Source organism: Castanea sativa, chromosome 5, assembly GCF_040712315.1.
Source record: "Castanea sativa cultivar Marrone di Chiusa Pesio chromosome 5, ASM4071231v1".
NCBI lineage: Eukaryota > Viridiplantae > Streptophyta > Magnoliopsida > Fagales > Fagaceae > Castanea > Castanea sativa.
In genome coordinates this window covers 34,655,104-34,727,192 of record NC_134017.1, presented here as the reverse complement: position 1 = coordinate 34,727,192, position 72,089 = coordinate 34,655,104, and the positions used below count along the sequence as shown (strand labels likewise).

The 72,089-nt window shown below is 37.3% G+C and overlaps 1 protein-coding gene across 1 annotated transcript; it reads left to right on the top strand.

The window, feature by feature from the left end:
• The first annotated feature begins 15,231 nt into the window (after positions 1 to 15,231).
• Positions 15,232 to 33,101, top strand: LOC142637468 (secretory carrier-associated membrane protein-like). The gene is made up of 13 exons (XM_075811744.1): positions 15,232 to 15,435; positions 16,401 to 16,466; positions 17,534 to 17,650; positions 17,744 to 17,806; positions 19,240 to 19,273; positions 19,691 to 19,813; positions 31,546 to 31,608; positions 31,721 to 31,814; positions 31,905 to 31,950; positions 32,098 to 32,165; positions 32,429 to 32,477; positions 32,578 to 32,643; positions 32,764 to 33,101. Exons 1-13 carry the CDS (start codon positions 15,370 to 15,372, stop codon positions 32,848 to 32,850), a joined length of 942 nt encoding a protein of 313 aa, XP_075667859.1. The 5' UTR covers positions 15,232 to 15,369; the 3' UTR covers positions 32,851 to 33,101.
• Positions 33,102 to 72,089: the final 38,988 nt, after the last annotated feature.

Here is a 72,089-nt window from a genome sequence, read left to right as displayed (position 1 = left end):
AATTATATTTCATAAATATGAATAACTAAAAGATTAAACCAGGTACTCAAGGAATAAAATGGTTGTTTATAAAGTGACAGTTCATTATGACTTTGTTCAATATGGATATTTCATGGAGGGGTTAAATGATATCATATGTCTTGAGATATAATCACTAATAAGGCCTAGAGTGCAATTATATTTTCATAATGGTTCTTGTTATATAATTAATGGTAACTTTGGGTATGTTAAGAATTGATAGATAAGTCTAAAGCCCATTAGAGTTAGAGCCTTATTAGTCCTTTTGGTCCCATCCTAAGCCACACACTTAAGCCCAATTGACCTAGCCCAAAAGGTTAACCCAATTAGATAATCGGTTATTTTATTTAATAAGAGTTGCTAAATAAAGTAACTGCTAAGATAGTTAATATGTGCATATGATAAAAAGAAGAGAAAACATATTTTCTCTACAGTAGCTTTTGAATACACTTTTCTTTTTGGAAAATTAACGTACTTAAGAACTGATTGAAAGATCACCCATCTTGGGCACTATGTGAAATTGGGGTGAAGATTGATGATATTCTCAAGTCTTGTTTTTGAATTTCACTGCATCAAGGTATATTATCGGTTCTTTGTTCTAGAACTCAAAGTTATATGTTATCGCTCATGAATGAAGTAGATTCTTGTGTTGCTTCCGAATTTTTCCAACACCTTTATCAAAGGTTACTTTTGCTAATTAGTAAATTAATTTTATATTATTTGTTAGGATATTTTTCCTGAAATTAAGGGATAATATATAACAACTATTTAATTCTGGTAAAACTTTATGATTTAAGTTTCAACAAATTCAAATTATATTCAAACTGAAAGTCTATTATAAAAAATTCTCAACTTAAATCACATACAATAACTCACATTTTCTTTCTTAAAAAAAATCCCACGTTTCGCCTTTCACTCCGACTAAAAGTTTGTTATTAATATTTTAAGAACAATTAATTAGTAAATTAATTTTATATAATTTTTTATGATATATTTCCTCAAATTAGGGGATAATATTTAACAATTGTTTAATTTAGAAAAAACTTTATCATTTAAATTTCAAAAAATTTAAATTCTATTTAAACTAAAAGTTTATTATAAAAAATTCTAAATTTAAATATTTCAATAAATAAGAATTCTATTCAAACTAAAAGTCTATTATAAAAAATTCTAAACTTAAATCCTAGACAACAACCCACATTTTCTTTCTAATAAAAAAAACACATTTTGACTTTTACTCTAATTAAAAATCTATTATCAACATTTTAAGAATAACTAATTAGTAAATTGATTTTATATTATTTGTTATAATATATTTCCTCAAATTAAGGGATAACATTTAATAGCTATTTAATTTAAATAAACTAAAATTCTATTAAATTAATATTTTTTCTTCAGAATATTAAGTTGCAAGTTTCTTGGCTAAGGGATAATATTTAACAATAATTTAATTTAGATAAAACTTTATTATCTAAGTATTAGAAATTTAATTTCTACTCCAACTAATAGTCTATTACCACTATATATATATAGCCATCGATTTTTGATATAATCTCTCTTAACCATTAAAGTCATCCTTATAATTAAATCACACACAATACACCCCATGTTGTTATATTTTTTTCATTTTTTTTCCCGAGATGCAACTTATGCTTATATTTTAATCTTATAAATTCATCTTACTTACTGCTCTTTGTTTCTAAATTTGTGTACAAAATATTATGCTAAAAGAAGTTTACTATAAAGAAACAAAACAATGGACACCCATTTAAGTTAATGTCCAAACTCTAAACAATCAGAACTTAAGTAAGAGATTTAGAGTTCGATCATCGCTTACATGAAAAATTGATTGATGTCTTGATTTGATGATAAAGAGTTATTATTAGGAACAGATGCTATAAATTAAAATTCTCTAAAGAAAATTAAAGCAATTTTTTTAATAGAACTATTTACTTATTTTATAATTTATAATTTATTATTAATATTTATTTAATAATTTTACTTTAATTATTTTTAAAAATATATTAGCTTACTTATAAATTTTCATGAAGCATGCATCCTACCGAATGATAATAGTAAATGTATAAAAAAAGCTGGCATATTAGCTCACTAGCAGTGCATCTTTTTATTAAAAATAAATTTTTGAGAGCTTATTCAAAATAAATTACGATTTTTATATCATTTTTTAAATAAAATTAATTTTTGTTAGTCCAAATTTAGAAAGGAGTGAAACTCTTTTTTTCACGTCAGCACAATATTTAAATAAAAATATATACAACCGAAGCCTCTGAAACTCTCACACTTTTCCATGTCAGCACAATATTTAAATAAAGTTATTATTTTATTTAAATAAAATTATTTTTGTTTAGTCCAAACTTAACAAGGAGTGAAACTCTATCTCTTTAATAAGTCCAATTTAAACTCAAACTCATTGTAGGGGCATTGGGCCCAGTAATTCATCAAGGATGGCCCAACGAAGTCTTTTGGGCTAGAAACCCAAATCCGAAGACATCAAAAAGATCTTGGAGTATCTGAATGTATCTCATAAAGAAATACCAAGTAAAGATATGATAAACAAATGACCAATTACGTCCGAGAAGAAGATGTGTTCTCGGATTGATAAGCTGAGGACATAGGAAGAGAGGTTTAGTGTCCCCGGGTTATGTTATAAAGAATCCTACGACTACGGGAATACACAGTACACGTGGAGGATAATAGAAAGAGCGGTGGAATATCTAAGGTAAAGCTGCTACCACCGCCCATACATTAAAAGCCCTGTAAATTGATACGCTGACTGCATAGATGGAAGGATGGGACCTGAGCATGGAGTTTGGAACTTGGTCCCTAACCCCAGCGGGCTTTAAGGAAGAATTGATGGGACAAGTATCAAAAATCAGGATTGCAACCATGAGGTGGAAGATGATGAAGAGAAGAAAAGAAGTATAAATAAAGGGGAAGACATACGAAGAAAGGGGAGGCTTTTTCAGTAAGAAAAAGGGCCAATAGTATATGATAATCAAGAATTGTATCCAAACTTTAGGAAATACTATTATAAACTATCCTCGGGTTTTGTCCGAGGAGGAATTTTCAGTCTTACTCTTGCGAACAACTCTTTATTTTGTGCCATTGGGCCCAAAGCCCGTTCTTTTCCTCATTATCTAAACCATCCTTGAAATCTAGATTACAAACCCATCCTCTACAAATTTATTGTAAAAAAAAAAGGCCTTTCAAAGCCCATTTCCTTCCAGTCATAGTTTGGGAATTTGAATTGTGTCCTTACAATTGGTGCCGTCTGTGGGAATTTAGTCTTTAAGGAAGTTTAGAACATCATGGTAGGATCAGGACCACAACGCAGCGCGGGGTCCGTAGGCTCCCAGCGTGAGGATCACTCCTTGCATCCTAATCACGGAGAGAACCGGGAAGGTAGTGTACATACTACACACACCATCAGAAGTGCAAGCCATTCACAAGAAGGAAGCAGAGTTCCTTATGAGAGAAATGCCAGGGCCATGCAGAAGGAGATCGACGGCCTAAAGAGAAAATTGCGTCACGAAAAGTGAAGGCGAACTCCTTCGGTCTCTGACCCCTCTTCGGAAGGATCCGAGGATGACAGTTACGGGCAGAGATCTAAGACTCCCCCGGGTGAATCTTTCTCTTCCGAAGAAGACAATCTGCATGGGAGGCGTGGTAGAGACTACCCCTCTAGGGGCTTGGGAAATAACGCAGTGGGTAGAGCGTTACACCAAATCTCCAGATCACCCTTCACGCGCAGATTAGAGGAAGGGAGGTTACCTCGGCGCTTCACACAACCGGCCTTCACTATTTACAATGGTCGGACGGATCCTGTGGAGCACGTGAGCCATTTCAGCCAGAGAATGGCAGTGCATTCCAAGAATGAGACCTTGATATGCAAGATCTTTCCTTCTAGCCTGGGGCCCGTGGCCATGAGATGGTTTGATGGCTTAAAGGCAGGCTCCATTGGTTCTTTCAAAGAGCTTACTAGAGCATTTGGTTCTCGCTTTATCACGTGCAGTAGAGTTCCTCGGCCATTGGATTCTTTATTATCCATGGCTATGAGGGAAGGGGAAACCCTGAGAACGTATTCGGACAAGTATTGGGAAATGTTCAACGAGATTGACGGAGACTTCGATGATGTGGCAATAAGGACCTTCAAGGTCGGCCTACCGACGGAGCATGACTTGAGGAAGTCCTTGACGAAGAAACCTGTTAGAAGTGTGCGACGACTGATGGATCGCATCGACGAGTACAAAGGGTTGAGGAAGATCAACAGCAGGGAAAAGGCAAGGTGAAGGTTATCCCACAAGAAATGATGGATTTCAGGTCGGACAGATACAACAACAATAGGCCTGTAAGGGATTTTTCCAGGCAGGCTGGTCACATACCCCCACAAGTGGTCAACACCGTCTTCAGGGAACCGGTGCAGCAGCTGTTGGAGAAAATAAGACATGAGCCTTTTTTCAAATGGCCAAATAAAATGGCAGGGGACCTTTTGAGACGCAACCAAAATCTCCATTGCCACTATCACCAGGAGAGGGGTCATACCACCGAGGATTGTCGCACTTTGTGGAATCATTTGGAACAATTGGTTAAGGAGGGAAAGCTGAAGCAGTTCCTGTACCAGCCTAATGGGCGAGGAAACCAATCAGGAGTGGCAAACCACGACGACCCTTCGTCGAGACCTCCTCTAGGTACTATCAATGTCATTTTTGCGGCACCTGGAAGGACTGGCTCAGCTCCTTTCAGGGTAATGTCTGTGGCTCGAACATTGGCCGAAGAGTCACGGGATCAGCCGAAGAGGATTAAGGCAAGCATCCTACCAGTTCTAAGTTTCTCTGAAGAGGACAAGATGGGGACTATCCAGCCTCATGATGATGCCTTGGTGGTAACCCTCAGAATAGGGGACTATGATGTAAAGAGGGTAATGGTTGATCAAGGCAGTGGCGCAGATATCATGTACCCTGACCTATTTAGAGGCTTGGAATTAAGAGTTGAAGATCTTACAGCATATGACTCACCCTTGATAAGCTTCGAAGGGAGAGCTGTCGTTCCAAAGGGACAAATTAGACTACCTGTGCAATCAGGCCCAGAGGTGGTAGATGTAGATTTCATCGTGGTCGATGCTTATTCTCCCTATACGGCTATTGTAGCGAGACCTTGGCTGCATGCGTTAGGGGCTGTTTCCTCAACCATGCATGTCAAAGTTAAATTTCATTCTGGAGACCAGGTGGTGGAGTTACTTGGGGGTCAATCTGTGGCTCGACAGTGTGTCACGGCTGCAATTCTACGTCGACCAGAGCCAGAGTCCTCGGCCTCGGCTGACGGAGAAGCATAGCAATCAAAGTCTTTTGCCACAACCAAGATAGATGAAGCGGCATGTGAAGAATTGGAGAAAATTCTCATAGACAATGACCCTGAGAAGTTCTTTCAGGTTGGAGTTCAATTGCCACAAGAAGAGAAGATGGAGCTGATTTTATTTTTAAGGAAAAACATGGATGTATTTGCTTGGAATGCGTATGAAGCCCCTGGGGTTGATCCGAGCTTCATATGTCATCATTTAAAAGTCAATCCAGCTGTGGTACCGAGGAGGCAACCACCTCGGAGGTCCTCCAAAGAACATTCCGAAGCCGTAAAAGAGGAAGTGCTTAAACTCAAAAAAGCAGGTGCTATCAAAGAAGTGTTTTATCCTGAATGGTTAGCCCATACGGTGGTGGTGAAAAAGAAGAATGGGAAGTGGAGAGTTTGTGTGGACTTCACAGATTTAAACAAAGCTTGCCCGAAGGACTCATTCCCAATGCCTCGGATTGATCAATTGGTTGACGCTACTATTGGACATCCTCGGATGAGTTTTCTTGATGCTTTCCAGGGTTATCACCAGATACCTTTGGCCGTTGAAGACCAGGAGAAGACTGCATTCGTTACTCCTACAGAAAATTATCATTATAAGGTAATGCCCTTTGGTTTGAAAAACGCAAGGGCTACCTACCAAAGGATGATGATGAGAATGTTTGAGGCACAGCTAGGAAAAACTATTGAGGTATACGTGGACGATATGGTGGTAAAGAGTAAGGAAGTTTCTGCGCATCTGGAAGATCTGGGCAACACTTTTCAAAAGCTAAGAGAGTATAAGTTGCGACTCAATGCCTCTAAATGCTCTTTTGGTGTGGGATCGGGCAAGTTTCTAGGTTATATGGTGACTCACCGAGGAATCGAAGTGAATCCTGCTCAGGTTAAGGCGATAAACAACTTACACCCACCTCGGAATCCTAAAGAAGTGCAGAGGCTAACAGGTATGACCGTTGCTCTCAACCGATTTATATCTTGGTCCGCGGACAGATGCAGACCTTTCTTTCAATTGTTGAATAAATGGAAGGGCTTTGAATGGACCGAGGAGTGCGCGGTGACTTTCCAACAGCTTAAAGAGTATCTCTCGCGACCGCCCGTTATGTCTCGACCAAAAGTTGATGAAATCTTGTTTGCATATATTGCAGTGGCAAACCATGCAGTTAGTTTGGTTCTTATCCGAGATGATAATAATATCCAGAGACCGGTTTATTATGTAAGCAAGTCTCTGCATGAGGCCGAGCTGAGTTATTTGCCATTGGAGAAAGCTATCTTGGCGGTGGTCCATGCTACACGAAGACTTCCCCATTACTTCCAATCTCATACGGTTGTTGTCCTTACACAACTCCCTCTTAAATCGATTCTGCGAAGTGCGGATTATATGGGAAGAATTGCCAAATGGGGAACTGTCCTAGGAGCTTTTGACATCAAATATATGCCTCGCACCTCTATAAAGGGGCAGGTCATCGCGGATCTTGTGGCGGAATTTGCTGAGCCATCGTTAGAAGACTATAATGAAGGATCAGGCATGGGTAAAAAATCAGTAGGCATGATTTCATGCAAAGAGCCTCCATTATGGAAAGTGCATGTTGATGGAGCAGCAAATCAGAGAGGATCTGGTATAGGGCTAGTTTTGATATCCCCGGAAGGAATTATTTTTGAGAAATCTTTGAGATTGGGATTCTCGGCCACCAACAACGAAGCAGAGTATGAGGCCGTCCTCGCAGGGATGAACATGGTTCATAGAATGGAAGGGAAGACGGTGCAAATGTTCTCAGATTCACTATTGTTGGTAGGCCAAGTAGAAGGGAAACTAGAAGCAAGAGATTCCAGAATGCAAGGATACCTAACCAAGGTCAGGTGTATGCAATCTAAATTTACGTCTTTTTCACTATTACATGTATCCAGATGTGGCAATACCCATGCCGACTCCTTAGCCACACTCGCAACGTCCTCGGCACAAAGTCTACCACGAGTTATCCTTGTTGAAGATCTGTTAAAACCCGTAGGGACGGTTGGTAACTCCACTCAAACTCTTCAAATTAGGACAGGGCCTAGTTGGATGGATCAGATAATAACATTTCTCAGAAATGACATCCTGCCTGGAGAAAAGGCCGAAGCAGACAAAGTTCGCAGAAAGGCCACTCGTTTCTGGTTATCCGAGGACCAGAAATTGTACAAACGCTCCTTTTCGGGACCATATTTGTTATGTATGCACCCCGAGGCAACGGAGCTACTTTTGGAAGAGTTACACGAAGGGATTTGCGGAAGTCACACAGGGGGAAGGTCTTTAGCTCACAGAGCCCTTACTCAGGGCTATTGGTGGCCAAATATGCAGAGGGAAGCGCAGGATTATGCGAAGAAGTGTGACCAATGTCAAAGATTCGCTCCAAATATACATCAACCAGGAGGAGTCCTTAATCCTCTATCTAGCCCTTGGCCTTTTGCTCAATGGGGCTTAGACATTGTTGGACCATTCCCCAAAGCAACAGGAAACAGGCGATGGCTCCTCGTCGGAACGGATTACTTCACCAAATGGGTTAAAGCCGAACCATTATCAAATATCAGAGACATGGAAGCAAAAAAGTTTGTATGGAAAAATATCGTTACCAGGTTCGGCATCCCTCATACTCTCATTTCAGATAATGGTTTACAATTTGATAGCAAAGCCTTTCGAAAATACTGCTGTGATCTGGGCATCACGAATAGATATTCCACTCCGGCTTATCCGCAAGGAAATGGGCAAGCCGAGGCTGTCAACAAGGTAATAGTGAATGGACTCAAAAAGAGGTTGGGGGACGCTAAGGGGAGGTGGGTAGAAGAACTGCCACATGTCTTATGGACGTATCGGACTACACCACGAAGATCCACAGGTGAAACACCCTTCTCCATGACTTATGGAGCCGAGGCAGTAATACCCTTAGAGACTGGGTTCCCAACCCTGATGAAAAGCTCTTTCGTTCCAGATAGCAATGATGATCTATTGAGGAGAAATTTGGACTTAGTTGAGGAACGACGGGAGAACGCCATGGTTCAACTAGCTTATTATCAACATAAGCTAAAAAAGGGGTATGATTCTCATGTAAAGCTTTGACCTCTTGGACCTGGCGACTTGGTATTAAGGAAAGTTTTGGGCACAACGAAGAATCCTGCTTGGGGAAAATTGGGGCCCAACTGGGAAGGACCGTATCGTATTACTTCGGTCGCAGGAATAGGGGCTTACAATCTGGAAGATTTGGACGAACGTGTTGTACAACGTCCCTGGAATGTAAATAATCTACGAAAGTACTATTATTAAATAAAAGGCACTTCAGCTGTTTTTTTTTTGTTAAAACTACATTACGTTCATTGTCTTCGTTCATTTAAGTATCAAACTGAAGCTTGGTGTGCCTGGATCCTCGGACCACATACCTCGTCTAAATTGATATTCTTTACCAAGTGTTAAACAGAACCTAAGTTACGTCTGGTCCTCGGATCATCTACTTTGGGAAATTAACATTTCAACTGTTTCGTTTAAGTATCAAACTGAAGCTTGGTGTGCCTGGATCCTCGGACCACATACCTCGTCTAAATTGATATTCTTTACCAAGTGTTAAACAGAACCTAAGTTACGTCTGGTCCTCGAATCATCTACTTTGGGAAAATTAACATTTCAACTGTTTCATTTAAGTATCAAACTGAAGCTTGGTGTGCCTGGATCCTCGGACCACATACCTCGTCTAAATTGATATTCTTTACCAAATGTTAAACAGAACCTAAGTTACGTCTGGTCCTCGGATCATCTACTTTGGGAAAATTAACATTTCAACTATTTCATTTAAGTATCAAACTGAAGCTTGGTGTGCCTAGATCCTCGGACCACATACCTCGTCTAAATTGATATTCTTTACCAAGTGTTAAACAGAACCTTAGTTATGCCTGGTCCTCGGATCATTTACTTGGGGAGAATTAACATTTCTTTTCTTTTTGTCAAAACATCAAATCTTTGCATACCTAAGTCAAAAGACCATATGCCTTATTTCATATATTTGACATAGTTCAACTAGAGGTCCAAAATGAAGAATCAATTACTTAATGCAGTTCCTGGCATATTAAGCCTGCCTGGAGTATCAATTTCAATTCAGGTTATGGCTTTAACTTTAGTAAAGAGCAAAAAAATGGTACTTTTGGAGTGATATGATCAAAACAAAACAAAAAGTGAGAGCCATCTAACAAGGAAAGTAGCATTCGTGCTTATATTAGATTCCAATAGTACTTTTGCAATTACAAAAATAAAAAAATAAAAAAAAATAAAAAAACTTGCGAAATTACACTTAGAAATAAAATAAAATAAAAAAAGGGAAGAAGAAGGCAACATCAAAAACTATGGAGAAGCAGTCACTGTTTCAGCTTAATCTTCAGAGGGCTTTTGGGGTCTTGAGGAGATGGAAGCTGAACCGAGGACTCAACGGCAATTCCTTTGCCTTTGGGATCATCCATCAAAGTTATTGGATTAGCTTGATCACCCAGCTCATCCTTTGAAGATTCCTGAAGGTCACTTAAAGGTTGTATGTCTTCTAGTGCCTTTTCTTGTGCTGGATCAACTTGTTTAGGAACATCTTCAGGAAGAGCTAAGTCTTCAGCCAAATCACCTCCCTTATCCTCAGATGATCCCTGGGCAGCTTCGTGGGCAGTTTCAGGAATGGTAGAAGCTCGAATTGCAGGAGGATAGTAGACATTTTCTGCTTTCTAAAGAGTGGAAGAGGCGTCAACCCCAGCTTGGGAAAGTGCCTCATTCCACACTTGGAGGTAGTAATGCCTACACACCTCGGGAACTTGAGCCTTGAAGGTTTCCGTTATCTCCTTCACACCTATATCGTAACCTTCCTGTTCAGCTCGGTCCCTTAAGATCTCGGCCTCTTCTTTTGCTTTTTCAGCTCTTTCCTTCTCCTCAAGGGCTTCCTCTTTGCCCTTAATGGCCTCCTCTTTGATCCTCTCAGACTCGATCAGGTCTTTCTTGAGGTCCTCAATTAGCCTTAGTGCTGCAGAGAGGTTGTCGTCGGCTTGGCAGAGCATTAATCTCTGGTCCTCGGCCTGTTTAGTTGTCGTTTTCAGGTCAGCCTCTAAACCTGCCTTCTCACTCTCTGCCTTAACCAACTTGGCCGAGACCTCCTGCAACTTCTTCTTCTGAAGGTCCGAAATCTTCTGGGCGGTTTCACGCCTTGACTCCTCGGCCTTCAGGGATTTATAGGAGTTGATGACAATCTCTTCTGCCCTATGGGCAGATTGAACGGCCTGTGAACGAAAATACAAGACTTATACATACATGTAAAAAATAACAAAATATAGCAAGAGTTTAGAGAATAAAACTTACCATTGCAAGCTCCTTCTTCAAAATCATAAAAACGTTATGGTCCCTTTTCCTTCTAAGTTCACCCATGTCCTCAGGGAGCAAAAGCGCCTGCTCCAATGCGTCTGCGACGCATGCAGCTGTCCCCTCATCGGAGTTTCTGATGGACGCATCCACGGTGATAGCCTGGTCATCCATGGACATGTCAGGAAGCCACAAAGGGGCGCGCACGGCCATCTGTTGTTCGATTCTTTTTTCCGACCTGGTCTGCACGGCCCGGGCCTGCTTACCACCCCTTTCAATCTCGGGCTCCTTGGGAAGAGAGCCCTTTCCTGCCTCCACCACTTCTTTTCCTTTTGGCTGATCCTTTTTCCTTTTAAGGTCAGCTGTGTTGGTGCGTTGGGTTTGGGAAGGAGGGGGAGGAGGAGGGAGCCTAGTTTCAGGGCCTTTATCAGCACCCTTTTCTTGAGTCCGAGGGCGCACCTCTTTAGGAGGTTCTTGGGCTCTAAGGCCTTTGTCAGCGCCCTCAAGGACATCTTTTAGGCTGGGCTTAATCTTATGTTGAATGCCCATATTGTCAGGCTCTTGAGTAGTAGCTTGCGAGACTTGTGTGGAGGTGCCGAGGATGGGAATTGAATCTTCAGGAGAGTGGGGTTGATTAAAAACTTCAAACTCGTCCTCGGAATCGGATACCTCAACTACTTCTTCTTCTTCCTTTACGGTAGTATGGGAAGACGCAGCTTCACCGGGGACTGATTGTGTGGGGAAAAGGGACTATGGGAATCCCAACTGGAACAAGTTGTGGTGGTTGGATTGGTTTGGTGACCAAAGTGCCTTGAGGAATAGGAGTCCCCTCCGGTAGCAGGAAGCCTTCAACGGCAACGCTAATCCGAGGAAGGCGAGGGTCGTGGGCTTTGATCACGCACTTCGGCGCTTGAAAGGCTTTGGATATCGGATTCTAGCCGAGGATCAGATGAGCCGCTCGGAGTTGGCCGTCTGTATGCACGAAAACCTCAGCTTGAAGGATCGTGTCCAACCGTCCGAAATCGACAAGATTAGGATGACGATCCGCTGCGTGTGGATCTGTAGAGTTATCCAAATAGAAGAGGGTAAGAACAACTAAAAAGACAAAAAAATAATAGTATGTATATAATAGTATAATGGTTTTAATGGTTCTATATAAAAGCCAAAAAACTTCACCTGGAGTCCCTTCCCTTGTTGGACAGGGGAGGCCGTCGTGCCAATTTCCTGATACGATCAGGAAGTCGTTTTTTAGGCCCTTATTAGATTCAGCCAGACACTGAATTAGCCTAACTTCTAGGTATCTAGATTTTAGGTAATATTCGTCTTTTTTGCTTAGGTAATGGAGGTTATAAACCCAGTTCACATCGTGGTGAGTGAGTCCTAGGTTCATCTTCTCATTTAAAGCATCTACGGAACCTAGGATCCTAAAGACATTTGGGGCGCACTGGGTGGGAGCTAATCTAAAAGCCCTAAGATAGTCCCTAGTCACGGTTCCCATGGGGATTTTCATTCCCCCTTCGATGAACGCAATCATCGGAATTACGACCTCCCCCGTTTTTCTTTTTACATAATATTCCTCCTCGTTACAGTACCTAATAGATACGTCCGAGGGGATTTTGTATTTAACCTTGAACTGCTCTATTTTTTCGTTTGAATCCACTAGGGACGCGAATCTACCCATCTTTGAAAAAAGGGGGTGTGAAGAAAACTAAAAAGGAACTACGCCGAGGATGAAAGATACAGAGAAAAAGAAAAAGATGGGGAGGGAAAGAAACAAAAGAAACAAAGAGCTGATAAGGAGGGGAGAGAGTATTGAAGAACTTACTTTAAAAAAGAAGAAGGCACGGTCACATCGGACAATGTATTTGATAAAAGGAGAAGGTACGGGAAGATGGCAAGTGTGGCAGGTACGTTATAAGGTTACTGTAGTGTGAAGAAATTTTTGAAGGAAGTTAGTACTTATATATCAAAAGGAGTTATGAGGCGGGCGAATACCCGCCTCAACACAGGAATCGCTCTCAACCGTTGGATATGTGTCACATCTTTGAAACATGGGGGACATAGAGGCGCCAGTAATTAATTCGGAGGCGTTTCACATACCGAAGCATCGGGAACACGTGACGGGTAATTCAAAGGTTATTTCCCCGTCAGCAATGTTGCCAAAATTCAGCAGGATAAAAAGGTTTTTTAAGTCGAGATTCTATTTTTTCCTCCCGAGATGAAGAAATAAAGAATCTCGAGGGGCTATTGTAGGGGCATTGGGCCCAGTAATTCACCAAGGATGGCCCAACGAAGTCTTTTGGGCTAGAAACCCAAATCCTAAGACATCAAAAAGATCTTGGAGTATCTGAATGTATCTCATAAAGAAATACAAAGTAAAGATATGATAAACAAATGACCAATTACGTCCGAGGAGAAGATGTGTCCTCGGATTGATAAGCCGAAGACATAGGAAGAGAGGTTTAGTGTCCCCGGGTTATGTTATAAAGAATCCTACGACTACGGGAATACACAGTACACGTGGAGGACAATAGAAAGAGCGGTGGAATATCTAAGGTAAAGCTGCTACCACCGCCCATACATTAAAAGCCCTGTAAATTGATACGCTGATTGCATAGATGGAAGGATGGGACCTGAGCATGGAGTTTGGAACTTGGTCCCTAACCCCAGCGGGCTTTAAGGAAGAATTGATGGGACAAGTATCAAAAATCAGGATTGCAACCATGAGGTGGAAGATGATGAAGAGAAGAAAAGAAGTATAAATAAAGGGGAAGACATACGAAGAAAGGGGAGGCTTTTTCAGTAAGAAAAAGGGCCAATAGTATATGATAATCAAGAATTGTATCCAAACTTTAGGAAATACTATTATAAACTATCCTCGGGTTTTGTCCGAGGAGGAATTTTCAGTCTTACTCTTGCGAACAACTCTTTATTTTGTGCCATTGGGCTCAAAGCCCGTTCTTTTCCTCATTATCTAAACCATCCTTGAAATCTAGATTACAAACCCATCCTCTACAAATTTATTGTAAAAAAAGGCCTTTCAAAGCCCATTTCCTTCCAGTCATAGTTTGGGAATTTGAATTGTGTCCTTACACTCATCATTATCATTTTTTTAAACAAAATTATTTTTGTTCACAATTTTTCATGTCAGCACAATATTTAAATAAAATTATCATTTTATTTAAATAAAATTATTTTTGTTTAGTCTAAACTTAATAAGGAGTGAACTCTATGTCTCTAAGAAGTCCAACTTAAACTCAAATTCATCATTTTTTAAATAAAATTATTTTTTGCTAGTCCAAATTTAACAAAGAGTAAAATTCTATTTCTTTAACAAGTCCAACTTAAACTCCAACTCATCATTATCATTTTTTTAAAACAAAATTATTTTTATTTAGTCCAAACTTAACAAGAAGTGAAACTCTATTTTTCTAACAAGTCTAACTTAAACTCAAACTCAAACATTGATAAAAAAAAAAAAAAAACTTGAATGAATTCTATATTAAGATCCTAAACGTGGCTTTTTTTGGATAAATATAAAAATTATCAACTATTGATAAAGTTTAACTTTTTTGGATAATAGAAGAACTCTACTGCAACTTCTTATACAACAACGTAGTAATTAAGATGCTTGGTAGGCATCATTATCATTTTTTTAAACAAGATTATTTTTGTTTAGTCTAAATTTAACAAGCAGTGAAACTCTATATCTTTAACAAGTCCAACTTGAACTCAAAATTTTGCGAGGTTAATCATGAATACTATAAAAGCAATGCAAACCCCAAATTTCTTTTTTTAAGTCAAGTAGAGGTATGAGCTCTTCTTAGCTTATTTTCTTCTCCTCTACTTTGTTAAAAAAAAAAATATATTTTATGGTTTTTCATGTATTTTTTTAAAAGTAATTTTTTTACATAAACCACCAAATTCTTTTTAGCCGTTTTTTACAAGATAAAAAAGCTTGCAATAATTGAAATTATTTTTTTGAATATAATCCATCTTTCTTTTATATTTCTCTATTTTTTAGTCATATATATATTTTTTTTGTTTCAATAATTTCTAAGTTATAAATCATTTGATTCTTTAATATTTTTTTATCTTTTAGAAGTTTTAATATCTAAATTTTTGAATTATTTTTTTACAGAATTATCTGACAAATTTTTTTAAACCATTGCACGTTTAAACAATGGCTTCTTCGTAAAATTATAACACAAATTAAAATTATACAAGAATAAATCATTAAATACTGTAGTTTCTTAATCAATTTAAAATTTTATAAAATTAATTTAGTTTATTTTACAAATACGTAGTTACCGTGCTATAGCAACTAGTTATTATAATAATAATAATAATAATAATAACATTCAATTCAAAGTCGGAAGTTGAAAGTTGAAAGTTGGAACAATACATAGCAGGCTTCTACAGAAAATCCAAATATTGGTTTCCAAACCATAGAATAGAAGACAGAAGACAGTCCTACCTGCATACTTTTCTTCTTTCTCTCTTTATATATTCTTCTTCTTCTTCTTCTTCTTCTTCCTGGCTCTCAACTGCGGAAAAAAAAGCTTTAGAAAACTTCCTCTACAAGTTTCTCTTTAAAAGTTTTAAAAAATCTCTGGGATTTTGTGCGTGCTGTTTCCATGGCCGGCCGTTTTGAGAAAAACCCTTTTCAAGAAGAACAAGAAGAAGAAGTCAATCCCTTCTCTGTGAGTCTTTCTTTCTCACTACATACTGTCTCTGCACTCAAAGTTCAGCTCCTATCTATCTTTTATAGTTTGACTAACTGAATGAAGTGGTCGTATAGAGTATAGACTCCGTAATATTGTTTTTAATTGTTGGATCCAGTAACTTTCTTTATTTGCTTTTTATGTTGTTCTCATTTTGAGCTGGTTTTGTAGTTTGACTTTGAAGTCCATGATTTTTTTTTTTTTTAAATTATTGTTTTGTAAATTTATTTTACTATGGGTTTCTTATAAATTTAGCATATGAAGAATTAAATTTAGATTTTCTGTTAATTTTGATCATTCTTGTTTTATAATTTAATTAGTCTCAAACTCTCTTTCCAGGTCTTAATGGGTTTTTTGAATGGAAGAATTGAAATATGTTTGCTATGAATTTTTTAGCTGATCTAGTAGTTGCTTTTGTAACAAGATATATGGATTGGATGATTGAAGTACCTTAATATGCTTAAGGTGAAAGAAAAATGCTTTTTTTTTAGATGTGTTTCATTCTAAGATGAGTGAATTTTTTAATCTAAAAGATGATGTTAATTGATTCTTAGTAACATTTAATTTAATTTTTCTTATGGTGTACGTTGAATGTTTCTCATACTGTTCATTCTGTCTGGTGTCCTGTGTTTGATTTGATTGATTGGACAACCACCAATGGGCTGAAGCATTCCACCCTTAGTGGTGGAGTGCGGTCATGGGTTCAATCCCTTATCAGTGCGTGAGTTACTTAGCTAAAAAAAAAACGATGAATTGAACAACAGTTGTACCTAAACATTTATGATATATTTTCTGACCTAAGGGTTTTAGTTGTCATCGATACACAAATATATACTTCTTTGAACTTCTAATGATATAAATTCTTTCCTTCGGCTAATATTTTTGATATATGTTTTGGACAAACTCTTGCTGCAACTTCTCACTACTCTAATTTTTACAAACAGGATCCAGCAGTTAGGGGAAAGGCATCAGGGCAGTCAAACTATGGTGGAGGTTCATTTTTCACAACAGTGAGTGATTTTTTCCCCTTCTTTAAGCTGTTACGGAACTCCCCTGTCCCCTTCTCATCCAGATTGACAATTTATATATCTGTTAGATAATTAATTTTATATTGGACTTCATGCTTTTTTGTTTCAGAGTAATCTGTTATAGTTTGATTTTTTACTTGCAAACTGTAGTTTAATCTTTAACAGAAGAGTTGCACTCTTAATGACTTAGTTTTCTCCTTTGATGTTTATATCACTCTTTTTGTTAGCTGCAATTTTTTCTTTTTGTTTGAGTTAATTTTCTCATTAGTCCACTAGCAAAATCTAACTAGATCAAAATATAAAAGCATTCATGTTGTGGGAAGTCTATGCAAATATATTCTCTTCCCCTTATGTAAAATAACTATCTCTTCCGTTTTTCTTAGTCATAATACATGCATTCTTCTAGTGCTGCTGTTCATGATCCAAAGCCATGGCACTACGTTTTGTTGAGCTACAACTATCTTTGTCTTTCAGTATGAGTGTCCATCCTTAGAATGAGCAAGAGGGTTGCTGTTGGTGTTTTTCACTGTTGTAATATTGTTCCCTTTGTACAAGTTGAAGTGAGGAGTACTTACATCGAACCACCAGTTTGTTGTGTAACAGTTTCTCCAGATTTTATAGCATAGTGGCTGAAGTGCACATATTTGTACTAGTCTTTATGTATTTTCATAATATATCAGAAACTGTTGAAAAACTTAATGCTGGAGCTGTTTGATCCTTTTCCTTAATATATGATTTGTTATTCTATTTCAAAGGTATAATTGTAATAAAATTTTGGCGCCACCTAATTTAGGTAGTAACCATGTTTGTTGGTAGACACTAGACCTGAGTTTGAAACCACCTTCATTTAAGGGGGGAAGAAGCTGCTTGGGTACACTTATCAGGAGAAAATATCCAAGCCCATGGTTGTGTATAATTTGTATTTAGTTAGCTTTGTGTTCCTTCTCCCCCCCCCCCCTCCCCCCAAAAAAATACTACAAGAAAAAAAAAACTTGCTATTGTTACTACTTGAACTCTTACGTGTGATCATAATGTTGCCATGTTTTCAGAATCCTGGAAACTCAAGGCTTTCACCTCTTCCTCCTGAACCTGCTGGTTTCAATTTTGGCCATGACGCGACAATTGATATACCTATTGACACAACTACAGGGGGACGAAATTCTAAGGTTGTTGAATTCCTGAATCATGTTTTTCCATATGCATTTGCTTGTAAAAGAATTGATATTGATTTTTCATGTTTTAATCTGTTTCAAATTTAGGATTTGCAAAGGAAAGAGAGGGAACTCCAAACTAAGGAGGCTGAATTGAGAAGGCGGGAGCAGGTGTGCCTTATGCCTTTGATGGAATTCAAATTTTCTTCTATTTTTGAAAGAACTATGGACCTACCTTGTGGCATCCATATTTTTCAATCTGGCAGCCAACAAGGCTTGTCAATTAATTTTATATGAGATGCATTTAAGTTTCTTCTTTTATAATATCTGGGATTACATTTTATGAAGGCGTAATGAGATTAAGTCTACTCATAGTAGTACACTCAAGTATTGTTGTTTAGTGCTTGAAGGAAAGTAAGTTATAAGTATGGGTTCAAAACCATTGTTAGAGATTTTTTATGGACCAAACCTATTGTCTCAAAATATTTTTTCCTATTCAATATATATTATGTAATTATTGTGGTGTTGGCTGGTTAAACACCCTCACACAGAATATGAAAAGATTGTGAGGGCCAAGATTTTAACGTATAATAGATTGTTTATGCATAAGTATATCCTGGAAAAAGTGACAGACCTCCTCAATATGCTTTGTACTCTCTTGGAATGTGGTATTAATAGCAATGAATACGGTAGCTTGGTTATCACAAAACATCTTCATAGGCTCACTAGAAAAAACCCAATTCTTGTAAAAGAGATTTCCCCTGTAACATTTTGTGTGATGCATGAGCCATGGCTCTACAAAAAGGAAGAACACGAGTTGGGCCCTTCAGTCTGTATACTACTTTACTGATTTCTGTTAATCAGTGGCTTCGAGCCTTCGACTTATCAGGGTGCTGAAGATTTATAGGGTTTGGGAGTGAATTAAAAAGAAAAGTGAAGAGAAAAAGACAGATGTAGACAAAACTTGCCAAGGTGGTTGAGCTCAAATTGAACCTCCTTCCCTTAAAAGAGCGAGGTTGAGGGTAAGATCATGGATTCAAGAGTAGATCCCCCAAGTGCATGTGTAATTACCAATAAAAAAATGAGACAATAATTAGGAATACAGGGCTAGGGTTTTTGAATTATGCTCCAATACCATGTGACATTGATGGCTAGAGAAGAGGGAGAATACGAAAAGACTGAGTGCTCAACCCCTGAGTGGCTGGCTTCTCTATGTATATTTATACATATTAGTAACAATGTAAAATTACAAATTTTCCATTCTATACATAGTATAACAGTTCTTGCTTTTTTCTTGTTTAAAGGTCATGTTCTCTATTAAAATACTTTGTTTTTCTCTGCCACTGAAATGTGGAAATGGTAGGTTGGCTCTCACTGACTAGATGGCCATAAAAAATTTGAACTTTGACATGGATATTAGATACTGAAAATCTTTAACAATAGCCAAAAAATAAGAAAGCCATTTTGGTAGAATTTTTCCCTATATATCTTCTTCTGTTAATTTAATTGTAAATAGCTCTCCCAATTTGTTTAGTGATTCATGTTTTAGTTGATTTGTGGCATCTCCATGAATTTCACTCATCAGCTTTTTTGATGCTATGTAGGAAGTAAAACGGAAAGAGGATGCTGCTGCACGAGGTAATTTGCTCTGCTTATATTTGAATTTGCCTTTTTTTTTTCGGGGGGGGGGGGGGGGTAAGGGGTGGGGGGAAATGTTCTGTTAAATTACCGATTTTTCCAAAAGTTTAAGCTATTAGGAAATGATGAATTTAGTCACTTGACAATTATTCTAAAATTGTGTATTATATTTCCATCTTTCAACTTGGAACATCCTTCATGTTTTGGGTTGCATTCAAAGTCATTTTTGCATTTAAATGAAGTCAATATTCACCATATTGAGTTCACTAACTCTCTTTATGGAAATATTTACATTATAAAGTTGTGTTCTAAATTTTGGTGCAATACATAGTATCAGTTTTATTTCGTAGGGAAGTTATTCTTCCTCATGGTTCTGCCATGTAATTTATAGTTTCAGTTCTTTCTCTCATTCTGCAGCTGGAATTGTTCTTGAGGAGAAGAATTGGCCTCCTTTTCTTCCAATTATTCATCATGATATTGCAAATGACATACCAATTCATTTGCAAAAATTGCAGTATACTGCATTTTCCACATTCTTAGGTATGTCACTCTTTGCTTGATTTTATGGTTATTGCATTTACGACATTGTTTTGAATCTCAGTCAGGCTGCTAATTTACCTGCAAATTTTGTGGTTTGAGTTATTTATGTATTGATCATTGGTTACATTGATCCTTTTATGTTGGAGCTTAGGCTGTTTCCACTAGTGGAATATGTTTTTTGGTGTGTGTGGATAGGGTGGTTGCCTTCGTCCTTGTAAAATCATTTTAATTAATTTAACTGGTTTATTACTGTTATAAATATTTTTTTAAATCTTTTTGGGGCAACTTGACTGTGTTGTTTGGATATTTTTATCCCAATTACTTGACATGTGTCTTGAGACATAATTTGAACATGAAACATCAACAAAATTTTAATAGTTGGTTCTAGTTAGCTCAACTGGTAAAGTGTTTGATGGTTGAATAAGAGATTTAGGCTTCAATCTTTGCCTACATAAAAAATTGATTGATGTTTTAGACTGATGATAAAGAGCAATTATCAAGATTAGAAGCTATAGGTTGAAACTCTCTTTAAAAAAAAAATTAACATTAACTTTTGTTGGACTATAGGATTAAAATTAATTAACCGCATAACTGAAGTTTTTAGTGCAAAGTCGTGAATGCCAAATTGGAGGCCACTTCAATTTGGCCAGGGGAACAAAGCAAAACATTTTAGTACTAGTCTATATTGTTGTACCATTTATGGATTACTGCTATATATGTGTGTGTGTGTGCTTGTGTGTATATATACACAATTAACTATAATATTTCCATTGACGTAAAATGAAAGTTACTAATTTGCTAAATAGTTTCTTTTATTACTCACTGGGCCAATTATTGCCAAATTCTTTTTATTTTTACCCATATCTCAACTTAGTTTGTAGTCCAACAGATTCTTTCATTCTTGCTTTCTTTTTTCTTCTCTTTTTTTTTTCGTCCACTCAGTCTCTTCTTTTATTTTTTTTTTCTCCTCCACATGTTCTCTCTCTCTCCCCCCCTGCTACACAGTCTCTTCTGACTTCTTCCTATCTCCTGCTCTTTTTTTTTTTTTTTTTCCTCCCTCTCTTTTCTCCTTTGGCTCTTCCTCACACTTCTTAATTATTGGTTGGGGTAATTTGTGGGAGATGGAAAATGAAGAGGATAAAATAAGGGTGATTTGTGTATTTGGTTGGGAGGGGGAAGGGGGAGGGGGGTTATTTTGGTGGGGCCCAGGTGTTTCCTCTTTGGACCCAACATTTGGAGTGATTTTGGAGTCCCTAAATTGGGGAGAAAATGGGAGAGAAAGAGGGGCTTAGATAGGAATTTACTCATTTGCCCCTCTCCTCCCTTTCATGTTGGTTCCCTTCTTTCCTTCCTTTTCTTATTTTTTCTTACAAATTTTATTTCATCTTAATTTTTTTTTTTTTTTAATGTAATAGGGGCATGAGATTAAATTTTTATAAACTACATTTTTTATCTTTTCATTTTTCTTCTCAACCAAACAAAAAGAGTTTTCCATCCTAAGATTAACGGAAATGGGTACAAGTATGAGACGGCAACACGAAATTATTTGAAAAAATAGGACATGGGTATGGTGGGACAAGTCTATTAAATATATTTTTATTTTCTATATATTATTAAGCATTTATTTTCAATATAATGTTAAATTTATATCAAATTAAGAGTCATAATGAATAATAAAGCAAATCAATGACTATTAAGGGACGTTTAGAAATTAGAATACAATCCAAGAATGAAGATATTTATTAATTTTCAAACGCACTATTACTATTTAGAGCATGGATGCTCTCTCTTTTGTGAAAGGGTATTCGATTTCTCCTATTCTCATGTCCCAGTTGTGTTCTACATTGGTGGGACTCGCATGCAAAAATGTCCTAGATGTGTCAAGTGTCCAACATAGGTACAGAATCTCAAATGAAGTGTTCGGGTACAACATGGAAACCATCTCTCCACTTTTCTATCCTCCCAACCAAACATACATGAGGGAAAACTAAGTCCTTTTTGTCTAAAGCTCAACACCTTTTTCTTTTTATTTTTTTCCTTAACACCATATCACCTTCATCACTCTCAAGGCATACCATCTCCCCGGTTCAATAGTTGTGTTTTAGATTGTCACAATTTTTGTTACACTCCTTGTTTTAGCTTTGAGAAATGAACCGTGTAAGCTTTTGTTTTGTTTTTTTTTTCTCCTCATTCCATTGTTAGATTAAAAGTTTTTGGAAAAGAAGTCTGAAAATCTGTATTGGTCTGAAAGAATTTGCTGTCCAAAACACCTTGAAATGGCCAAAACTTCATGAAACACTCCAAAATTTAAGCCAGTAGGTTTCCAAGGGTAGGCTTGTACTGGCCAACTCAGTACAAAGTTGATAACATTGCTTTAGTGTTGGGGCACAGCATTATGGTCTGCTTGTTTAGGCTAAAATTTTATTTCCAAATTTTTATGCCTCAATATGCTCATGGTTGGAATATTCATGTGTGAGTAGTATGGTTGATTAATGAGTGAAGTCCCACATTGGATGCTAATGAGAAGAGTGAGTGATTAATATAACATAGTTGAGCTCATACTCATAGGGCTTTGGCCTTTTCGGTCAAGTGTGTCTCTATCAATTGGAGTCTCCCCAAAGTGTTTCTCTCCCCAACACTCATAATGAACTTGGTGCTCATCAATGGCTTTGATTTGGGTTGCCAGTCTCTGCAATCCCATAGGCATTGATCCCTCTCTCCTTGCACTTAATGTCTATTAGATGCCATCTCTTGCTTGGGGCCTGCACCTCTTGTTTCCTGCCAGCCTTTTGTGTACCAATATCCTATGTAAAACTCATTGGTAGGACTGTTCATGGAACCAAAAGGCCTGACAAGTGACAAAACCGACTGCTCTGACTCAGCCCAATCAGGTCTAGACAGATTTGATGGCATGCTTGCTCAGTGGAAAGTTTTGAAGCATCAAACCTAACCCTTATCGGTAAGACTGGGGTCTAGGCACTTGCCACCTGCCTAACCCAACCTGCCTATAGGAATAATGGTAATCCCACCATTAATTACTTCATTTATGAATTTCACAGTAATAGAAATAGATATCTTACCAAGTCAAAATTTGTAACTTGTTATCCTCTTGCCAAGTAGGCAAAGATTTACCTCAGTGGAAAAGATGATTCATTCGAATTGACATAAGAGTCCATATACATTTCATTTGCATTTCCGGAATTCATGTTGTATATTTGGATGAGATTGACCTCCTTGCTTTTCTCCCCCTGCCCCTTTCTTCCTTTGAACCACCCTTTCTGGCGTTAGTGATCCTAGATCTGCCACTAGTGACAAATGGCGGCTCTAGGATTATTTTTTAGGGGTGTCAATAAGAAACATAAATTATACAAAATTTAAAACAAAAGAGAACTTGAATATATTGACATTACAAAAAACAAAACAAAAAACAAAAACTGAAATACATAAAGTTTTACAATTGCTTTCTATGATGTTTCATATTTTGAAATTGTTACAAAATATTTTCATTATCAATCCTATGAGTTACATCTCTTTCAATATACATAGTCAAGTAATCATTCATCTATTGATCTCTCATTTAATTGATTTATTTGAAATTTTTTAAGATATAAATGTGTTTTTTCTAAGATTTTAGATTAACAAATTTCTACTTTTGTTATTGGGCTTATCAATTTTTTTTTTTTTTTTTTCCAGATTTTAGATCAAATTCATTTGTTATTGAGCTTTTTTTTTTTTGTGTTTAAAATTCTAGGATATATATATATATATATATATATATATATATATATATATTTTAATAAGTAAAAGATATATTGATACCAAAAAGGAAGCACCCTAGTACACAGGGAGTGAACAAGGGTACAACAAATCAAATACAAAAATTGCAAGAATCTAGGAAATCAATAAAAGAAGGGAATAATTAGTTTTGCAAAGCAAACAACCAATCCAATAAAAATTGCAAGAAGAAAAGCTTGAGGTCCGGAATAGATCTCTCAATATCTTCAGAACGACTATTTCTCTCCCTCTATAGACACCACATTAAGCCATGAGGAACGATGGACCATATATAACCATTTCGATGACGACCAAAGTTGCTTTGCCAAGACCCTAACAGCCCCAAAACAGTATGCAGCATAGCCCAAGAAACACCAAATAAACCCAAAACCATAGACCATAGATCCATAACAATAGGACAGTGAACGAAGAGATGGTCAATTGATTCACCATTACTCTTGCACATGAAGCACCAATCCAAAATCCACACATTCCTTTTTCGTAAGTTATCAATCGTCAAGTATTTCCCTAAGGCAATAGTCCATACAAAGAAAGCTACTCTAGAGGGAATCTTATGTTCCCAAATACTTCTCCAAGGAAAACCGAAGATAGTAGGACCAGCTAAAATTCTATAATAATCTTTCACCAAGAACCCCTTATCTTTGCTAGGAATCCAACACATCTTATCCTCACCAAACCCCCTTATTGAAGATCCGTATATGGTTTCCATGAAGCTTGACAAAGCTTCTAATTCCTGAACATGCACACCCCTAAAGAAGCTCACATCCAAAGGACTCCATTGGGGAATTTCATAAGCTCAGCACTAGCCTCGTTATTCTTGCAAAATCTGAATAGGTTAGGGTAGCTAACTGCAAGAGGAGACTCTCCACACCAATGGTCTTGCCAAAACTTCACCCTAGACCCATCACCAATATCATACCGAATATGGTGTGAGAAAGAAGGCCAGCCTTGACTGATACTCTTCCATAAACCAACACCGTGAGGACCATTCACAGATCTGGTACACTAGACCCCCCCCCCCCTCCCCCAACACACACACACACACACACACACTCGACCATATTTCATCTCTATCACTTGCCTTCAAAGGGCATCCATCTCAATCCCAAATCTCCATAACCACTTCCCAAGTAGAGATATATTGAAAAGACTTATCTTCCTAATCCCTAATCCACCCGAAGAAATAGTTGCACATACAGTAGCCCATTTAACCAAATGAATTTTAGGTTCATCACTGAGTAGCCCATTTAACCAAATGAATTTTAGGTTCATCACCGAGACTGCCCAATAAGAAATTCCGCTGAAGCTTCTCAATTCAGTTAGCTACACTAGCAGATATTGGAAATAGAGATAAAAAGTAAGTGGGTAAATTAGAAAGGGTGCTTTTGATTAGAGTGACTCTACCTCCCTTTGATAAATACAAGCATTTCCAACCCGCCAATTTCCTTTCCATTTTCTCCAGGATCGGATTCCATATAATCTTATCCTTGAAATTAGCACCCAAAGGAAGACCCAGGTATTTCATTGGCAGAGAGCCCTGCTTGTAGCCAAGGACATTAAGCAATAAGTCAAAATTATGCACTACTCCAACTGGAACCAATTCAGACTTGCCCAAATTAATCTTTAGTCCCGACACTGCCTCAAACCAAATAAGAATCATACGGAGAATCAAGATCTGGTCTAGATCAGCATCTCAAAAAATAAGAGTGTCATTCGGAAAAAGGAGATGAGACACTGCCAAGGATCTTCCCTCCAAGTTACCCACTCTAAATCCTGAAAAGTGTCCTTCATGAACTACTTTATCTAACATTCTTTCCAGAGCTTCCATCACCAACACAAACAACAAAGGAGACAACGGATCGCCTTGTCTCAAACCTCTGGAGCTACCAAAAAACCCACAAGGAGAGCCATAATCAAGATAGAGAAGCGGACTGTAGATAGACAAAAGGAAATTCATTGTCTCCACTTGGCTGAGAACCCACTTCTTTCTAACATTTGCAAAAGAAAACTCCAATTTACATGGTCAAAAGCCTTCTCAACATTCAATTTACAAATCAGCCCCGGCACCCCAGACTTCAATCTACTGTCAAGACATTCGTTAGCAATAAGAACAGGGTCAAGGATCTGTCTATCCCTCTCAAAAGCATTTTGAGATGCTGAGATTATATCCCCTATAACCACGCGAAGTTGGTTAGCCAAAACTTTAGCAATAATTTTATAGACCCCCCAACAAGACTAGTGGGCCCGAAATCCCTAATCTCACTTGCTGCATGTTTTTTAGGGATGAGAGTAATAAAAGTAGCGTTTAAGCTTTTCTCAAACTGACCTTTAGCAAAAAAGTGGTGAAATACAGTCATAAGATCAGGTTTGACAATCTCGTAGCAAGTTTGGAAAAATGCCATTGGGAAGCCATCTGGACTAGGAGATTTATCACCATGAAAACTCTGAACAACATCAAAGATTTCTGCCTTTTCAAAAGGTCTCTCTAACTAGTCCGCATTATCACCGGATATCATTGGAAAAACTAACACATTTGGAAAAGGCCGAACAACTTGGTGCGTAGAATACAAATTCATGAAGAAATGAGTAATGCAGTCTACAATCATGCCCTGATTAGAAGACAAGGTACCATTAACCATTAGGCTTTCAATATCATTATTTTTCCTGTTAGAATAAGTCATTCTATGAAAGAATCTAGTATTGGCGTCCCCTTCCTTCAAATGCAACACCCTAGACTTTTGTCTCTAACTAATCTCTTCTAAAAGAGTCAACTTTTCAATATCAGTATGATGATTAACTTGTACTAACTTCTCCTTAGCTGATAATCTATGGGTCTCTTCTTTAGCATCTAAAACATTCAACTTGCTCCAAAGGTCCTGCTTCTTAAACGTTACATTGCCAAACTCCGTCTCGTTCCACTTTTTTAAATCCAACTTCAAGGCAGCCAACTTCTTAGCTAGAATAAAACTAGGGGTTCCTTGGAACAAATAGGAAGCCCACCACGTTTTCACTTTATTGACAAAATTATCCACCCTCAAACCACATATTTTCAAAATGGAAAGGAATTCTATCTCTTTGCTGACTTCCACCCTCCACAGAATAGGAGAATGGTCTGAAAGTACTCTAGACATCCTTTTTTGGGAGAACTGTGTGAAGTGATTTGCCAATAGTGGGGAGAAAAGAAACCGATCTAGACGAGAAGCTGATGAAGAATTGGACCAGGTGTAAAGGCCCCCTGCCATGGGAATATCCATCAACCCTTGGAACCCCGTTGCATTATAAAAACCTTACTAACATCCCTGAAGGTTCTTGCAAAATTTCCAGGAGGTATATTAGACAAGAGATCCTCCACATTAGTTAGCAAACGTTTAGCACTTTCTTTACCCATGAAAACTAACTGAAGGGAATCCTTATTTCTTTCATATATTTGTAACATATAATAAGAACCTCCCTCCTCAACCAAAAATTCAAAAGTTTTGGACTTGATGAAAAAGAAAATGGAACCTCCCATGATAACAGAGAAAAAGAAAAAACCAAAGAATTTGATGGCTAATCCGAGGTAGCTAGGCCTCAGATTTGTGACTAGGATATTGTTAAGATGATTATATTCAAACTTCTTTTAGTTGGGATTAAAAAAAAAAAATCTAGAATTAGGGAATTCAAAATTTGATTTTAGGGAGGTCAAAACTAAAACAAAATTAAAAACAAATATTATACATAATTTATTTTGGGCCAATTCAGGGGGTTCATTTGAACACCCTGGGCTCCAAGTGGAGCTGCCCATGTAGTGACCCCAAATTGGAAAGCAATGAGCCCAAACTCTCATCTCTCTCTCTCTAGCAAGCTTCCCCTCCCTTCACTTTTCTCCCCCCCTGTCCTCCACCTGCTGGCTCGCATTGACAATACTGCCATAACCGACCACCTATCCAAAGGCAAAGTCAGGTCAGTGGCTGGATTGTGTCAGTCGGTGGAAGATTTCTTCCTACCTTACATGCTTGGTCAAGTGATGGGTTGACCATCAACCCAAACCCAATTGGCTTGGGCATACCCCTACTTGTCGACCTTATATTGAAGGCTTAAATTGCTTGGGCCTAGATAGATTGCAACTGCATCTCCTTCCTCTTCCCACCTCTTGGTAAACACCATACTCAATGAGGGTTGTTTTGAGCCTGGTTTATGCACTCTAGCTGGTGCCTCTATGACATTATTTTTCATAATTTATTTTTTACATCTGCAAATTACCCATTCAAAGGGCACTCAAGTGACTGCTGAACGTGTCTTTTGAGACCTGAAGGATGGGATATTGATGAGATAAGGGAACTTTAGTTGATCAATACCTTATGGGGTGCTTAATGCGTATGACAATGAAGCACTGAGGATGCTGAACATGATGATCATGGCATATGATATATCATAAGAGGTTTTGTCCTTACAAGTTGGGAGTACATAAGATAAATCACCAAAAATATGGTATGAACAGGCCTGTCAGAGATGCTTTGTTTTTTATGGTATATACATATTGATGATGTAGAGATGAAGATTGTATGGAATTTGCATCATATATTATAGGTATAATGCGTTGCGCATGTTCCAAAGCTCTATCTCTCTTCTTTTTTTTATTTTATTTTTTTTAAGGCAACTTTTCATTGATCATAATTTGGGGCTGATGCATTTTTCAATCACAAAAATACCTAGGGATGTAATAAGAATTATGTGTTTTTATTTGTGCTACATTTTATGATACTTCTTGGTATTTTTGTGATTGGAAAATGTATTAGCCTTGAATTATGATTGGAAAGTTTTGTCCTTAGAAAAAAAAAAAGTAAGACTGCCTATGAGGCTAGTTTTTCCAAAAACAAAAAAAATGCATGGTTAATGTTATTTTTTAGACCATCAAAATAATCATTTGGCATAAAATACCTAGAGTCTCCAAGAGATAATTTTTTGTTTAATAAATTAATACCTCTACGTTGATGTAATACTAAAATAAGAATAAAAGAATAAAAATGAAAACATAATAAGAGCAACATTTAATACCCAAATTTGACATGTGATACTATTAAATACTTGTCAATATAGTTCACAAAAATTGCTACTTTTCAACTTGCTAAGAACTTCAATAGAATAATCTTTGCTATAGACAAATCACTGTATTCATATTACACGTTAACCCCATTGAGTAAACCAAGATGTCCATAAAATCAGTAGTGTAAGCCAACCATAAAGACTTTGAATTCCAAGATTGTTTTCATTTAGACTCTACATCACTATATGATCTCTTTGTCAAGGATCTCAATTAGAAATTCACAATAGTGGAAGCACCAAAAGAACATCTCAACCCAATCTACCGGTATAGGTCTTTTTGTCCAAGATTAGGCTGCACCATACTCATGCATTATCCATATGTATCATCTTGTCATAATGATGAACACTTTGGTGGCTGTTAACAATTTAATCAAGGAAAATATAATCAGAACACGTACTAAATTGAATAATTAAAAAAAAATTTATTTGAATCCATATTTAGGCAATTCAAGGTCAGGATCAAATGAAAAAAAAAAAAAAAAACTATTTTTTAAAGCAATATCAACAAAGAAACAAAACCTAGAGAAATTCAAGTATAGCATACAACAAAATCAGATTGACAGAAGTAAAAACTTAAAAAATCCAATTCCTTTTTATCACCTAAAACTTCTCATATTCATCATAAAATAAAATAATAAAATAAATAATCCTAGAAATTCTGAAAATATCCAACATAGACTCTCTCAAATAATATAAACAAGTCAAAGGCCTTGTAACTGAATTGACACCTCCTCATGTACAAAGTGCTTGGGGGTCTAGGGGGGAAAGGGCTTGAGCTGCAGGGTTAGCAGCATGTTGTAATTATTTCTCAAAAAAAAAAAAATATAATATAAACAAAAAAGCAATAGTTTCAATTTTGTGTTTGCTAAGCGTAAAAAAAAAAAAAAGTTATTTAATTAAACTTTTACTCCAAAAAATAAAAAAGAGAAGCCCAATTAAACTTCAAATCTGCAATTCATTGGCTGGAAGGATACATAATTTGCAAAGAGGAATGACATAAAATTGAAGAATAAAAATTATGGTTGTTTCTCTAGCTTGGCTGGTGGCAACATCTAATAACAGTAGAGGAAACAACAAAGTAGCTAGCAACAACATATGGCCCCAATGAAAAAAATAAAACAAAATTGTCAGTGCAAAACTACAGAAATCCTCCATGAACTGAATTCATAATTCGTACATATGGGATTACGAAACCTATTGTTGGGCTGTGGGAAAATATGGGAAAACAAAAGAAATTCAAAATTTTATTTGATTTCTGTTACCTGAACCCCAGATGAAGATTCTAATCACCAAAACAAATGGGAAATTATTTGAACTTTATGCAATGTTCTACTCAATTAGTCAAATTTATATCCTAAACAGAGAAAATTGCTAGAATAAGTGAACATAGATAATTCAAGTTAAACGAGTCACAACTAAACAAGCAAATTAAACCAAGGTAAGTCAAAAGACCAAAGGAAAAAGAAAAACAATTACTGGGTGCACAAGGGTTGGGAGTGTGGGAATGCTTTTTTGTTGTCTCGCATTAAATCCATTAGCCTGGTGGGGGATTCTTATTCAAGATAAAAGAAATCCTATTCCATTGTGGTTACAAACCTTTGAGTGTTACACAATTTTAATTTAGAATTTGGAAAATTAATAAATTTTGGAGGTAGTTATCCAAAACATTTAGTTAAGTGCCTAATTTTAAGGGAAGGAATATGATGCGGGAGATGCAGAAAAATTATTATTTAATATTATTTATGTTTGCAAGTCAATTATATTTTTATGTTTTAGGTCCTAGTAGTTTATTAGGCTATTAGTATTTTAATTTGGAAACAAGGTTATTTTTGTAATAAGGCAATTAGGGTATTTTGTAATAAGATTAGCACTCCTTTATAAGCAACTTATTGTACTTCTTGAGGAGTTAGTTGATATTTTGATGAATGAAAAAATGGTCGTTTGGTCTTTTCTTTGGTCTGGTGCTGACTCCAGGTCTACCCTTGGTGTTGACTCCAAGCAACGCCTAGGTGCTGACTCCTAGGTCATATCCATTTATTTTATTGTTGTTTTAATTTTGTTCTGGTTGTCCTGCATCAGAATAAGGATTGAGGAGAACTTAAATGAAAGAGTTGGAGGTGGGTTGAAAAATTTGAAAAGTTAAAAATTTAATAAAAATGAGAGAAGTTAACGATGGCAAGAGCCTATAAAAATAAGGGATTGAAAGAATTGAATTTGATATTGGAAGTTATATTTTGAGTCTAATATTGGTTGATTGTGGGTTTGAATGTGCTGAACGTGGGTAAAACCGTAAGTTGACTTGTGGGTAAAGGAGTTGTGATAGCAGTGGGTATTTTGGGGTAGTAAGTTTACGTTGTTAACCCTATTAGTACAGAAATTTTGACATTTTCACATGGGGGCAATTTTGTACAGCCAAATAGTGAAGTCCAAATAGGGGAATCTTGTTATTAGTAGTATAGATAGTATAGATGCAAACAGGTGTTTTATTTCATTTTAGTGCAATTCATGGATGTCGGTGGTAGGCTGTTCACCTCTTACATCAAAATTGCCTTAACGAAAGCCCAATATCTAAAGTACAATAACGAACAAAGGAAATAAATTGTTTGGTGTTAGTCTCCACTCTTCACTGCATAAACTTGGCTTGTTTGAGTTAGTCAATTTTTGGCCAAGTCAATGAAATTATCTGCCACAAACTCTTTTTTACCTTTTTCTTAGCATCATGTAATCTTGCAGTCTTTATTCAATTTGTTGTTATAAGAGACATTGCATTTGTGTTGTGTAATATGATGAATTTTTTTGAGGTGTTATATACGAAGGTGTTGATGTTGGCGATGGTTGGTTATGTTGCGCAGGATTGGTTCTGTGCCTTATGTGGAATGTCATAGCTGTTAGTACAGCGTGGATTCAGGGGGAAGGTGAGTTCATAAATATGTTTCACATCTTTCCTGGGTATTTGGGAGTCCTCGTTATGGGTCTAATACCTTAAAAAGGTTTTGAATCTTAATCCTCTTAATTCTTTGGTTGTAGGGGTAAAAATCTGGTTCCTTGCCCTTATCTACTTCATATCAGGGGTTCCTGGAGCCTATGTGTTGTGGTATCGGCCTCTTTATCGTGCATTTAGGTACTTATTTCCCCTGATTTCCTTCACTTAGCTGTTCGTATATGTAGCTACTTGATTCAGTTGTTCACAGTGGCAAGAAATCTCTTGCAGGACTGAAAGTGCCATGAATTTTGGATGGTTTTTCATGTTTTATATGGTAAGCTTCTTATGTTCCTTTAGAAATGCTATTTACTTTAAGAATTGAAAGACATCTAATTATTCAGCAAAAAAAAAAAAAAAAAAAAAACAAAGAAAAAAAGGATGGACATCTAATTACTCTCATTCAATTTTCTTCTGTCTACAGCTTCACATTGGCTTCTGCATCTTAGCTGCTGTTGCACCTCCTATAATTTTCAAAGGAAAATCACTCACGTATGTTCCTCTAAAAATTCTAAGTTTGTTCCTCTGGGGAATCATGGATCTTTCTTTTGTTCAAAGTGGATGTACTGCAAAGAGATTGGTGTTTAATTGCATTTCCCTTGTGCTTATTTATTTATTTTTGGCCCTAACCTTTAAAGCATATACCTTAAAATTTTTGAAAATGTTCAATTGTTATCCTTGTTAATGCTGATGGAGGAACATAATATTTTCCCCATGTGGTGCTGATGTTTCTATGTTGTGTTCCCTTGAAACAGAGGCATTCTGGCTGCAATAGATGTTGTGGGCAACCATTCGTTGGCTGGGGTATGTTTCTGTTAAAGTTTATTGATTGGACTCTTGAGTTCTATATTCTAATTTCTTGTATTGCCGAAGCTTGATCATAATTTTTTTTTCCTGCTTGTAGATCTTTTACTTCATCGGGTTTGGATTATTCTGTCTTGAAACATTGATTAGCATCTGGGTAATTCAGGTATAACCTATTCCACCATTCTTCTGGCCTAAAATCAGAAAAGCAAATGCACGCACACCGCAGAGCTCTCACTCTTCTTTTCTTGTTTTCTCATATTTTCTCTCTTTATTTTGTTTGCAGCAAGTGTACATGTATTTCCGAGGCAGTGGTAAAGCTGCTGAGATGAAGCGAGATGCAGCAAGAGGAGCTATGAGGGCAGCACTATGATACCAACCCAGTGGCAAAACGCAAGATGGTGGATGTCTGGACAGATTGTATATGCCCTTAGCCACAGAAAATGAGGATAGTAATATCATTTGCTTTTGTGTTACACCTGTTTATAGCTTAGTTCCGAGTGTTACCTTTTGTTCATGCGGTGTACTGGTTAGAGGATTATTATTAACATGGGCGTGGTGGAAAGAAGTACAATGCTTTGTATATTTAATTTGATTGTATGTAGAATTTTATTTTCCGTTCCATTCTCAATTTTGTCTATAACTTGATGTCGGAGAATAGTGATATCCTTCCTACAACGATGGTTTGATACAACTGGGTGATAAACATCCCCATATGACTTGAGGTTGCAACATATGAAATGCTTCATTCTTGGATTCTTCTGCCCTGCCTCGCCCAGGAGAAAAAAAAATAGTAATAGCTCTAAATGAGATTCATTCAGTTTTCAATGTTCAAATACGGAAAAACTGTTGGCCTTAAAAAAAAGTGTTTTTTGTAGAAGTTTTTTATTAAGAGTGTTTGAGTTGCAGTTCTTAATTTAGAGTGTTTAGTTTAGCTAATTTCCTAACTCAAAACTCAAAATTCATACCAAAATTTGAAAATCCACCGGTCTCACCTAAAAAAAAAGAAAAAAAGAAAAAAAAAAGGGTGTTTGGTTTAGTTTTTGTTTTGAGTTTACGTAACTCAAAACTCAAAATTTTGAGTTTGAGTCGCCGAAAATGGGAACAACATTCCAACGTTCTCAAGTTATGAAAACTGAGCATAAGTGGTATTTATTGTAATTAATTGCATCCATGTGTAACCCGAGTCAGGAAGTTGTCCCCCATCAACTTAGAACAAGAGTATTGCTCATTCTCTCTTCCTTTTCCTAACTTTCTTCCTTTTCATAACCTTTTTCTCCTTCCTTCCCTCTCTTCCACTCTGTATTTTTTTACTTTGCATCCGAAGACCACCACCTGCCCAGCCCAGCCGAAACCCAGAAGCTAAAAACCAAAATAGAGTCGTGGTGATCTTTGGGTCTCTCATGTCTCTCACTTGCTCCATTTTCGGAGATCTTAGCCTAGATAACCTCTCTCTCTCTAACCCCACGTTTTCATGTCCATGGTTCTATCTCTACGGATGTTAACATGTTCAACCCATAAATTTCGACAACATATGAATCAAATCTAGTCCCAAACTCAACAAACTTTTAAATTCAGTGAACCCAACCAAATTGCAGAAGGTAGTGAAATAAAATCTAAGAGAAACCCAAAGAGATTATTATAGCAATTACAAAAAAAAAAAAAAAAAAAAAAAAAAAAAAAAAAAAAAAAAAAAAAAAAAAAAAAAACCCTATGGATGAGAGAGAGAGAGAGAGAGTGATTTGGGATTTTAGGGTTATATTCTGCTTCAGCCGAGGAGAATGATGCCTTAAGAGTTTTGAATTGCAACATCCCAAACCCATACCAAGGATTTAGATATATGATGTGTCTTATAAATAATCAACAATAATATAATGAAACAAAGCGTAATTAATTTAAACCATCAAACTCTTTCCTATGAAATCCATAAAAACAAAAACTTTAACAATAAAGTCTCCAAAAATAACAATCTCAAAGAGTTCCACCAATGCCAAACTCACCATCTTAAGAAAATATACTAAAATAGTCCATCAACTAACATTGCTCCAAAAGAATTCTTTAATCTATGGTTTCAATAATATACCACCAAAATATATTCCATTGCTCTAATTTGAAAGGGTGGAGAAAGGGGGGGGGGGGTGAGCTAGAAGTTCAATAAGAGACTACATAATATAAGGATGTCTTTCAAAACAAAACAATAGTATCATTGACAATATATAATCCTTACAAATAGTTTTAATAGTATTATAATATATTCTATAAAACTATGAGAAAGAAAACATTTACTATAACACTGTAATCAGTAAATAAAATAGTAACCACTTTAATTGGACAAAATACACTAAATAGGTAGAAACAATATAATATAGTAATAAACAATTTTTCCACTTGTAACAGCCAAAGGAGGGTGTTTATTTCATAGTACTGCAAGATTGAACTTACCCATTTAAAGTAGTGTTACAAGCACCTCGTCTTGGCGTATATGCCTTGCGATCCTAAAGGAGAGTGTTTTGTTTCATGGTACTACAAGTTTAAATACTATAAAGGGAGATGAAATGTGGTTACACATGATTCTAGATAATAGTGTACACTAGACTAAGTGTAATGTTAACCTCGCAAAGGAGCTATGTCCTTATTGCTTAGAGGCTAAAGGTAATACGACATATTATTAGTGTTTGATAAGAGTTATCATGATAGCACTAATAATGAGAATAGTTTTTGATCAATCATAGTGTTTATAATAAACTTGTTATCAAGGAATTATAAACATGGGATTGGGTTGTCGTTGCATATATTATATTATGGTTTTATTAAGGTTCCATATTATATGCTTATTTGCTAAATTGATAATGTCTAGTTTACTTATTATATTAATGTTTATTGTTTTCAGATTTTATCATGGCATCATTTAGCCCACTTATTGCTATTCTTAATAAAAACAAACTGACTGGATTCAATTATGTTGACTGGAAAATAAATTTGGACATTATTTTAACTGCTGAAGAGCACAAATATGTACTTACTCAACCATGTCCTAGCATTCCTTCGTTAGATGCTCCTCTTGAGGAAAAACAACGATATGATCGTTGGCAGAAATCTAATCAGATGGCCAAGTGCTATATCCTAGCATCTATTTCAAATGTTCTACAACATCAAATGCAGGATGTAAAACTAGCTTCGGACATTATGCTAAGTCTGAAGGAGATGTTTGGTGAGCAAGGTCGTTTTGCAAGGCAAGAAACTATGTGGAAAATTTATAATACCAAAATGACTGAAGGAAGTTCAGTGAGGGAGCATTGTCTTAGGAAGATCTCTAATTTGAATACATTGGAAGTCTTAGGTGCCGACATTGATGGAGAATCCCAAGTGGATATGATACTCCAATCACTACCAGAATCATTCAAGGAATTTAGACTTAATTATAACATGAACAAAAAGATTTATTCGTTGTTTGAATTAATGAATGAGTTAGTGACAACGGAAGGCATTCTTGGAACTTCTAGTGTTAAAGCCAATATTGGTGAAGCTTCTACTTCTCAACCTAAGTCGAAAGGTAAAGGTAAGAAGAAGAAGAAGAAGAAGGACTTCACCAAGCAAGATGGTAAACAAATTGCCTTACGAGTTGCCAACAAGGGAAAGAAGGAGTAAACCAAAGGAAAGTGTTTCCATTGTGGTGAGAAAGGGCATTGGAAGAGGAATTGTCCAAAATTCATAGTTGCCAAGAATAAGGGTATGAAATGTTCATTCCTTCTTGAAATATGTTTAGTACAAAATCCCACGGATTCCTGGTGTGTGGATTTAGGTTGTACTAATCATATCTGCAATTCTTTGTAGGGGTTTCAGTTGACTAGAAGACTGAATGACAGAGAACTGTTTCTTACTTTGGCTGATGGGAGCAGGATTCCGGTTGTAGCTGTTGAAGTGTTTAATTTATGTTTTAGTTCTAGAGTTTTGATATTGGAAGACTGTCTATATGTACCTAATGTTCGTAGGAATTTAATTTATGCAACTTATTTAGGTAAACATAGGTATTGTATTATCCTGAAAGACAATGTTGTAATAAAGAAGGATAAAGGGTTTATCTGTTTTGGCAATATTGTGGATGGTCTTTATATTTTAACTCCTGATAAGCATGAATTATATAATTCTGAATTAAATAATAACTCTCATGTAAAATCCTTAAAGAGAAAGTTTCCTTCTAATGATGCATATCTTTGGCACTTGCGTTTGGGTCATATTAATACAAATAGAATTCAAAAACTAATCAAAGATGGACTCTTAGACCCATTGGACTTTGATGAAGAACTAGCTTCGGACATTATACTAAGTCTGAAGGAGATGTTTGATAGACATTGCATTTTGAACCCCTTACGACCTAGGCTCCTGTTCCCCAAAGATGTTGGAATTCTAAAGCCCAAGGTTGGTTTAAGGCTTGATCAGATTGAAATTGACTTGAGGAAAGTGTTTACGGAAAAATATAACTCTTTTATGAACTAAATAAGCTATTTTTCGAAAAGAAAGGCCACAGAAATCCTAAAGTGTGCGCACGCATATGAGCGGATGCATGCGCACCCTTAAGCTTTGCGTATGCTTGCTTAACGAGTGCGTGTGCATGCTAGGGTTCCAGAAACTAAGAAAGGCAAGTTTTTTTGCATTAAAGATTAGTTTTGGAATGAATACCACATCATCTCAAAGCCATTCCAAACCCCTATTTTCTTACTATAAAACCATGGTACCTTTCCAGGAGACGAAATCTAGGAGGAAAACGCACAACATTAGCTAGAAATCGTGAATCAAAGATGGAGTTTTTCACAAAACACCCTCAAGTCAATATTTTTCTGATTAAGACCTTTTATGGCCTTGATCTTCGAGTTTCAAGGTTTAACTAACCTATTGTAGTTTGGTTGTGACTAAATCGATTAAGGTGAACGGTCAAAATCAAGTCAATGAGCCTTTGTTTTGGAGGTAAAGGTTCTAGCTCTTCTTGCCTACTTTTCTTTGTTTAAATTCTATTTTTCTCTTGTTTATTTTTTTGCTTCATATATGTTTTAATTTGTCCGCTTAGCGTAGGTTTATATTGTTTTTATATTTTAAGCATGATAGGTTGTTAGATTAATTTTTGTTTTGTGTTGTTCTTGTTTTCTGGGCTAGGGTTTAGGGTGTGTATGCGTACACATGCTTACTGCATACGCATGCATACTCGAAGTATGCGTATGTGAAAGACCGCAAACTTGGTGCTCTAAAAAAAAGAGATTTTTGGGAGTGCTTTTAAGAGAACCTCTCTTTTGGGTAAGTGGTGTGGAGTCGCCACTTATTTTTTACACCCAAAAAAATAAGAAAAAATAAAATACAAATTTACAAGATTGAATTTCCTCATTGTTATTGATTGGATAAAAATAAATACAAGTTTGATAAATTGAAGATTACATGGCTTTGGGTCCTAGTTACAAACTACCAAAAATACATGACTTTTTGTCTTAGTTACAATCTACCCAAAACAAAAATAAAGACAATGCATAGATCTACCTATCCAAAAGAACTAAGTTCGGAGGCTAGGTTACAGAATGGGAAGGTGTTAGGCACCCATTTCGCTCAGACAGAGTTTGATCTTCTAGACTTTCATGACCAAAGTACCCCCCCTTTTATGCATGCTATGAATGACATGTTGCACATATGAACAAAACCAAATCACGTGAATTTATTTATGACTGCATCCTCTTTTTTGTAAAAAATTTAGATTTTTTTCTGTGATTAAATAAAATTGAATTGAGTTTAGAAAAATCAGATCTGTTTTTTGAGAACTTAAAAAAAATGGTTTTTGATTTGTAAAAGCCCAGATCTGTTTTGTGATGAGAAAATTTAGTTTTGTAGAGACTTAAAAAGAATCAGATATGTTTTTGATAGCTAAAAAAAATGGTTTTTGATTTGTAAAAATCCAGATTTGTTTTGTGATAATAAAAAGAAATCAGATTTGTATGTTTAAAAAAATTCAGATTTGTTTATATGTTCAAAAAATATGAAAAAGATTTCTTGAGAAGAGAATTTCATTCATGAAATAAATTCATGTTACATGTATTAAATAAAACAAACACAACAAACACAACCATTCATGATCCTTTTTCAATTCCAAAATTTGCTATGTTAAAAAAATCAGATCTGTATCTAATGAAGATACAAATCAGTTTTTATTTTTTTTTAAAAATTTCAGATCTACAGCTAAAGAAGATGTAGATCCGTTTTTATTTTGAGAAAAATTCAGATCTATATCTAATGAAGATGTAGATCCGTTTTTATTTTGAGAAAAATTTAGATCTACATCTAGTGAAGATGCAGATCCGTTTTTATTTTGAGAAAAAAATTTGAAAGCTTAGATTTGTGTTACAAACACAAGAGCTGTTCAGACCCCAAATTAAAAGATTATGGCTCGGTTGATTTTACTTTAACTTAAACTAAGTGCGGAATAGAGTAAATGCGAGCGAACAAACAATAAAACTACTTTAAGCCATATTCATTATATAACAACAGTAAAATGAAAGCTAGACAAGACACGGTTCCGAGAAGTCTTGTTGGAGTAGGAGCTCAGAGGGCTTAGGTGCATTGGGTAGATTAGGCTTGGAGGGTCTCTTGCTATTCGTGTATCTCAACTTATTGTCTAGTGGATCGATTTACCGCTTGGAGGGTGGTGGAGAGGTTTTTTACCGAGTTCATTGGTTTCCTCTTTGGTAACACATCAGCGTGTTATCTTGTGTTTGCATCTCTCTTCTCTACTCTTTTAGCTTTCATGTTATTGCTGTTATATGATGTATATGGCTTAGAGTAGTTTTATTGTTTGTTCGCTTGTATTTACTCTATTCTGCACTTAGTTTAAGTCAGAGTAAAATCAGTTGAGTTGTAATCTTTTAATTTGGGGTCTGAATAGGTCTTGTGTTTTTAACACAAGTCTGAGCTTTCAATTGGTATTAGAGTGGATGCACTTGTTGTGGTTTCATTAGCTAAGTGCGATCCTAGACCCCCTTTTGTGATGGATTGATCACAATCACTTAATGCTCCACCATTCTTTGATGGGAGCAACTATGCATTTTAGAAAGTCCGTATGAGGGCATTCGTTTGCGCTATAGTTGAGATAGTATGAGATTTTGTCGAGAATGGGTATGATAGACCCATGACAGCCAAGTCCGAATGGGACAAGGCAGCTCTTACTTTGGCAAATGCCAATAGTAAAGCAATTAACACTATTTTTTTGGCGTGTCTACTGATGAATTTCACAGGATATCTCATGTGAAAACTGCCAAGGAAGCTTGGACAATTCTTGAGACTACCTATGAAGGTACCAAGAAATTCAAGGACAAAAAGCTCCAAATGCTTACCACCCGATTTGAAGAGCTCAAGATGAGTGACGATGGGTCATTTGATTCATTCTATGGGAAGCTCAATGAGATTGTGATTGCAAAGCTCAATCTTAGAGAGAAGATTGAGGATACGAAGGTGGTGAGAATGATTTTAAGATCCTTAATGAAGAGCTTCCATGCAAAGGTCACAACTATAGAAGAGAGCAAAAATTTGGATGAGATCAAGATTGAAGAACTCATTGGATCTCTCTAAACATATGAGCTTGGACTACCTTCCCACAAGCCAAGCAAATCACTTGCTCTTAAAACCATCAACGAGAGAATGGATGACTCCTCTGAAGAAGATGATATGGAGAAGGAGGTAGCATTCCTTGCAAAGAACTTCAGAAAATTTCTAAAGATGAAAAATAGTGGGAAGTCTTTCAGCAAAAGAAAGTTCTCATGCTCTAAAGGTGATAGGAAGGAGTTCAAGAAGAAAGATGGAAATGATTTTCAATCCCCTCAAGGAATCGTGTGCTATGAATGCAACCGTCATGGATATCTCAAGAAGGAATGTCCCAACTATTTGAGAGGGAAGAGTAAAGTATTTGCCACTACCCTTAGTGATTTCAAAAGCTTAAATTCTGACGTGGAAGGAGAGTGTGATAGTGACGAAAATTATATGGTTTTTATGGCAATTACCTCCGTTGATTCTATGGATGATTTGAGCAATTTGGTTGATGAACTTGGTGAGCATTCTAAGGGTGAGGAAGTTGAAGACTCGAAAGATGATGTATGCCACAATGAAGGTGAGAAAAACCTTCAAGAAGTCTATGATGCTTTGTTAGAAGGTTGTGGTAAATACGCCAAGGTTGCAAACCATGTTGTGAAAAAGATGAAGAAGATTGAAGAAGAGCACAGGTGTACACTTGTGCAACTTAAGGAAGCGAAGAGTGAAATAAAAGGACTCAAGGGAGAATTGGTGGAAGCTTATTCTAAGATCAAGTTTCTTGAACTTGAAATTATCCAAGATAATGTCAAGGTTGAGCGCATCTCCACCAAGAAACTTGACAATGTGTTGTCCTCATAAAAATCTTCACATGATAAGACTGGTTTAGGCTGTACAGGTGAAGGAAGCTTTAGCAGCGAACCTGAAAAGGAAGTGAAGTTCATATCAGCCAAAAATGTTGAGAAACTCAAAGAGATGAAGCCTGAGATTGAGACCCCTGCTGTTGAAAAGAGAACCATTGGTGAAAAACCAAAGGATAAAGGGAACTCATTACCCAAAAATCAAAGGGGACCTCAAGTGAAGCATGTGTGTCATCATTGTGGTGTGCAAGGGCACACAAGGCCAAATTGTTTCAAGCTTCATGCACTCAAGAAGATTGATTCTATGTGTGGCCAAGACAATTCAAGAAGAATACTAAAGGGAGCACAAACTAAAGGAGAAAGTGAGGGACAACTCATTGGAGACATTATGGAAATGTTGAAGAACATCTCATTATGCCTTGCTAGCTTCACCCCAAGGTTTGAAAGTTATGTTGGTCGTACCCTTCCATCTAAGGATCTCACCCAAAACACTCGTAAAGTGTGGGTGAATAAGGGCACTCATGCATGATCACTTCCTATGCCCATGCATTAATACTTCCAATGTTTTGGGGTCATAGGTTCATGCATCATGATATATACATTCTTCTTGTGTCATTGCTTCCGGTTTGTAGCATATTTCTTTTGCAAGTTTTTGTTTTGTACTTGTTGTTTTTGTTGATCTTACTCTACATGTTCTATTTTTGAGTGTATTGAAAAATTTAAAAACCCATAAAAATTGAAAAATCTCCAAAAAGTTTGATCACTGGTGTTTTGTTTATCACATGTGAGTTTGGCCTAGTACCTTCGTACTAATGGCGCAGTGCATTTATGAGCATAGCTTGTTTTGTATGCACATCTATCTTTGTGGGAAAAATCTTGAAATCTATGTGTGATTGTTGTAAATCGATCTTCAAGCTTGTCATGGATGATTGACTAATAGTCTTGTTGATTTTGATACATGCATAGACTTGTGCCTATATATTTTCCCACGTTTTTATGTTTTTGCTCTATAGCTCATCAAATGTCAAATCTCGAAAAGAGATAATGAGCTGCAAAAGCCGTCGCACATACTAGTATTTGACTAGGAAAAAGGGAAAACAACTTGTATTGAAATGTATGGTGGCTTAAAAAGCCAAAGGCTTATGATTAAAATTGAAATTTCAAAAATTTTAGGCATCGATCTCAAAATGAGATGTATTATTCATGAATAATCAAAAGTTATAAAGTGAAAGAAGCTAAAAAGAAAAGCTTCAAAGATTTGAAATCATTATCTTGTGGGAGGTCATATATGTTCATTTCTATAATTGAGATAGACCATTTGACTTTGTACTAGTTGTGTATGACTTGATTGAATTGATCATTGAAGCTTCACTCTAGACTAAGGACTATTATACATTTGATACACACACACAACACACAAATCTATTGTTCAATGAATGCTTATTTTATTTGTGTGATTGGACATGTTCAAATGTGATGTGTATACTCAATTGCTTGTCGATCAAAGCCAAAAAGATTTTTGAGTGTTTTATATGTTTTTGAAAGTGTTTTTATGCTTTTGTGTTTTGAGTTTTTGTTCATATTGCATTTTTCATGTTTTCATAAAAAACTCCTTCAGAGGCATTTTTGCAAGAAGCTCGTGAGTAAGCTCTTCCCATGAAAATGAGAAAGGCAAAAATGAAAACACAAGAAATTCAGACAGAAACTTTTCCGACTGTCTCGTGATTGTTTCACTAGTAAATCCTACCCAAGCAAAGTTGTGTGCTTCAGTGGCATTTTTCGTTAGTAACTTCACAAGAAGCTATCCTGCGAAAAATGCATGTTTTCAGTTTTTAAGGGCTGATCATGACAGTTTTTCAAACATAAGCCTTTTGCCTCCCTCAAGCATCTCTCAACCCTAAACTTGTTTTCTCTCAAAAACTCAAGTGCAATCTTCTCAAAATCATCTCTAAGGTATGTATATTCAATCTTTTCTCTCTATTTCTTAACATTATGCCTTAGATTATAAGTTTTACATGAGTTGGGTAATTTTTGAAAAAGGGTTGGGAAACTTCTTGCTTATGAATATTTTTTTTCAATTTCTTGATTGGGCTCTATCCCATTTTCTTTGTTTGTGTTTGTGTTGGCCCCTTGTGGCATTTTAACGTGTATTTAGGCAAGAGTTACACATGTTCATGCATTGCTTACATGTTAGTTGTGTTAGTGGATACCAAGTGTTTGATAAAATGCTCAAATGACATTTTGGTGTTGTTTTGGACTCCAATGAGTATCAAACTTTGGGGATTACCATGATTATACATGTTTATCATGTTTTAATCTTTGGTTGTGTTTTTTACACACTTTGACCCAAATGTGTTTTGTCTAGCCTTGATCATGCATCACATATGCACACCACATGCACACTTGATGCACACACTTGTTCACTAGTCATGTTTTGCATATCACTCATGCTTGATAATTGCTATTACATGTTTAGCACACATAACATGATCTTGTGGCATTGTTTATGTTCTATTTAGGACTTTGTTGTTTGTTTTATGGACTAACTTGGTACTAATCAAGTTTGTGTTCTTGTTTTGTGTTTTTGCACTTGTTTCTTTGTTTTGTGACTATTTTTGCAAATGTCTCCCTTCAAGAAATCAGCTATGGAAGGGGCTAGTAGCAAAGGGAAAGAACCGGTGATTGATCTTGATAACTTTACTCCAAAGTCAAAGAAGACTCGATCATCGAGAGGGGTTTTATGATGTTGACAAGTTCAGATCATATGTTGCATTTCAAGCCTATGAAAGCTATTTCAAAGATGCCCCTTTGTTGGTTGAAAGGGTGGTTGAGCAAGCGTCTCTCCTTGAGACAAACATTCCAAAATGGTGTGCCCCCAAGGATTGGAATTTTCTTCTATCAAGCTTTGATGAACTGTACAAGAAAATGGTGAAGGAATTCTATGCAAATGCCATCTTCGAGGGAGATGAATTGAAATGTTGGGTTAGAGGAAAGAACTTGACAGTGACACCCTCCTATCTTGCCAACATTTTGTGCATCAACCGGCCCATGTTTCTAAAGCTATCGGTGTATGATGACTTGGACTCGGGGCAGGATTTACTCTGGGAAACCCTAGGAGAACACTTGGAATTCTCTTCCAATGGGAAAATAGTAAGTGTTGCATCCCTATCTCCCGAGTTGAGGCTACTCACAATGATCATGTTCCATAACCTCTATCCTTTCTCAAGCACCGGGTACATGAATCTTGGTTAGGCTTTATTCCTTCATGACTTGATCAATGATGAAGAGATCGACATTTGCTCTCATATCTTCCACATCTTGAGCAAACCGCTGAGAGAATTGCCTCAAGGAACTATCTTCCTTTCTCATGCATTTTCTCAAAAAATTTGAAGCTCAAAGGCGTTTGTCCATTGGAAAATGAGTACCCGTACCCACTGCCAAGTCCAATTAACATCCGCACTCTTAATGCTAGCATCAGTTGAAGGAAAAATTCTAGTTTTGTATTTCATACAAAACACATAGCGGAAGCAACAAATAAGGATCTATTTCATTCATGATTGATAACATGCACTACGTAAATTTCAGAATTTAAGAACAAGATAGCGTACCTTGGTGTGGTGAAATTCAAAACCAAAGATTGAAGTACTCGGGAATACTTTTAATCTTCACTCCAATTCCACTTTACGCCCAAGATGTGTGGTCTCTCAATCAGTTTTTCAAAGGAGAATGAAAGTGAGTCTCACACTCTCTCACACACCGTTTCTTATTTTCACTTATAAAAATTCTGTATGTTTTTCCCTTTATAACTAACTGATTATCTAATTGGGCTGGCCTATTGGGCCTTTCCAATTGGGCTTTAGTGTGTGGCTTGGAGTGGGACCAAAAGGGACTAATAAGACACTAGCTCCAATGAGCCTTGGGATTTTCCGTCAACTCGTGACAAGTCCAAAGTTACCATTAATTATATTTAATACCACTATATAAATATAATTGCACTCTAGGCCTTATTAATAAATTATATCCCAAGACTTTATTGTCCATGCAACCCCTTCATAAAATATTCGTAGTAACACAAAATCATAAATGTAGACTGCCACTTTGTAAATTACTACATCTTATCCTTGAGTACCCGGTTTAATTCTTTAAAGTTATTCATTATATATATATGAAATCCAATTTCATAAATATATACTTTAGTAATTTCTTACTAAAGTGGTTAGGCCTAACTCTCTGAATAACTGAACCCATTAAACTTATCTCAAGGGAATATTTTATATCTCCATCAAGAGACTATGAATTCTATCTTGAGAATATATGTTCCATCAACACTAAATGTGGCTGCCCAACATACTGAGGTTTTGACCGTCACTTTAGATCTCACTCCTGATATATCAAAGCAACCCACACCTCATGATCATGTCCATTATTCTCTCAGGATTAAGAGTTCATGCAAATAGAAGTCGTGAGATTCATTATTCATTTGACAATCGTTAGGAGAATAATAAATCTCACAGCAGTCCTGTTCAATATGTCTTAACTCTTAAAACATATCAACATATCAACTAGAAGTCTCCACTTCCATGATCAAGACAAATCATCTTAGTTGATACGTTATAGTCTTCGCAGATGAAATGCCCAATTTCATCACCGACTACGAACTATAAATTCTGAGTTTACAAAGCACTTGTGATTTACATCTTCTGTGACTTTTTACATAAATCACATACAATGCATCTCATGGACTATATGATAATGTCCCATATTCATGTTACCGTTATTTTAGATAATAATAAAATAACTTTATCAATCACAATATTAAGTCATACATCATGTCATACATAATATCATACATATCATCATACAATAGGATTTAAGGGCACTAATCCTAACATCAGTCACACCCGAAAGGGTGCCAAGCAAGAGAGTCATGCTCCTCATGGTAGTTCAAGCTCTAGTTGTCACTCCTATGATGAGAAGTTAGATAACATTGTCTCATCCATCCAAGACATTAGCTCTAAGCTATCCAGACTTGCATCTATCATGCACTCCCAAGACATCCGTTTGACACGAAGTTTACATCTCTCCAAACTCAATTGGACCAAATTCAAAGGAAGCTAGAGGAAGATAAAGACTAGCTATTCCATGACAAAAAGGGGGAGATGGTTCATGATAGGGGGGTGTAATGATATGGGGAGAAAGAGCTAGATTGATATTTTGTTCTATGTTTATATTTACATTCCTTTCTTTTGAAGCTTTAAAGTCCTCTAGTTTAAAACTTCATTTTATATTTAGTACTTTGTTACATGTATCCTTGCTTTGTATCTTTTTTAAAGTACTTTTAGATTAATGCATACATTATCTTTAGTACTACACGCTTGTGCCCTTGTTGGATCTTGTATCCTTAATGCAAATACTTTAGTGTTTTGCATTGGTTATGTGCGTTTGGACATGCAATTGATTTTTGCAATACTCTTACTTGCATTGCTTGTCCGGATGATCATTTACTAGTTAAATGTTCATTGTAGTCATTGTTTAATGACTGTTCCTGTATGATCAAGTTATGCTTCATAGTTTATATCTTGTTTATTACCTTGATCACATTTTACTTTTCCTATATGTACCTTGTATTCAACTTGTCATAAGCTTAATGAAAGGTTTGTTTGTGTGTGGGTGTTTCAGGATACAGGTGTATACTTGCAAGTGCTTCACAGCTTCTAGATTAGGTGTAAGTGAGTTTTACCACTGTTCCCAAACTCACGTTTAAGTCTAGAGTCTGTTTTAGGGGTTTTGTCATGGAATAGCCAATGGGTCAGATTGTAAAGTTGATATTTACAACCATTTTGTGTTGGCTTTAATTCCATGCCAAATTTGATTGTAATTTTATTCAATCATGTTTACCCTGTATTGTATATAGGATTTCATTGTATGGGTTGTGTGTGAGAGAGAGTGTGAAGACTTAAGCTTGTATTGAAGAAAGAGTGGATTTCGCGGGGTATTTCGCGAGTAGACTTCCCACGAAGTGAGCCATATGTAGAACACATGACTAGAATGCAAAGAGTCATGACAACTGGTGACAGCTGGTTTTCGCAAGTAATTCATGGGTAAGGCATTCCCACGAAATACCTGCAAAACATTCTATTTTGCTATTTTGGTTTATCTACTCCACCATGTCGTCACCCACACTATATATACCCACATTACCCACATATTGTAAGGAGTGCTTTTCAGAGAGAAAACCCTAGCATACATGCTTGAGAGTTAGAGATTGTTATACCCACAATCATCTACACAATCCTTCCTGGTTTTCCTCATACTCCTACCTCTCCATATTCATATCATTGATAGGTTGATAGCCCAAAAACTTACCACACCCAATCTGAGTGTCAAGTGAGGTTTTGGTGCTACTAGGAAGCATTGGAAGAAGCCAAGCTTTGGTGGATGCTAGTTAGGGTTTGCTCTTTTGTTTTTCCATAAACATGCATATGATATGTGTTAGGATATGTGCCCTTAAATCCTATTGTATGATGCTATGTATGACATTATATATGACTTAATGTTCTGATTAATAAATTTATTTTATTATTATCTAAAATAATGGTAACATAAATATTTGGACATTATCATATAGTCCATGAGATGCATAGTTTGTGATTTATGTGAAAAGTTATAGAAGATATAAATCATAAGTTCTTTGTAAACTCAAAATTTTAGTTCATAATCAGTGATGAAATTGGGCATTTCATTTGCGAAGACTATAACATATCAACTAAGATGATTTGTCTTGATCATGGAAGTGGAGAACTCTAGTTGATGTGTTGATATGTTTTAAGAGTTAAGACATATTGAACTAGACCTCTGTGAGATTTATTATTCTCCTAACGACTGTTAAATGAATAACAAATCTTATGACTTCTATTTATTGGAGCTAGTCTCTTATTGGTCCCTTTTGGTCCCACTCCAAGCCACACACTAAAGCCCAATTGAAAAGGCCCAAAAGGCTAGCCCAATTAGATAATCAGTTAGATACAAAAGGAGAAACATACAGAATTTCAGTGGGTGTGAGACACTATTGTGAAATGGTGTGTATGTGTATATGAGTGTGAGATACTCTCTTATTCTCCCTTGAAAAACTGATTGAGAGACCACACTTCTTGGGTGTAAAGTGGAAATGGAGTGAAGATTAAAAGTGTTCCCAAGTACTTCTGATATTTCTTTTTGAATTTCACTGCATTAAGGTACACTATTTTGTTCTTGAATTCTCGAATTCGTATAGTACATGTTATCAATTGTGAATGAAGTAGATTCGTTTATTTTCTGCTACATATGTTTTGTATGCGAAACAAACATGTATTTAACCAACAATATGAACATGCATTGATGTATGGGTGTTGTGATGCAGTGAGGTAAGTCATGCAATCAAATGAACATGCATTTATTTGGGAATATGATGTTGCCTTAGCGATGAATATTACATGTTTAGCTTGAATGCCATGATATTGATGTTTAGATGCAATAACATGTTTGTTTGATGTAGCCATAATATGTTTCTGCCCTTGGGAATATGTGATGTGATGCCATGATAGATGAATGTTAGGTCTTGGGATGAGTATGACATGTTGTTTGCCTTAGATGCTTGCTAGAGTGTGTATGAGTCTAGAATGACAATGGTGAATGTGCTTTAATAGGATTAAGAAGTAAGACATAATAAGTGGAAGTCGACCCACGAATCTGGTAGGGTTGGGTGCCTAACACCTTCCCATCCTCATACCTAAACTTCGGACATGTGCTCTGGTAGTAGATCATTCCTTCCATGAAGGGCGCAATATTTTTGGTTACTAGACCTAATCTTGGTGGTGACTCATTTTGTCCGCCTTGGTCCACCTTCGGCCAAGGTGTACTTCTCCACCTTGATTCCAATGTGTCTTATTTCTTAATCTTAATAAAGGCTTATTCAATATTTGTTTGCACACACTTCACTTGGTTCTTTTTGTCCCTTTGGTTAGTGATGAGTGGGAAGGTGGAGGCTCCACTTGGGCCAAAATCTTCAGGAGTTCATCCCACCGACTCACAATCCATGCCATTGCCTATAATGGGCTTTGAGTACACCGTATTTTGTCCGCCCTTGATTTCGTGTCGAACTCCGAAAATTCCAAAAATATCATATTTTCTCCATGGGGCCGTTCGGGCATTAGAGTACTCGAAGTGCCATTTCAGGTCAAATTGACCAAAATGCCCATGGTCAACCCTGGGTTGACTGAAAGTCAAAGTTTATCAAAATGCCCTTGGTCAACCCTAGATTTTCAATTCCTTTAGTGTTCTAAAAATTAGACATCCAGAGCTTTCCAGGGACACCAAGATCAGCTTAATCTGAGTCCAGGAAGGTCTTCAAGTATGCATCCAAAATTGAACCGGGAAAAGGTCAAATGTGCATCCAAAGTTGAACAGGGAAAAGGTTAGAAATGTTGGCATTAACAAGGTGGCCGGCAGACCTTTAAGGTGCGCTAGAAGCCAAAGGGGCACCTTTTCACTATAAGTGCCCCTAAACCCTTCATTAAAAAAAAAAAAAAGATTTCTGGGCAATTTTTGGGCTAATTCTCTCAAACACCTTAGATTCTCACATTTTCTCTACAATCTTTAAGGTAGTGTTCTTGCACCCAATCTTCCTTTCCTTGGTTCCATACCTTGGATTTAAGGTTTAAGGGTGTGGATATAGCTTTGTACGTGAAACTTTCGCATGAAAGCATAAATGATTCACTTTATGAAGAGTAATGATATAAAAAGATCAATTACATCCACACATCCTATCGAGCATGACTTTTATGAATTGCACATAGATGTTTTATGATTGATGAGTTTTAGTGGTGAGATGGTTATATATACCTTTTCTTAGGATTTTTTAGTCATTCTCGTCAAAAAGTGTGATACAATATGAATGATAAAAGATCAACCAAAACATAAAAATCACATCATCCAGCCATAAAGCTCACATTGCTTAGTTGTGCACGAAGATGCTCATCTAAGCTACAAGAGATGCAAAGTTAAGAAACTTTATTTCACAGGCTATCCAAGGTACACAAGTACGAGTATACACAAACACACTGTTTTTGTATTTTTCAAAAATTTCAAAAAATTTTGAAAGCAATAAAAGAAATTAAAAAATGCAAAAATAAATAAATGCAAAACAATGCAATGCATGAATGTATGATTCCAAAAACTAATAAGAAATCAAGCATGAAAGTCCTAGTTTAGATTGAAAGAATTAAAGTAGAGGACAAACATAAAGACAATTAAGTCTTAGGATCCTTTATCACCCACATAGTACGAGTCTTTGGCCATGAAGATGAAAAAGGCACATGTCCTAGTATGACCACTAAAGGACATAGAGAAGTTAGAATTCCCCTTCAATTGAGTTAAAAAGCTCAAAACATTTAATAACTCACCAAGAATAGGTATAGAGCTTTTAGACAAAGGATGAGACCCATTAGACACTAGCTTATGAGAGAACAACTTGAAACAGTTAGGGCGAGTGTGACCAAAAGCACCACAATAGGGACAAACATGAGTAGTTTTAAAACTACTAGGCTTCCTAGATGGAGGGCTAACCTTGGAGGTTGACAAAGACCTTAACTTAGGACAATTTGGCCTAATATGAACAACAATATGACAGTGATGACAAGTGGGGACAAATTTAGATTTTTTATTAAACCTAAGTGGAGTTTTAGACAAAGGTTTAGAAATTTCGAGTGGACATAAGATTTTTTACCTTTGTCTATCCTAGCAATATTAGCCTTTAACTCTTCATTATTCCTTTCAAATGGAGGAGTATAAAAATCTTTTTCTTTTGAGATAGGATCAACAACAAGTTTGGCATTAGTTAATTTTTCAACTTCAGTTTTAGATTTAACTAGTTGCACTTCCAAACTCTTAACTTTGTCCACTTGAGATGGAAATTGATTTTTTAAATTTTCATTCAAATTATTTGCTTCATCCAATTTTGCAATCAATTCATCTTTTTTCAAGTTTGAAAATTTTAAATTTAGCTTTTAATTTTGTACAACTTTTAAGAGATTTCATACAAAATTTATAAAGCTTACAATAGGCATCTTGAATATCATCATCATCATTCAACATAAGATCATGCAAATCAAAAAAATCAACAATTTCCATGACAACGGAGGTCAAGGATCACACTTAGGAAATTATTCCAATTAGAGTGTACCCGCTCTAATACCACTTGTTAAGAAATTAGACCTCGGTTGATAAAATTAACAAATTTTAAATCCAAGTTCTTAATTAGATCTATTATGAATAATCCTTGTTCAAACAAACAAACATCAATATTATGTCAATATCATGCACAACGAAATTGGTAAATAAGACAAGATATGAAGAACTAGGAAAACCTCGGTAGGTCTTACATGTACGATTCTTGATATCGCCTCTTGGTAGGCTTCTGATGTATGATTGAACATTGCCTCTTGGTAGGCCTTACATGTTTGATTATCGATATTGCCTCTTGGTAGGCTTTGGATGTATGATTGAACATTGCTTCTCGGTAGATCTTATATGCATTGTCACACTTTTAGCATAAATGGCGGTCTTGTGCCAACTTATATTTCATATTCATTTTTATCGCACCGTATTTCCACAGGTTTGTTGGAGAGATTTGAGAGTGATCGACCCATTGAGGGGAATAGAGAAAGGAAAGACCGCATAAAATAAACTGCCTCAGTGTAGTGGGCCTAGATGTATGTGTGTATGGACATTCCCTCTTGATAGGCCCTATATCACATTTTGGTAGGCTTTAGATGTATGATTGAACATTGCCTCTCGGTAGGTCTTAATGTTAGGATTTGTGCCCTTAAATCCTATTGTATGATGCTATGTATGATATTATGTATGACATTATGTATGACATGATGTATGACTTAATATTGTGATTGATAAAGTTATTTTATTATTATCTAAAATAATGGTAACATGAAAATGGGGCATTATCATATAGTCCATGAGATGCATTGTATATGATTTATGTGAAAAGTCACAGAAGATGTAAATCATAAGTTCTTTGTAAACTCAGAATTTATAGTTCGTAGCCGGTGATGAAATTAGGCATTTCATCTGCGAAGACTATAACGTATCAACCAAGATGGTTTGTCTTGATCATGGAAGTGGAGACTTCTAGTTGATATGTTCATATGTTTTAAGAGTTAAAACATATTGAACAGGACCGCTGTGAGATTTATTATTCTCTTAACGACTGTCAAATGAATAATAAATCTCACGACTTCTATTTGCATGAACTCTTAATCCTGAGAGAATAATGGACTTGATCATGAGGTGTAGGTTGCTTTGATATATCAGGAGTGAGATCTAAAGTGACGGTCAAAATCTCAGTATGTTGGGCAGTCACATTTAGTGTTGATGGAACATATATTCTCAAGATGGAATTCATAGTCTCTTGATGGAGATATAAAATATTCCCTTAAGATAAGTTTAATAGATTCAGTTATTCAGAGAGTTAGGCCTAACTACTTTAGTAAGAAATTATTAAAGTATATATTTATGAAATTGGATTTCATAAATATATAATGAATAACTTTAAAGAATTAAACCGGGTACTCAAGGATAAGATGTAGTAATTTACAAAGTGGCAGTCTACATTTATGACTTTCTGTTACTACGAATATTTTATGAAAGGGTTGCATGTATAATAAAGTCTTGGGATATAATTTATTAATAAGGCCTGGAGTGCAATTATATTTATATAGTGGTATTAAATATAATTAATGGTAACTTTGGACTTGTCAAGAGTTGACGGAAAAGCCCAAGGCCCATTGGAGCTAGTGTCTTATTGGTCCCTTTTGGTCCCACTCCAAGCCACACACTAAAGCCCAATTGAAAAGGCCCAATAGGCCAGCCCAATTAGATAATCAGTTAGTTATAAAGGGAGAAACATACAGAATTTTTAGAAGAAAAAGAAAAAATAAGAAACGGTGTGTGAGAGAGTGTGAGACACACTTTCATTCTCCCTTTGAAAAACTGATTGAGAGACCACACATCTTGGGCGTAAAGTGGAATTGGAGTGAAGATTAAAAGTGTTCCCAAGTGCTTCTAATCTTTGTTTTGAATTTCTCCACACCAAGGTACGCTATCTTGTTCTTAAATTTTGAAATTTACATAGTGCACGTTATCAATCATAAATGAAATAGATCATTGCTTGTTGCTTCCGCTATGTGTTTTGTATGAGATACAAAACCAGAATTTTTCCTTCACTTAAATGTACGATTCTTGATATCACCTCTTGGTAGGCTTCTGATATATGATTGAACATTGCCTCTTGGTAGGCCGTACATGTTTGATTCTCGATATCGCCTCTTGGTAGGCTTTGGATGTATGATTGAACATTGCTTCTCGGTAGATCTTATATGCATTGTCACACTTTTAGCATAAATGGCGGTCTTGTGCCAGCTTATATTTCATATTCATTTTTATCGCACCATATTTCCACGGGTTTGTTGGAGAGATTTGAGAGTGATAGACCCATTGAGGGGAATAGAGAAAGGAAAGACTGCATAAAATAAACTGCCTTAGTGTAGGTTTTATGTGGTTCTTGACCTGAGAGGAAAGGTTCCTAGCGGGACAGACCCATTTTTTGAGCATATTGATCAGCATAAAATGGATGAAACCGTGCAAAATAAACTGCCCAATAGAGTTTTGCGTGGTTCTAGACCGATGAACTGGCTTAAAACGATTTTCAGCTCTTACTGGACGATTGAACCATGATGGATTCTTTGTAAACCCTAATGATGATTGTGGATTCCCTGGGCAGGATTTTTCTCAGATTCGCCATGGGGCGGAATGCATTGATTATCTCGGCTATCGACTAAACCGGCCAGTGCTTCAAAGAGAGGTTCCCTTGAGGAACTTTGCACGTGAAGTGACTTCCACTACCTTTATACCATGTTGGATGGGTTGTCATAAAGATCAAGAATGGCCTTAGCACCATCCCACTATACGCCTTAGCAACAAGGCCTAAACCGACCTTTGAACTGAGCAAACCAGGCTTCAAAATAAGGTTCAAGATATTTGGGGATGCCGTGCGAGACGCGCAAAGATAAACTGCCCAATGTAGGCTTTGTGTGGTCTCAATTGTGCGAAAAATCTCTTTGCAATCTAGTTTGTTGCTAAACCGACCGCGTACCACTACTTATGCAAAAACTGAGGGAATCTTCGCTCCAAAGCCGTCCAAAACCCTCCATCCTATGGATTTAAGCTTAGAGTCCATGTGGGGGTTATGCCTAGGGGTCTGAAAAGCCATGGCACATGTCCTTAGGTGCAGCGGCCACACGTTGTGCACCTCTTTGGGATTCGTGTATAAAGGTTTGGGTTCTACCCAGACCTTCCACACATTGCTTCTATGATTTTCTGGGTCTTCTCCTACCCTTTTTTCTTCATTGAAACATCTTGAAACTCCATTTTTTCATAGTTTTTTGCGCTGATCAGCATCAAAACACCAGATTCTTCTAGATCTGATCATGGACATTCTTGGGGTCCAAACTTATGATACCATGGTGGAGCTTGAGCGGGAGACTTTCCATGAGAGGGAGATCAGGAAATAGTGAGTCCTTTCTTGCAAGGATTAAGCCTACATCAAGTGGTCTCTTGGAGATGCCACCTTAGTTTTTCGCACTCCTCTTGATTGGCACCTACTAAAGGCCATTGCTCCTTGTTGGGATCCTACTTTGAGGAGTGTTACCATTGGAGAGGTGTACTTGGTGCCTACTCTGGAGGAGTATGATTACTTCCTTGCTTTGTCTACTCTTGTGAGTTGGGTTTACCAACCATCAATCCGCACACGCTACTGCAAGAGGCTAGTGGAGCTATTGGGCTTGAAGAGGCCTGTTATTGAGGCATTGACTCAGTATGGGAATGGGCTAGGAGGTAGCATGCCCTCTGATTTTCTGTTTGACCGATTCAGATCCTCTCAGTGCCTTACTACTTACTGGGAGGATTTTGTGGACTTGAAGGAGCATTGGGTGACCTATAGGCGCCAGGACCTCATGGTCGCTTACTTTGGCACAGTGCTATTCCCTTCACAGTCGGGTTCCATCAGCTTTGTGGTACTACCCCTAGTGAGTACGTTCCCATTCTTCTCTCTAAGACTGTTCGATCTCTTTCTTTGTGCCGTGAAATAGGTAGTAGTAGGCTTGGTTGTTGTGTACATTTGCTGTAGTTGTCATTCTTTAGTCATCTATGTGTGATAGCCAGGGCACAGCTTGTCGGGTTTCTGAGGAGGAACAGGGTTAAGCTCACTATAGCTCTTGATCTTCCTTTTACTAGGTATACTAATGGTTGATTGTGATATTTGTTTGGCTTGAGTCCTATTGACTGGACCTAGAGCCTTAAGTTGGGAGTCACTAAGTGGCAAGGTTGGACCCATTGTGGTGGTTTGCTTAGCATCCCTTTGGTGGGCATCTGGGGATGCACAAAGTACTTCCTTGGCATGGCCATGAGGCAATTGAGGGAAATTAGCATGTTCCTCGACTCAGTGATCTTTCTATCATCATCTGTGAGTATGGGCTTCTAGATATTGGTGTGGTTATGATAGAGCAAGCTTTTGGCTTTTGGAAGGAGCGCAAGCCGGTCATTGACTTTTTTACTTGTTCTAGGGACGACCATGAATGGTCCACCGCTGAGTTTAGGGAGTGGAGAGCTAGTAGGGATCCATGCTTCCTTATTGATTTGTCGATACCAGATTCTTTTGATCCTTGATTTCCTGCTGATATACTAAGGGATTACACTCTGAAGTTTGAGATCAAGGTCGAGAGCACCCTTAGAGACCTGAGGGACTGCTTGATAGGGGCCATCAGAGACAAGGATTGCTACAAGGAGATTGCTAGTTCCCTTTTGGAGGATCATGATGAGATGATTAGGATATATAAGGGTGAGCTTGCTACCCTTATAGTAGAGCTTGAGCAGAGGAGTCTGGCTCCTTTAGCCATGGAGGCAGAGTGTGTTCAGCTGAGATCCTATGTTGCAAGCTTGGAGAGTGAGTTGGCAGATCTTACCCAGAGATTTACTTTCTTGGGTCAGACGAAAGATGAGGAGAGGGCCATAGTGGAGGCCAGCCAGGCCAAGGCTAGCAGCAGAGTTGATGATTTAGCATTGAGGCTGTTGGAGGCTATATCTTTCATCTATTCCACCTTGAGCTTGGAGTATGGGCCAACTGATGAGCCTAGCGAACCACATTTAGCTTTTCATCACCTTCAGGTTGAGTTAGCCAAGAAGGAGGAGGCACCGAGAGTTACTACTGCTAAGGTTGGCACCTTGCAAGCTTTACTTGACATTGACAAGGAGAGTTCCACTTTGAGTCCCACTTTGGAGAGGGAGCTTCTCTGTCTTCACCATTCACATGGTAGACTTAGAGAGGTTGCTAGAGATTTGGGTTTTGATGCAGCAGGGTTGCCTCGTACCTATCCTTCAGACGATCCTAATCTCCACACCAGTTTTGGGATACTGTGTAGGGCAGTGTCAGACTGTTTGGGCCATGTTCAACTTTCTTGTGTTCTTTTTTGCTTCTTTTTATTTATGCACATGAGCTATGTAGTTAGTATTCGAGCAAGTATGGAAAGGTCATTCGTAAATTGCTAGGCAATTACGTAAGGCCTTTCTCTTTTTGGAGTTTTAAAGCATAGTCTAGTTTGTTAGGCGTGCATAAAAACTGAGAGATGGTGGACATATATGTTTATGTATATATTGATCATCAGGAGATATCTATGAGATGAGATTCATAGTTTTTGGTATCAAAATGATAAATGTATGAAAGGATTACAAAGGCACAAAACAGGCATGTATAATGAATATGTGCGCAAATGCTTTGAATTTGGAAGATCATGCAAATAAAAGTGGTAAATGTAAATCTATGCATATTAATATCTCAGGATCCAAAGGAGACATCCTATTCTAGGCAGAAAGCTATAAGCATTGTATACATGGAGCAACCATAAAATCTTTGAACAAACCGTAGAGGGCTATAAGCATTGTAGAAACGGAGCAACCTTTAAGCCACCCTTATATCTTCATCTTGGATGAGGAGTCCATCTTTCTTTCTTGATTTTGATTATAAACCCAAGCAGATTCAACTGACTGATTCTTCTTTTAAAATGTGACTGAACCAAGGTGGTTGCTTACGGACCTCCACTGGGAAGGATCAGGTCATCACGTAGTTCAATTGACATTACAATTTTGATTGCCTTAATTTTTGCCTAGATTGCCCTTTCGGGTTTTCAATCTAGCAGGCTCTCTCACACTCTTTCTTTTGCTCTCTTTTTGCATAGACCACTCTTTCAGGTTTTCAATCTAACTTTTCTTATTTCTGTATTTTTTCTTTTTGTTTGTTTGTTTCTTTTTTGTTCTTGTTTTTTTTTTTTTTATTTACATAGAAAATGGAGTGCACTAAGAGGCTCCCTCATGCAAAGTATATTCTGATAGCATCAGAATTGGTGGGCATATTGAAGTCATGTCCATCCATGTCGGCTATGATCGAGGCTCCTCTAGAAAAGGCCTTCTTCTTCACATATCGGCCTTCATAGGTTGGGGCAAACTTTCCTCTGTGATTGGGAATGGTCTGGTTGCATTTTTTCAAGACAAGGTCGCCTTCTTCAAAGACTTTGGGTCTAACTTTCTTGTTGAATGCACACTTGATGTGGTGTTGGTATAACTATCCATGGCACATTGTGGTCATGCACTTCTCGTCTATCATGTTCAATTGCTCATATCAGGAATGGGCCCATTTAGCTTTTGACAACTCGATTTGAGACAAAATCTTGAGATATGGGATTTCTAACTCTACAGGGAGGACAGCTTCCATGTCGTATACCAAAGAATATGGGGTTGAACCCGTGGAAGTACAAACAGAAGTGCGATAGGCACATAAGCCAAAGGGTAGGAACTCAGTGAACTCATCAAAACTCATCTAAGCACATTTGGGCTGCACAACAATGCTTGGGGAAATATTGACTAGGAGGAACTGTAGAGGGATGAAGCAATCAAAGCCTCTCAAATAGTCGTATCTAGAAAAAAAAAAAAAAGGAGAGAAAGAATAGAAAAAGAAAGCATGAGTGGAAAAAGGAGAGATAAAAAAATGACAAAGACGACATAAGGAGCCCCGATGGGTCGAAAATCGAAAGGCAATCCATGCAAAAATTAGAGGGATCCTGCTAGGATGAGAACCTACGCAACAATTAGGGATTATTCCTGAGGGAGGAGAAGGCTTCCCACAAAGAATTTTCCTTCCTTCCTATGAGACACATCCAAGCGATTGAGAGTTTCAGCCAAGATCATGCCTGCAAGGTTTTTGCTCCTTAGATTGCTTACCACTAAGCACATTCTTCAATTAGGGTGGCCTGTCTCTTGCACCAAGAAGTATCTTGCAAGTATACACATACAAAAGGCATTAAGATAGTAGGAACGTGATCTACCACTTATAGGAACAATTAGCGAAGAGAAGTATGCAAAAATTGGATGAATGTTCAACTTGTCAAACATGCACCAATGCAGTGCCATGTCAAGGGAGACACCCAAAATAGCTTGGACCCAGGCAAGAAGATCACTACCAGTGGTAGGAAAGATAAGAGTGCTAACCATGGGTTCACCCATGATTGCACAAAATTCTTCAAGAGCTGGGCATATCTCAACACCATTGATGTGAAAAAGATGCCAAGTGGAAATCCAAAAGTTGGTAGCAGCATGAAGGAGCAGTTCATCCACTTTGATTTGGTGATAGGGAAAGATGCAAGAGAGACCAAAAGGGCAGCTAGAGTTTATTCTTAAATAGGGCAGCTAGAGTTTTTTCTAAACCATGGCACATGGGCGCAGGGTCAAAGCTGCGTATGCATGGTCAAAACCTGCGTATGTAGGTGTGCGTATGTGTACGCATGAAGGTAGGCAGAGCCGAAGTCCTTTTCCTATTTGGAGTATGATTCCTCCACCAAAACCTCTCCTATGATTCCTAAAACTTGGGGTACTACTCAAGGCACACTCAAGCTCAGATTTTCAAGCATCAAAGATCAAGAAAAACAAAATTGCACAGAAAGCACATGGTAGCATAAACAGATCACCAATTAAACTAAGTATGCAGTGAAAATTAAATGACACGGTGATTTGTTTACGAATGGGGAAAACCTACACGGCAAAAACCCCACGGGGTAATTTTAAGGTCACCACTCCCGAAATTCCACTATTATCATAACAAGCGGCTACAAGTAAAAGAATCCCAAGTACCTTACCAACCTACAGTTGAACCCTTACCCCAATACCCAATTGGACTTGTTCTGTAGGGACAATTTCTACTTTCAATGCACGGCTCCCAAGTACGTGACTAATCAATTGCGCGGATCCTAGTACGCGACTTCAATCACCAACTAGAGAAGATTGTTGGCTGCAAAGTTCTTCAATTCATCCACACGATGAAGATCAAGAAGATACTTGGTTACAAAATCCTACGGTGCACATTACACAGCAACTTCTTCACAAGAGAGATGAACTAGGACAAAAACTTTGTCTCCGGTCACAGCTTGCTTGAACAAGGATTTCTCAATGCTTGTGCAACTTGTGAACACTTTTACGACCCTTAAAATAATCATTTTATATGCCTAGGATTAGGAATAAGAAGGCCCAAAGACACATCCACGGATTCCAAGAAAATCAGATCAGGATTCTGAAATTCGTAATTCTCGATAGATAGAAGCTATTGAGCACCTGTCGAGAAGTTGTCGAGCCTCGGGGCTAGGACAGCTCTTTAAACCTCGACACATGCTAGATGTCGAGCTAGCTGTCGAGCTTTAATGAACTTGCACTTTTCAGCTTGTTTTTTGGACAGACTTGATGACTTTAACACTTGATCTTGAAACACAGTTTCTTGAAGCATAAAACACATCCTAAATCTACCCAATTACAAGTAAAGTACGTTCTGTCAAAGGATTAGCCAATTACATAAAAGAATGACATATGTTCTAAACAAGTGAAACACATATGTCCTAACAATCTCCCCCTTTGGCAATCCGTGACAAAACCACAACAAACAAATGAACATATGAGAGAAGTCATAAATCACTCAATCATATCCACTTGTTGAATACAATAAAATCTACCCTAACACAAACTCTTGAAAAACTTTGCAAGAAGAGAGTTTATGGCAAGTAGACTTTGACAACCTGTATTTCTGAAACACTTTAAACAACACTCATCAAGACATCTTAGTGTGAAACAGAAATAATAGATTGCATACAAGTAATAAGAATCATATGTATAAAGATAGAAAAGAAACAACACAAGTCCAATGTATGTCATACATGGTCACAAGACCTCATGTACAAGAAAAAAAATGTATCTAAAGTAGAGAAAAGAAAAAGATACAAGTAATCCTCGCTACATCCCTCAAAACAACAATACTACCCCTATCAAAAATGTCCTATACAAGCTCTCCCCCTAAGTATGACTACTCTCATAACCCAAAACTACTCCCCCTTTTTGTCACAAGTGACAAAGGGTAGAGTGTCAAGTAGACATCTCATCGGTACAGCTAGCATCTCCATCATCATCATTCAAAGCATCATCGTCATCACCAGCATCATCCTCAGACTCAGAAGCCACATGAGGTGGTGGAGGAGAAACCTCAAGAGCAAAACCACCCATGGTCGCCTGTCGCCGAGCAATGCGACCAACACGAACATTCACCTGATGCAAATCTGTAGAGAGCGTATCTAGGCAAGCATCCATGTGCTGAAGCTGCGCCATTATGTCTCCTGTGACACATTGCTCATAAAAGTGGAGGGAGCAGATGAGGCTTGAGCAGATCTAGATGGAGCCAGACGGGAGGAAGGAGCTGCTGAATCCGTCTGTCACGACCTAAACTGCGCCTCACTACGTTTTACGGTAGCGGCGTCTATGGTACACATGACATGAAAGGGGTCGGATACGGAAAAAGGAAGGAAAAATGGCGTAAAATACTCGTGATAGCGGAGGGAAAGATGAGCTTATCACGGGTAGCCGTATCCTTATGCACATCTATAATAGAAGTAATGAAATGTGAAGGAAAATCAACGGAAAGATCCTCAAGAAGGGATAACAGAAAACGAGCACGAGGCTCTGTGATAGAGTTGTAGTGAGAGAGAGGATACAAAACAAACGTCATCACCATGTTCAAGAAATGAGGACCTTTAGCAAAAGGCTGATATGATGTAAACTGACGCTCACGCCAAACAACTGGGTGCTCACAAAAGGCAGAGATCATCTCGTCTTTGGACACAGTCCGTAGACGCTCACAACCGGGGTAGTCAGGATGCGCAACCCTCGGAATATGAAGCACATCGGATACCAATTTCGGTGTGACCACTATGCGCGTACCTCGAACGCGAGTGTGAAAGAGAGGTACTGAAGTATCAATTCCATGCATGTTGGAGTAGAACTCCTGGATTAGCACGGAAAGACATGTGACCGGGACGTCACATAGTGACTCCCATTCCCGTTTGTGAATGACATCGGGAAGGTTAGTGTCGGCGAAGTCCACCAGAATAACTTGGCATTCCAAATGAACACCTCGTTTAGAAAAGTTCTCCGCGAAGTCCTTTTGGGCATCCTCATCACGGAACCGAACAAAGGAGGGAGTAGGATCAGAAGACGAAGAGGCCCTAGAATGGAGAGGGTTTTGGGACGGAACAGACTTACGTTTTGGTGCCATAGACACTACTAACGTAAACAGAAAGAGAGGGGGAAAGAGAGAACGTATGCATGGGAAATGCATGAACATGTGACGTGCAATATGAAAAGCATCATGGGCTTAGCCCAATCCAAACCTGCCAGCACACAAACAGTTTGCACACATCTAAATGCATGAGAATACTGTTAAAATGCGAATGTGATGCAATGCATGGAGTTTTTAAGATCAAATCTACAAAACTCACCCCAAAAATTGCAACAATAACTCATCAATTTTGAAAAACCCCAAAATTTTTCAAGAACCCCAAAACTAGGTTTCAAAACATGAAATGCATGTAAATGAAGAAGATTAGAAGCTTACCAAGTGAAGAAAAGCTTGAAAAAAAAAACTTGAAGAAACCTTGGGTAGAGGTTTGGAGTGGGAGAGAGAGAGGTTTGGGAGGTGAAGAGACAAAGCTATTGAGAGAGAGAGATCGAGAGAAATGAGAAACCGGATCACACAAAACCTTTAAATAGAGGTTCAGTAAATCTCGACAAATACAGGTGTCGAGAGGTGTCGAGTCATCTATCGAGGAACGTGTCGAGAAAAGCAACGTCGATAGATAGAGCTATCGAGAAGGTGTCAAGGAACAACGCAAAGACACGAGAACAGAAGCTCGATCGATCCACCAGGTGTCGAGAAGCTATCGAGAGGACAGAAGTTTTCTTGATCGATCCACCAGGTGTCGAGAAGATGTCGAGATTGCGATAAGAAAAAGTTGAGAAGCTCGACAGACAGCTAGGTATTGAGAAGGTGTCGAGGAGGTGTCGAGCCAGCTTTTAAAAGCAGTTTTTCGAGAAGGGAAAAATACAGACATGAATGCAATCACGCATGCAACTCAACCAATGATCCAATCAACATATTAGACTCTCAAAATCATCTCTCGACAACAATTTTAAGCACATGAATCCCAAAACACACACACACACACTAAACAAGTCTAACCGATTTTATATTTCAAAAACAAGTCAAGACAATTTAGTGAGTATACATCAACACATGTAAACCTTGAGATGGCCAAATCACATTGTACCTGCACATGTATCAAAAGTAGCAAAGAATATTGTGTGTTGTGTGTGAAAACATCGCAAGTATGCATAAGTGTCTCTATGTTATGACGATTTGAGATATGAGAAAATCACTTTAACTCACACATAATCATAACTGTTTGATGGAGACTATCACATTCGAGGTACATCCTATAACTCCCACATCTCCTAGAAAACACGCTTGCAATCATATTTAAAGCATTTTGTTCTTTTTGCTTTTATTTCTTTGCATATTTCCTTGTATTAAGCAAACCATGTATGAGTATATATAGGAGCGAAAAGAAATACCCAATTATGTTAAGCTTTTTGACATTGCACTTTTGCTATGCCGAAACATACAGATGTCATTTCATGATTGGCGGGCAACAGTGGTGAGATGGTTATTTATGCCTTTCTCTTAGGATTTTCTAGTCCTTCCTGTAAAAAAGAGTGATATGAGTGTTAAGTACAAGAGATCACTTAACCTTACTCATCCCAAACAAAGAGCCACAAAGCTCACTTGCTTAGTTGTGCATAGAGATGCTCATCTAAGCTACAAGATATACAAAGTTTAGAAAACTCTGTTTCAAAGGCCATTTTAAGGTTCATAAGAACCGATATACACAAACATACACTGTTTTTGTATTTTTCTGAATTTTTCAAAAATTTTTTTTTTGGAATTAAAACAAAATAGCTAAAACTGAAAAACTAATAACCAAAAACATGCAAAACAAAACAAAGCAATGCTTAAAACTAGACTAACTCAAAACATTAAAGCAAAACACACAAGTAATGCAAAAACAAAAACAAGAAGGGGAGAGAGAGAAAAAGTGATTAAATCACTTGGAACCCTTTTCCTTCCACACCTTAGAAGAACCTTTCCTTTTTGTAAACCCTTAAACCAGTGATGAAGGGGGAGAATTGAAACTGTGCAAGTTTGAAAGGAACATGAGGGCTTTGAGAAGATCTCCAAGAGGAGCAAGAGAGGTTTGAAGTTGATTCTGGATCCCGGATGCTATCATACCATTGCTCTGTTGAGTGGCTAACCACTTATAGCAATTTGGTCGAGTATGACAGGCAATACCACAATGATGACAGAAATTTTGCTTCTTCTGTTTAGGCTTTTGACAGTTAGCCTTCTTAGCCCTAGGGTTTTTAGTTTCCTTCTTCTCAAGCTTAGGGGGTGCTCCTAAGATGGATTTACCCTTGTCTAGGTTCTCACAGCTAATTTAGTTTTAACATTATTGTTCTCAATTTAATGTTATTAGCAGGAGGAACAAAAACAGTAGTACTAGCAAAAGCAATATTAGAAGAAGAGAAATCATACCCCAAACCGATTCGATCAAAAGCAGATTTCTGAATGCTGAGCATCTCATCCAGCTTCAGACTTGATGTCCTCTCCAATTGAGCTCTAACTTGAAATAGCACCGCTTCAATCTTCTTGGTCTTCTCAGCCAAGAAATTATTCTCGAATCTCAGTGCCCCAATGGTCTGATTGGCTTCATCAAACCTAGTGGAAAGCTCCTCACGATCAAGTTCCACATCACTGAGCTTCTTGGTGGCCAGCCTATAAAGTTTTTCATGCCTCTCAGAAAGCTTGTACAGTTTCTCATAGGCTGTATGGATATCATCTTGATCATCCATCGTTTCAAACTTAGCATCCACCAATTCTTCTTCTTCATCTTCATCTTCTACAATCCCTTCAGTAGGATTGATAGTGGTAGTGAAGGCATTCAAGATTCCATCATCCTAATTGTTAGAATCATCCTCAGGCTCAGTGTCGCTCAAGGTAGCAGCAAGTGCCTTGCTCTTCCTAATGCTCTTGAGATATGTGGGACAATCCTGTTTCATGTGACCGAAGCCTTGACACCCGAAGCACTTAGATCCTGTGGGAACAGTGTACTGACCGCCATCCCTAGCATCCTTCTTCCCTTTATCTTGGCTCTTGAACTGAGAAGAATTGGATTGCCTATGGTCCTTGTCGAAGCCTTTTCCATTGGCATTTTTCATGAATTTCTTAAATTGCCTAGTGATGTAGGACTTCATCTTAGAATCTTCATCGTCTGATGACTCATCTGTCTCACTACTCTTGGCCTTCAGTGCCATGCTCTTGCCTTTACCCGACTTGCCAATTCTTGTCAACCCTAGCTTGTAGGTTTACAGATTACCAACCAGCTCAGTTAGAGGAATCTTGTCAATATCCTTTGATTCCTCTATCGCCGTGATCTTGGCATGGAATCTCTTGGGTTTTCTCACAATCTTAGGTTCAGGAATGGTTTCCCCAAGCTTGAAAGCTGAGTTCACTATGTCCTTAAGCTTGGCATAGAACTCATCGAACGACTCATCCTCCTCCATTTTAATTTCTTCGAAGCTTGTAGTGAGCCTCTGTAGCTTCGAATCTTTGACAGCCTTTGTTCCCTCATAGGTTGTCTGTAGGATGATCCATGCTTCCTTTGTGGTTTCTATGGAGGATATCTACTTGAATTCCTCATTTGTGACTACACTGAATAACACATTCAATGCCCTGCTATTGAAGTTTTCCGCCTTGATCTTTACCTCATCCCAATCGGCTGACACTTCTTTTGGCTTGGTCCAGCCAATTTCTAAAGCTTGCCACACCTTCTCATCTAGAGACTGCAAAAAAGCTCTCATGCGTACTTTCTAGTATGCATAGTTAGTTCCATCAAATAAAGGAGGGATAATAAGAGATTGTCCTCTAGCCTTGACAACAGGGGTCAATGGATCACACACAAGGATTAAACCCTAATCAGAGTGTGCCTGCTCTGATACCACTTGATAGGCCACAAACGTGTTGACCCCTAGTGTTTAAATTAATTGATTAATTAGCCAAGTTATTAATTAATCAAATTAACATGTAAAGCACGTGGTAGCACAAACAAATCACCAATTAAACTAAGTATGCAGCGGAAATTAAATGACACGGTGATTTGTTTACGAATGGGGAAAACCTACACGGCAAAAACCCCACCGGGTAATTTTAAGGTCACCACTCCCAAAATTTCACTATTATCACAACAAGCGGTTACAATTAGAGGAATCTCAAGTACCTTACCAACCTATAGTTGAACCCTTGCGCCAATACCCAATTGGACTTGTTCTGTAGTGACAATTTCTCCTTTCAATGCACGGCTCCCAAGTACGTGACTAACAAATTGCGCGAATCCCAGTATGCGACTTCAATCACCAACTAGAGAAGATTGTTGGCTGCAAAGTTCTTTAATTCATCCACACGATGAAGATCAAGAAGATTCTTGGTTACAAAACCCTACGGTGCACATTACACAACAACTTCTTCACAAGAGAGATGAACTAGGGCAAGAACTTTGATGCGAACCTCAATCGACACGCTTTGAGACCCAACAAAAATATTGGAATATTTAACCCAGGAAAGCTAAAAATCAGATTTATGATAGAAACCCTGACCCAACGTTTATAAAAGAAACGCGAACCAAAGGTATAAGTTGACCTTGACCCAATGATTATAAAGAATCACGAACCAAAGGTATAAAGTTTGAATGCCACAAGGAAGAATCCTTGATAAGTTCACAGTTCTTGAAGAACCAAAAGAAAGCAAAGCCTCACATTTTCTGAATTTTATTCAATAATAATCTGAAAAACGTTTACAGACTTCAGAGCCTATTTAAGGACTCCACAAAACTTGACAGAGAAGAAAATATATTCTGAAATACCTCCTAATTGATACCTTACCATATCAGGAATCAAGTTTGACCTAAAAAGCATTAAATGCACCTAAAAACAAGGAAAATACCTAAAAAACGTACTAAATAATAAAACCCTAAATAAAAGCTTATTTAGTCTGAAATTAGCAGATCCAAAATAGGAAAAAATCTGCCTTAACTGATACAGAGCTGGAAAGTCAATCAGCCATTAATTCATGCCATAAATCACTCCCAATTAAGTCAGATCAGCCCTAAATAGCTTGAATTAAATTTACTACACTTTCATCTTCCTTTGGGCCAAGCTTGGAACATCCTGCGTTAGAATCAGCCCAAATCTCTTGAATCAGCCCATTAAGTGCTTCTTGGATCTTCTTGGATCTTGCTCTTGTAATAGGCCCAACAAGAACATGCAATGGATCCTTGAATGCTTGTTGATTCTCATCAAACTTTGTCTCCGGTCACAACTTGCTTGAACAAGGATTTCTCAATGCTTGTGCAACTTGTGAACACTTTTACGGCCCTTAAAATAATCCTTTTATATGTCTAGGGTTAGGAGAAAAGAAGGCCCAAAGACACATCCACAGATTCCAAGAAAATCAGATCAGGATTCTGAAATTCGTAATTCTCGTTAGATAGAAGCTGTCGAGCCTCGGGGCTAGAACAGCTCTTTAAACCTCGACACATGCTAACTGTCGAGTTTTAATGAACTTGCACTTATTAGCTTGTTTCTTGGATAGACTTGATTACTTCAACACTTGATCTTGAAACACAGTTTCTTGAAGCATAAAACACATCCTAAATCTACCTAATTACAAGTAAAGTGCGTTTTGTCAAAGGATTAGCCAATTACATAAAAGAATGACATATGTTTTAAACAGAAGATCAAAGGAAAACTTAAGAATGAGAAAGGTTTGAAAAGCTTACTGATCCGGTCCTTGCACCCTCCGAAAGACGATCTTGTGGCCTGTATGTTAACGTAGGCGACTCATTCAGCTTCACCGCTTCATTCGTACGAGTAGGTTTGAAGGCATCACTAGAGAGCACATAGGATGTTTTCTTAGACTTAAGTGCCATGGAGAAAATGAAAGAGCTTGGAGATGGAGAGAGTTTCAAATAAGGAGATTTGAGATAACGGAATCATATTATCAAGAAGAATGAGAGAGGGGTAGGGTTTTGTAGAGAGAATATGAAGAGATGAGGGAGATGAATTGAATGGAAAGAAAAAAGAAATAGTTGGTAACCATTGGAGAAAAATGAAGAGGCCAGAACACACTTGGTGGCTAAAATACGCGTATTTTGGACTCCCACTAAACTTCTTGTAGTTTGGTATAAAAAAAAATCACCCAAAATCCCCAATGGGTTCCTGGAAGGTAGGAAGTGAAGAAGAAAATTCAAAAATATATCTAGAATGACAAAAATACCCGTAATTGGGTAAAGGACAAAGCATCCTAATAAATGGAAAGTATCAAAGCATCCCTCAGCAGATCAGAGGTTACCAAGGAAACTCCCCCATGTGTTTAGATCATCAACCAAATCCCTAGTAAAGTACAGTATCGTGGAAGGACTCCCCACAAGTTTGAGACATAAGGCAACCCCCTTGTAAGTTGTGAAGAAATTTCCCCATGGAGCAGACAGGACCCACTCATAGGTAGAATCAACACAAGTCGCCATTGAGCCATGAAGAAAAAGAAGAATTTTCACCAGTGGACCACACATTACCAAAGACTTCCTCGTAGGTCACAATCACCAGCACACTTCTCAGCAAGTTACCATCCCCAATAAGCTACATACCAAGAAGGTTCCCCCGTGAGTCACCGAAACTTCTCAGTAGAGGATACACCCTAGTGAGTCTCTCATCATCTTAGTGGGGTTACACCATAGACTCCCTAGTGAGTTGAAACACCAAGGCCACTTGCGCACATATCCTACAAGAATTGAATATGTAGGCATAGGCCCCACACTAGTTAAGGAAAGTTATAATATAGAACTTATGCACATATCCTCCGAGAATTTAACATTGAGGCACATCATACAGAACTAATGCATATATCCAGAGGGAATTGCATATGCAAGCATAGTGGAAAAGGTAGAGATAGAGATAGAGACCAAGGTCATCACGAGGCAAGAGCCTCGCCAAAACAAGTAGAGATAGAGATGGAGAAGACAAGTACTACCTAGATGGACACCACATATATATATATATATATATATATATATATATATATATATATATATATATATATATCCCTTTAAGCTTGTAAGAGCACCTTGTTTGCTTGGTTGATGATTACGACTGTTGGCCTTGTTGTTTTGTTTTTTTTTTTGTTTTTTGTTTTTTTTTTTTTTTCCTTTTTAAGTGGCTTTAGGATAGTGAGTCACTTGCCTTTTGCATGCCATTGGCAAAAAAAGTTCTAGGATAGTGAACCTGTTGTTGCCTGTTTCTTGAGCAACAAGGGTGGGAATTCAAACATACGTATCCCACGCGACTTTATGGAGTTGTACCCTGCCCCATGTATGCGTGTTATGTGCTGTATGCATGGGTTTGGCCTGAGCCATACATCAAAAGAAAATGTTGTCTCTTTTTCTTTTGATTCTGTTTGCGAAGCTCACGAATCAAAAAATGGGCATCTATAGGATTTTTTGTGTGTTTTTAAAAGTTGCCATGTATGGCTTTATATAATGAGAAAGTAGGGGTTTGGAATGGCTCTCATATGATGTAGGATTCATTCCAAGCCTCAACATTAATGTAGAAGACTTGTCTTTCATAGGTTTCTAAAACCCTAGCTACATGTATACATCTGTGCGTGTGAACTCATGCATCAGACTTGCATATGCAGGATCTGGCTAGCTTACGCAGACTGAAGGTTTCCTTGGCCTTTTACTTTCCAAAAATAGATTTATTTTCTCATAAAAAGTTATATTTTCAATTTTAACACCTCTTAAGTCAATTTTTAATCTGATTGGGCCCTAAACCAACCTTGAGCCTTAGAATTTCAGCATCATTGGAGAACGGGGGCTCGAGTTATAAGGGGTACAGAATTCAGTGTCTAAAACAGCCCCCATCGAAATAAATCTTCCATACCCTTAGTTCGATATCCAAAATATCCTCATTCGGGAAATCTTTTTTACCATTTTCTCCTTCGACTGGGTTTTCGACACAAAAATCTTAGACGGTGCTTCCTTTGATGTTTTTTCTAGCCACATACTTTAAATCAAATTTTGACAATAGAATCAACCATCATGAGAGCAAAAAATAACTTTTCTATGGGTGTGTATCTAGTCTCATAATCATGGAACCTCTTGCTCAAGTAGTATGCAACTATCTCATTTTTACCATCATCCTCTTGGGTAAGCATACTTCCTACTGCATTCTTTATGATCAAGAGATAAAGGAGTAGTGTCTTTTGTACCTTTTTAGATCCCTTAACAGAAGTTATTTAACCTAGTTATTTAGCCAAGTGATTACTTAGATAAATTATTCGAATCTAGGTTAACACAATAATATCATATCATGCAAATAATGTAGAAAAATAAAGAACACCACAATATGATGACCAAGGAAAACTTAACCAGTAAAAAGCCTGGGGAAGATTTAATCGGTAAAGAATTGAAGTTTTTACACCAGAACTTAGACCACTAACACCCTATTGCTACCTCGTGTAGAAAACTTACTACCACAACCACGTGACAACTCCGAGTCCACAGACTACTTCTTTCTGTGATTTGTAGCAACCATAAGTTCTCCTACTTGGGACTCTGAGACTCCACTCAAAGGTTTCAGATCTTCTTTAAAGTTCTTTATGCTGCAACTGAAGAGATTATTAAGTTCTTGAGTGAATCTTGATCTTGATAGCTCTCTGTATGTGTATGAAAGTAAACACTTCTAGATCTCACTGAAGATTCAACACATAACTCTTCAAAGACTTCTAAAAGGTAGCTAGGGTTTTTCCTTTTGTACTTGAAGTAAAATACTTAACCCTACACATCATATGGGCTTAGGTTGAATTGGAATTTCTGCATAAAATAATGTCTATACAAGTTTCGATCAATCGAGTCTAATTTTCGATCGATCGAGCCTTGCAAATTTTGACCAATAAATCCTGCAATCACTCAATTCCAATTTTATGTAAAACCACACTTTGAGCAAGCCTAAATCTAGACTCTATATTTTGATCATGGTTTGCCAACATAATACATGTTGAAGTTCTAATACATTAGTTCCTAAAAGTCTTAGAACCTAACAATCTCCCCCTTTGGCAATCCGTGACAAAACACATTACAAAAAGGCAAAATGCTCAAAGTAAAAACAACCCAATTACAAATTGAAGCCCTAATTACAATTCAACCTAACCACTATCTATTAGTTGCAAAAGTAGAAAACAACCATGACCAAATTAACATGTAAATTCTTGAAACACTAAACAAATTCATATACGCATGTTTGGAAAATACAAGTAAACCAAAATAAACTTCTTGATTTCACAAAACATAAAAGAAAAAAAAAACATATACCATGAATAACCTCATAATATAAATCAAAATCAATGTACCATATATGAAACAAGAAACATAAAAAAACATAAAAGCAAAAGAACGCATAATGTCTCCCTCTAACATATACAACCCATAAGAAAATAAATACATGAAAACCAAAAACTGCATACCATGTGTCTCCTACGAAATGCCCAATTTCATCACCGACTATGAACTACAATTCTGAGTTTACAAAGAACTTGTGATTTATATCTTTTGTGAATTTTCACATAAATCACATACTATGCATCTCATGGACTATATGATAATGTCCCAATATTCATGTTACCATTATTTTAGATAAAAATAAAACAAATTTATTAATCATAACATTAAGTCATACATAGCATCGTACAATAGGATTTAAGGGCACTAAACCTAACAAAATCTACCTGTAAGGTTGCAACCTCATTGAGCAAATCTAACAAAAGCTGTCCATGCATTGCCTGAACGGTCATAATTGTGTCTAATGTGGTACACATAGAGGAGGCGCTAGATGTCGACAGTGAAGGATCCATAGCCGCTGTGGGGTCCACATAAGTCTCAGTAGAAGGATCTTCGGAAGGAGGATCTTGAGATGCATCACCTATAGAAGACTCGACATGAGGGTGCTTAGAGCTTGCTTTTAATTCAGCAGCCCTTTGCCTAAGGAAGGTGGCACCTATAGGAGCTATGATATGTACGGGCTCGGAAGCGGGGAAGTCATATAAACCTTAACAAGAGAGCGAATAAAAAGGGAGGGAAAATTCATAGGAGCATCAGAGATGAGAGCGTACAAGAATGCACATCTCTCAATAGGAATAGTATGGACATGAGAAATGGGCCAAATACTATGACAGGAAATCCTAAAAAAAAAATAATTGGGCTCATTATGCTCATGAGAGGTGACTCGAGGATCGGTACCCCAACTAATGGAAGTACCGGTAATGAGGGACATGATGTCATCAAGAGGAGGAGACTCTATGTAAGGGTACACAGGCTACTGTACCAAAGGTACACCAAGAGTAGATGCCACTACCTGAGGAGTAATGACATACTCTTCATCCCTTATCCAACTCTTCACAAACTAAATGTTGGAATCATCGGAGTGAATAGAGAGGTTCGAATAGAATTGTTTAATCAAAGTAGCCGGAGGGGGATGCTCAACCTCTAAGAGTGGCAACCAACCTCTA

Coding starts and splice junctions, on each gene's coding strand:
- LOC142637468 (XM_075811744.1), top strand. CDS start 15,370: ATGGCCGGCCGTTTTGAGAAAAACCCTTTTCAAGAAGAACAAGAAGAA. Junction 16,467..17,533: donor GAGGTTCATTTTTCACAACA/GTGAGTGATTTT, acceptor CCATGTTTTCAG/AATCCTGGAAACTCAAGGCT. Junction 31,951..32,097: donor GGTTTTTCATGTTTTATATG/GTAAGCTTCTTA, acceptor TTCTGTCTACAG/CTTCACATTGGCTTCTGCAT.